Raw genomic sequence first — 64,045 nt, 5'->3', positions numbered from 1 at the left:
TATTCAGTTTATCTACGCCAGATGAGTAAAGAGATTAAACACAAGATCAAAGTCATAATATGCAGTTTTAGGTTTTTGTTAAAAGTGAGCATGAAATATTTAGAATATATTTAGAACAATAAAAGTCTTTGAGGCATTGCAAAGTGGTCACCCTAAGTGGAAACTAGTTGCCCTTTTAAACTTAGAACACAGAAAGGACCTCTGTGATACCAAATGCATTATACATTACTTTTGGAAGTTCAGTCTCCATACGACTTTCCTCAAAAGAAAGTGCATCGTCTGAATGACTTCCTGGGGCCCAGAAACAGACTTAAACAGCATATTCTTTCAATTAAACTTTCAGAAAACTCTTTCCTGGTGTATGTTTATATTCCCTGTATTTGGATGGTAACGTAATCAAGTGCCTCATCTTGTTTCCATGTGATTTTTTTGGAACAATGTAATTGGACCGAAATATCTGATTAGAGAAAAAATAACAGATGTGTTCATAGGAAACATTTGAAAAGGAGCGCCTCATCACCTTGCATCCTCAAGTATACAAAGACTATTCAATGTTACTGAGGTGGACAACTTTATCTGTGGAAAAAAAAGAAAGAAAAAAAACAACTGTGCTTTTCAGTCATTCTCTGACCTTACATCCTATTGTTATGGGCTCCCAAAGATCCTGAATAATACAGAGTTTCTCACACATTGATAATTTTCAAGACATCATCAATGATTGTTTGAAATATATGGTTTTAGCATTGGGTCAAAAGTGTATGCAACCATTTCTGCACAGATCTGTGTATATCAGTTCATGCCATGGTTTGAAGTGTAACTGGCAAAGTATTATTAACTGAACCCCCAATGGTACTAATGGCACTAACCGATCTTCAAAAAGTAAACTGAAAACTTTGGAAACTTTGCAAATGGTGACTCAGATCCAGCAGGCTGGTCTCACTAATGGCTGTTTGGTAATGATGTCAAACATCTGCTTCCCGCATGGAGAAACCCTCTTCCCTTCAAAAAGGTTTCCCGCTACACATTAAAAGGAGCATTTGTGGTACACAACTTGGACAATAGGTATGCACCCAGTCAGTTATATTGATTTTCAATTAATAAATGAATTTTGAGCTCATCACAAATGCTGAAGAACAGCAGTGTTTCATAATAGCAGAAAAATGAAACAAAACTCTATTAGCATTTCTTTCAGAATGAGGAAAAAATGCAGATGTTCCTGTTGCTATGCTGCAGTAAATTATTTTTGGTCTCACTTATTAGACACCAGCACTTTTGTTCTTGTATTCTCTTCACTCTTCACCAACTCTTCACATGCAGCACATATGAAGTCTATTTAAAGAACACATTCAACACGGATGTCATTCTCATTTGATTTATATAGATAAAAGAGTGCATAATGTGATGAATTAACTAGATTGTGAATTAGATTATTTCTGTGTGTTGTGAGTGGTATAGGTTTTAAACTGTTTTGTTATACATTACGGAGCTGTTCAGGGCTTTTTGTATTTTTTTAGGCTGATCATGCAAGGCCCATTATTCCCCACTTTACACATTCATCCATCAATTCACTTCTACACTGTAAACTGCATTAATGGAAAAAAAAAACATGATATTTATTGCCTTTCAAATCAGTGTGCAGATGCATAAACTGCTTAGACTAGTCTTAATCTACTTTTTTTCTTCAAGACTGGTCTTTTTTTTTTTTGTCACAAGTTACATACAAAGGTTGTGTAAAATGCTTTTGGGTTTTGTTTGAGTTTCATGTTTTTTTATTTAACATAAATGTGTACAAAACAATGACTTGACTTCTTGACTAATGACTAACAAGGAACACCTGTGCACAATCAAACAGTGAACCAGTGAGAACATGACACATAGACAAGGAACCAATCAGACACATGAACAGGGGAAGCACATGGCAGGAACATGAAACATGGCCAAGGCAAACTACTACATAAAAGACATGAAAACAAATTTGAACCAAAACCCAACCAAACGTGACAGGTAGATTGTACAATTTGAATTGGAAAAGTAGGACAGATTACACATTGGTTAACTGCTAGTTGTTCATAGTTCTTCAGGCATAGTGGCTAAGTTTATGCAACTGGCCCTCGGGTTTTCATAAGAAGATATAGGGTTCTGTCTAAACTGACAAACATGAGTTTTGCCAGGTGTTTCACTCTGGGAATTGTCTCAGATTTTAGTCACGGGATCAGAGCTTTTAACTAAGAGACTGTGGAATGTGGAAAATAAATAAAACCTGTCCGAACATCTGGATTGTGTTATCTAAGGTGTCTTTGTCAGTGATGTGCTCCTTTAAATTGAGTCATGATACATAGATGACATGAGGCCATATGGATCATTCCTGTTATGCATGTTTTCATGTCCCAGTCATATATGTTTCAAAATCACAATTATGAAATATGGAAATCAAGTCAGGTGTATTTAATTACAATATTGTCTGAGATCACCAATTTATTAATATTGATATTTATCTTTTTTTTGTTTTTCTTTCTCAATATCTCACTAGCTATTTATTTATATCCTGTTAATATTTTTCTGCTATTGTATAAATAAGGTATACTTATTAAAGGTGAACTGCATTGACCAGAGCATAGTTATTTAATATTCAAAAGTTCCAGAGCTGTTAATACAGGTGAATACACAACAGGAATGTCCCACAGTGTCCAAAATTAAATAAATAACCGTTTTTTTCTTCTTCTTATGAGCAAGACAAAACATTCTTTTAGATACCTAGCATTCATAAAAAAGATTATAGAAGATTTTTTATAGATCAATTAGAAATAATTGCCATTTAGTACCGCCTATGGAGTCTGGAATACATCACAGAACTGGCCTATTTAAATGACTATTCTATGCCTATTTTAAAGGGATAGTTCACCCAAAAATTAAAATGTTGTCAAAAATAAATAAACTAAAGAAAAATAAATTATATTAGGGTGAGTCAGAATGTTCATTTTTCAGTGAACTATCCCTTTAATGATTCGTTCAGACACGGTATACGTGCTGGAGGAAGAACTGGGCCACCAACACACTAAAGACCTAAGAAAACTATGCAAAATATCGGCATTAAGAATGGTCCATTGTCCATGTGGAATGCAGACGACCCGTCTGATACAAGTGTATCCTGATGTTTACACGCCGCCCTCTAGTGCTGGAGATTATGATTCAAACCCATGCCCTGTATAACAACTTTTGACATTGTGGTTGCGATACCGACAAACAAAAATACTGCATTCTGACCTTTATTGATATTTTAGAAGTTTATTATTATTATTATTATTATTATTATTATTATTATTATTATTATTATTATTATTACATTTAAACAGTATTTTTTTGCGAAGATTGTGTATGTTAGGTAAGCGGCGTATCCAAGCGACCGTAAAAAAAATTTGTGAATCGTAACGTTCTCGGCGTAAAGCTTAGTGCGTACGCTCGTTGCGTATCAACGTGGATGAACGTCAACATGGCCGAATCCATGAGAGCAGCTGCTGAGAGTTGATGTGGCACTGAAGAGCAGCAGTGGCAGTGAACTTGAATTGAATAAGTAATATTTATTTAGCAGATTAAGGTATGTAAGATGATATTTACACATTAAGATATTGCACGATCGCTTTTGCATTAGAAATGTCATGCTGGGCCTTTTATTCTTCCTTCTTGCATCAGCCAGCGTGTCTCTTAAGAAAGTTTACTGAAGAAATCAGACGTGTTGTTCTTTAATGTCTGTATTGATTGTGTTTATTAATTGTATTGATTACTGTAACGGTTTCCTGAACCTCGTTGTTTTTTAATATTGTTAAATATTATTGTAGATACCATGCACTTAGATCTTATACAGTATAATATGCACAAAACGTATTAAATATCGTATTAATATAATAATAAAAAAACATCAAACCCTGGTGACAACTTTCCTTCAGCACGATGATGCACTTGTCTTTAAATTTGAATTGAATGTAACGTTATTAGGTCAATTGGGTGTTGAGTTCATGTTTTAGATCAAGCTTTTGTTTACATTTAAATTCAGTTTAAGAAATTTAGATCACATAATATCTCACATAATTCATTTATGTGGGGGGACTTGCCTAGGATCTAGCCTAAGTGAACTGATCAGATTAATTGTTTTTTTGTTTTGTTTTTTGATATCTGAAATATAAATATCTGGGCTATGTTTTAGTTGTACAGATCTGGTCACCATGTATCTCCAGAAGATGTTCTCATGTTCTCGGCTTTTAGCGAGACCAAATGCTCTGCAAACCTTCAGAAGAGCGGCTTCACAAGGCAAAAGTAAGTACTTGTGTATTATTTATGTGCCTTGTATCCCATAGCCTACCTCTTTAAAGGAAGACAAATATGTAGGGTAATATAAAGAAAAGTTTGCAACACTGACTGACTGTACCATCCAGTATATACTTCCTTCTTTCTTATTTATTAAAATCAGTCAGTAATTAAAATATGGAGATGCAAGTAGTTTCATGACCCTTGCTCCTAATTTACAGCACGTCTGTCGGTCTCATTCACTGGGTCGGTGCTCTTCTTTGAGTTCTGTCCTGTCAGCGTTTGGTTGTGCTGTCTGGCTTTGCTGATGTGGCCCCTTTTAGTATGTTATTTTCTTTCATAAAGAATGCGGTGGGGCTTTGGTGGGCGCTGTACTTTACAAGCTCACAGCTTTGTGAATGGCTTGTCCCAGATTTCTGTTCTCTTCATTTGATTGCTTTGACTTTGATTCCAGATAACGTTTGTGACTGCACTGACATAATGTAGCACTTTTTTTTTTATTCTCTGTAATGTGAAATTTAAGAGTTCAAAATTATATTTAGCTGGAATTTAATGTAGGGCGAGACTTACATTTATTCATTTAAAATTGTTTGGGTCATGAAAGTTAGACTGTAATGTTAATGGTTATTGTTATTTTTCCCTGCTAATGAACTTGTTTAAATCAGCATAAGAGAAGCAGAGAAAGTTGATTATGATTATTATAGATTATGAGAACATAATGAGAGCAATGATGAATTTTGTATAATAAGTCCAGGGATATTTAATAAGTAAAATATAGTCAACATTGATTTCATGCTTTGTTTAATTTTCTGGAATCCCATAGAGACCTACATTTGTTTTCAAGTACATTTTTTATGCTTTGCTCTCTTTGATGTAAAGGGTGTGATTTCAGATTCACTGTTTTTACTCAAAACATTATTATTTTTTACATTTAGATCGCCTTTTGCCGCCATGTAAAACTCATTTAAAGTATTTAATAACTCTTAAATTGAACCTTTTTAATCTCATAATTAAAAAAATCCACTTTCATACTGTACATTACTCTACACTTGTAGCATTTAAAACAGTTGAATTTAGTTTTTAGAGATTTTATTGTTAATTTATTCACAGAATCCACATTTTATTATCGGCCATAACATGAATAATAATGATCAGCTTATTGCTATTTGGCCAGAACTTTTATATGTATGTTTTACTAAAGTAATATATTTATATTAATATTTTTATAAACATTATTAAAACCAATTAAATGTTTTTTAACTATGAAATATTTCTATATAATTAGAAATATATGTAGCCTATAATTAGATTAGACTTCAATGGAAGTTGATTGGATCATGAACATTTTTTCTTCCTTGCTCATGTGGCTATGGTTACTCCATCCAGCTAAAGAGAAACAGAGAAAGTTATTACATTTTAGATTATAGATTATGAAAACATGCATTGATACATTTTGAATTACAAGACAAGGGACATTAAATATTTACTTCTCAAATGATTTGATAAGTAAATCTAGTCAGTAATGACTTTTACGGTCTTTAAATCATTGGGGATTTTTTTGTTATTTTTTTCTGGAATACCAGGGGGACCAGCATAGTGTTCATTTGTTTACATTTATGCATTTAGAAGGAATAGAGGAACATAAGCAATTTGTTAACGGTATTCATAGTATAGAACTGGTAAGTCCCGCCCCTTCCGCTAACCCCACTGGACCTCTAGGTTGAAAAATCGTCAATGCAAGTGAATGGGAGAAAATAATTCTTTTTTGGTCCCGTTTGAATTTTGCCATGAATGTGAACATATGTTGTCTGTGAATTTTTTATAGAACTTTTAGTGTAAAGAATGCTACAATTTAGCGGGTAGAAGTTTGATTCGGTTAGACTTTGTGTGAGAGCACTTTGTGGACTACAACTCTTCGCTACTTTCGACGCGTTTGAAACGTCAACACACTCGCACACGGACACTAGCTCACGGATCCCGCTAAACATGGCTGTGTCTTTGGTGCACTTCACCTCCTTCTTTCAGGGAGAGGACAAAATCGTTGAGGTTGGCAAAGACCACGGGTAAGTCAACTTTATGGGGTGACGTCACATAGGCGACATGTAGTCTTTCTCGTTATGTCTTTTCCACAACTGCTAGCCGAAGAATCATATACTGTCTCATAACTCGTAACATGAAAAGTTATATAAAAAATTCACAGACAACATATGTTCAATTCATGGCACAATTCAAACGGGACCAGAAAATAATTATTTTCTCCCATTCACTTGCATTGACGATTTTTCAACCTAGAGGTCCACTTGGGGTTTTACGGATGGGCGGGACTTACCAGCTCTATACAATGCCATTTGTTACATTATGGACATGCACTTCATACTTCCTGTTTTCTCTGCTTGTCTCTCACCATTTCCCCATTATTCTGGTATTCATCGGTGATACTATCAGTGCACACTAACACAATCCATCTATGCACTCACGGCTTTCCTGCATGGCATGGCTCCTCATTGGGTTCTTTCCCGGCTCTCTCTCCCATGCAGATCCCTCTTCCTTCCCATTTCTCACACTCCATGCTGTGCGTCAGTGGAGTAATGTGCCTTTTTTTACAGTGCCACTGGCACGGGCGCACGGTAAGTCCTTTGCCCACCGCAGTGAGCTGCGCCAGGCCAAAAGAATCGTTGTCAAGTTGGGGAGTGCCGTCGTAACCCGCGGCGACGAGTGCGGCCTCGCTTTGGGCCGACTTGCTTCAATAGTAGAACAGGTAAAGGATTTGCAAATAAGTCTGTGATGTAACACATTTTACTAACAAGAAGGCGTTATGCAGTATTTTATTGCTGACACAATATGACTCTGAATTTTTATTGTTTAAGGTGGCCGTGCTTCAGAATCAGGGTCGAGAGATGATGATCGTGACCAGTGGCGCTGTAGCATTTGGAAAACAAAGGCTGAGGCACGAAATTCTTCTCTCACAGAGCGTCAGACAAGCCCTGCATTCAGGCCAGAATCAGCTCAAAGATATGGTGAGGACATACAAATGAATGCATATGAATCGAGTGGTTTAATGCAAGGCTCTTGAAGAGACAGTCAATTCATATGATGAACAGATTTAATTTTGGCTTTTATTCACATATAAACATTGATCATAGCACACAAATAGATCACATCAAATATGGTTTGTAAATAACCATACTTGCCTGACGTGTGAGAACAAATGAACAAACCTCACTGGTTCTCTTGTACGTCAAGCGAGCATGTTTTATCTGAGCGAACTGTCCTCTTAACTTTAAGAAGTTAAGAAGCTAAAGTTGAATGTGTTTCCTCTGTCAGGCACTGCCGGTTCTAGAGGCGAGAGCGTGTGCCGCTGCGGGACAAAGTGGGCTTATGGCTCTGTATGAAGCAATGTTCACTCAGTACAGCACCTGTACAGCCCAGGTACATACACACACTCACATATGCATGATGCCACTTCAAAATACACTCTTATTCATATTTTAATGGATTTTTTGTTGTTGTTGCTTTAGATCCTGGTAACAAATCTGGACTTTCACGACGACCAGAAAAGACGAAACTTAAACAGCACCCTTCACGAGCTGCTGCGTATGAACATCGTTCCCATTATCAATACCAACGATGCTGTGGTGCCTCCCCCAGAACCCAACAGCGACCTACAGGGGGTAAATGTGGGTACAGAGCAAAATGAATAGGGAGATAGAGTCTTCCCAGCAGCCTTGCCACCCATCCTCTTCCTTTTGGAACTGCATGCTGGGAAGGGGCTTTACAGATGCATGCTGGGAGTCAGAGCAGAGCAATACAGAGGCTTGATCTTTGTCTTCTTCACTGTTGTAGCCTGAGGGTTTTTCCATTCCTGTAGAAACTGGAAAGAAACTAACATTATTTCATTCACACTACTGTCGCTTACTCTCTGAGCTCATCTACACTTGCTCTATCATGCACTGGCTGCGGCTTCTATTGTGGTTTCATGTGGAATTCTGCCTTTTCATAGACTAGACAGAGTCATTGTTCATCACACCCATTTTATTGTCATAGTTTAGTGATAAATGCTCAACAGAGCTTGAAATATAGAGATGATGTCTTGCTTTGTGGGTTTTAAAAAACAAGGGCTGTTTTCTCTAATTTGCTCTTTTGAGACTCATTTTTTCACACTCTGTATTTCTCTTTTTCATTCTGCAGGTTATCAGCATCAAGGATAACGATAGTCTTGCAGCGCGGCTTGCCGTGGAGATGAGGGCAGACCTCCTCATCGCTCTCTCTGATGTAGAGGGTGAGATTTCAGATTGAATGTTTAGATCAGTACCATACTTGTTAAGGTCCTGATATACTTCAATGGTAATTTCGAACAAAATTTCAGCTTTGTCACCGCAGGAATAAATTACATTTTAAATATATTCAAACAGAAAACAGTTATTTTAAATTGTCATAATATTTCACAATATTACTTTTTTTGGTATTTTTAATTAAATAAATGCAGCCTTGGCGAGTAGAAGAGACTTATTTTAAAAACATTAAAAATCTTCTGAAACTTTCCAGACTGAGTAAACAATGGCAGGCTATACATTTTTGGTTGAAATCTTTCTTAAACTCAACTATTTACTCCCTGTCCTCTTTTGCCACTTATTTAGGCCTTTACGACAGCCCACCGGGGTCAGATGATGCCAAGCTCCTGGACACATTTTACCCTGGGGACCAGCATTCCATAACCTATGGCACAAAGTCCAGGGTCGGCATTGGAGGAATGGAAGCTAAGGTATTATTACAGAAAGGGAATCTGATATAGAAACACAATGTAGCTTTTGATAGTATGAATGCCTAAAAATGACAGTCTGTGCGTTCTCTAAACTTTAGGTGAAAGCTGCCCTCTGGGCCCTCCAAGGTGGGACTTCTGTTGTCATTGCTAATGGTACACACCCCAAAGTCACAGGTCATGTGATCACTGACATTGTTGAGGGCAAAAAAGTGGGAACATTCTTCTCAGAGGTCAAGCCAGCTGGTAAGTCATCTTAGGTTCTACATATCTGACATGATATGTTTATCCTGATCTGTTAAAAGTCCTCAGATGCCACTTTTCTTCATCCACAGGCCCTACAGTTGAGCAGCAAACAGAAATGGCTCGCTCTGCTGGCAGGACACTTGCTTCCCTTGAACCAGAACAGGTTAGCTAAAAATTTAAACCACTATTTTAAATGACTGTCTGGAATCAAGTGTGCCCATTTTCCCAGAAACCATTGAATCATTGCATTAAAATGAAATATTCTGGGTTATTTTCATCTTAACATCTATAGACAGCACCTGCGTCAAATCATTCTGTTTGTCCACAGAGAAGTGACATCATCTGTGCATTTGCTGATCTCCTCACCGAGAGGAAAGACGAGATCTTATCTGCCAACAAAAAGGACATGGAGCATGCTGCCAGCACAGGTAAAAGGAAGTGATTGCTTCTCTCTAGACCACGTGCAATGTAATTTCCCACAATCGGAGTTGCATATCAGTCAGTTTTTATCCGTGATGTTACAGGTCGTCTGTCTCCAGCCTTGCTGAAGCGACTCAGTTTGTCATCATCAAAGCTGAACAGTCTGTCCATCGGTCTGCGCCAGATCGCAGTGTCCTCTCAGGACAGCGTTGGCAGGGTTCTGCGACGGACCCGTGTGGCAAACAACCTGGAGCTGGAGCAGATCACAGTCCCCATAGGAGTACTGCTGGTCATCTTTGAGTCGCGGCCAGACTGCCTCCCTCAGGTCAGGTGCACAAAATGCATGCCTATACATAATTAATGTTATGTTTTGGTTTTCCTGAGCATGTTTATGTTTGGGTGGTGCTTAAAAATCTGGGCTGTAAACTGAAAAGTTGTTGGTTCAAACCCGACAGTAGCCAAGGTTCCAGGTTGCTTCATTGAGATTGAGAAACCAGTATGTGTACTGTAAGTCACCTTTTATAAACCCGCTAAATTACTAAATTTTGTTTATCTCAACAGGTTTCTGCTTTAGCCATTGCAAGTGGAAATGCTCTTTTGCTGAAAGGTGGCAAAGAGGCAGCCAACACAAATCGCATCCTGCATGAGCTCGCCCAGGAGGCCCTGTCCTTACATGGAGTGAAAGACGCCATCCAGCTGGTAAATGAAACTCTTTTGCACAGTAGATTTTTACCTTACACAAACACACACACACACACAGACAGACACACACACATTCTTGTACATCTGTCTTTATGAGGACATTCATTGACACAATGCAATCTCTAGCCGCTTACCCTAACCTTACCCATCACAACTAAGTGCCTAACCTGAACCCTTACCCTAAACCTACCCTTAACCTAATTATAACCTTATACCTAAAACCAAGTCTTGACCCTCAAACAGGCCTTTAAAGGGGTCTCAGAAAGTGAGGACCGGACAAAATGTCCTCACTTTACTCTCTTTGTCCTCACTCCAATGGTCTAAAACTCAAACTGGTCCTCACAAAGATAGTTGTACAAGTAGTACGATTTTGTTTATTATTTTTTTGACAGAAGTCGCTCACCAAGGCTGCATTTATTCACTATAAAATAAAAATATTCTGAAATAGTATTACAATTTAAAAATACTGTTTTCTATTGTAATATATATCATAAAATGTAATTAATTCCTGTGATGGCAAAGCTGAATTTCCAGCAGTATTATTTCAGGCTTTAGCTTTATTTTATTATTAATAATGTTGAAAACTGTTTTGCTGCTTTTCAAATTTTTTGAGGAAACAGTGACGCATTGTTTTCAGGATTCTTTGATGAATAAAGGTTTCAAAAGAACTGCTTTATTTGAAATCGATATCGTATGTAACAATATAAATGTTTTTACTGTAACTTTTGAACAATTTAATGCATACTTGCTGCACATTAGTATTACTTAAAAAATATATTGACCTTCTGATTGGTAATGTGTATGCATGTATATGTATACAGTTGTAATCAAAACTATTGAACTCCCATTGCAAATCAGGTTTATTGGCAAAATGTACGGAATTTCAGCTGTTTGCAATTAACAAATCAAGCAAAAGTAATTGAAATAGAACACAACAAATGTTTCAAGTGGTTTCCCCAAATTCAACTGAAAATGCAATGGGCGTTGAATAATCTTAATTACATCTGTGTATGTATATTAATCATTCAAGAATGATATATTGTGTGGCAGGTGAGCACGCGTGAAGAGGTGGAGGATCTGTGCCGTCTGGAAAAGATGATTGATCTGATCATTCCCCGTGGCTCCTCTCAGCTAGTCAGAGATATTCAGCGTTCAGCGAAGGGCATCCCTGTTCTTGGTCACAGTGAGGGGATCTGCCATGTTTATGTGGACCATGAGGCCAGTATTGACAAAGCCATCAAGATCAGTAAGACTGCCAATGAGGATTTACTAGTGTGGATTATGTTTATAAAGTACAACTATGTGGGATTTCTTTTATTGGTTATGTTATGTTATGTTTCATCTTTCTAGTCCGAGACTCCAAATGTGACTACCCTGCAGCCTGTAACGCCATGGAAACCCTGTTGGTGCATCGAGATCTTCTCAGAACACCAGTGTTTGACCAGATCATCGACATGCTGAGAACAGAACATGTAAGACTGTCAATGGCTATGTTTCCATTCAAAGTTGCTCATTTAACTTGCGAAGCACTGTTACCATTCCATGTGTTCAAGAGAACAAAATCATCACTTCCTGGGAAATTGCCACAAAATATCTTTAATAAAAAAGGTTGCAGGCGAAATGCAGTAAACACCGTCATGCTATCTTGCGTTCAGATGCCTGATGTTTGTGAATGCAATCGTGAAACAGTTCAGGGAGGTCATTATATTAATGACAGACTTTGGCTCGGGCATTTCAGAATAACTAAAACAACATTTGAGATGCCGTGCAATGAAACCGATCCACTGGTTAGTCCAGTTATCCAATCACATTCTCTGTTGAGGCAAAGTCACATGAGTTGTTTTGTTGTTGTTGCTCATCGATGGATTTATTCTGTAAATAATTTTTTTGATAGAAAGTTCCAACAGCTTTTATTTGAAATATTATTTTATAACATTATAAATGTTTAGTCACATCAATTTAATGTCCTTGCTGACTATAAGTATAATTTTTTATTTTTTTTTTACATGGTAGTGTACATCTCACTATTACTGTTTTTTTTTGTGTGTGTGTGTGTGTGTGGAAACAGGCTTTTTTTATTTTTCTGCATATTACAAAATGTGAGTCTACGTTTATTACTACATTTTCTTAAAATGATTGATGATTTGACCCCTGAAGGTGAAGATCCACGCTGGCCCCAAGTTTGCATCCTACCTGACCTTCAGTCCATCAGAGGTGAAATCTCTGCGTACCGAATACGGGGATCTGGAGTGCTGTATCGAGGTGGTGGACAGTATGCAGGAGGCTGTTGATCACATTCATAAATACGGCAGTTCCCACACTGATGTTATTGTCACGGAAAATGGTAAGGCTGAACATATACCTGTCCTTTAGTGGTGGATAATCATGTATCATAAATCTAGACACTTTAGTGAGTTAATATTAAAGTTACACGCTGTGCTAATGTTAAAGTTAAGTTGTGAACAAAAAAGCAGTGCTGTAGTGCCATCTAGTGGAAAGATTGTTGCTGCTTCCATACATGCATTGACATCTAATTAAAAAAAAATATATTAATCAGTTATTTATCTTTATATTTCATATGCTCTGTGTAGAGGAAACAGCAGAGCAGTTCCTTCAGCAATTGGATAGTGCCTGTGTCTTCTGGAATGCCAGCTCAAGGTTTGCTGATGGATATCGTTTTGGTCTTGGTAGGTCTCCTCCCCCCCAAACACTTAATTTAAATATTTCCCTTTTAATTGCCTAATAATGACCCTGTGGTGCTTTGTAGGTGCGGAGGTTGGCATCAGCACGGCCCGTATTCATGCCCGTGGGCCTGTGGGGTTGGAAGGGCTTCTCACTACCAAATGGGTCTTACGGGGTGAAGGCCACACAGCTGCAGACTTCTCTGAGCAGGGCACCATGACGTATCTGCACGAGAATCTTCCAGTGGCGCAGATTCTTCCTGGACGCAGAACCACCAGCTAGAGTCTTTAAGTAAAACTCACCCACTTAAAACCCAATTAAAGACTCCATCAGGCAGTGTATTTCGATTAAGTGCGAATACATGGAAAACCATACATGCATAGAGAGCTGTTCTGTAAACCCATCAATTTAAGACCCTTTATAGCTAATATTCCTTTGTTTTTCCCATAATTTGGACTATCTCAAGGGGCAAAGAGACTTCACTTCAACTTTTAGTCAAGTGTATCCTGTTTTCAGTACACACCAGTTGAACTTAAAGCTATGAAAAACACATGAAAGGTCATGCCACACAGACGGATAAGGGATTTTGCTTAAAACCTCGATCCATCTTCTTGTTTATGTTGTAATTTTTGTTATGATTTGTGCGTTGTATTATGTTTCTTTGAGTAGCGAAAAGTTTCATGGCAAATATAATGCCAATTCCACCCCAGTACTGAGTTCGAACTAACTTCCCGAACTGCCAATGTTATATTTATGTAATATTTAATATTTGATATCCAGTAGCAATTTCAAAATGACATTTCCTGGTACAAATGAGAGCATTAAAAATCTTTGTGCTGAATTACAGCATATTGGGTACACATAACTTCGAACATAATAGGGAAAGAATCTTTATCATGTGGAATACTGCTGGTCATATACAACATTACATAATTAAACTGTATTTTTACTGAAAAAGAACCATTTTCATGTGGCATAGTGCTGGTCATATACAACATAAGACGACTGTATTAATAATGAAACAAAAAACTACTATTTTCACGCTGCTTTGTCGTGTCAGTTACTTTTATTGAAAAGAAAACAAAGGAAAAACATAAATTTCCTCTTCTTTACTTCTCTCTTTTTCCTTTTTTTAATATTCATTGCCTTTAAATCATAAATAATGTGCAGAACTGTAGATATTTCCCTGTTACTACTGTAAAATTCACCTGGGATAGACAGACTTTGTCCTGAACTGCTACAGAAGGCCTTGTCATGTTTACTTAAAAGTACTATTACGCTCCACAAAATAGTGATGCTTATGGTGAGAAGAGTGTTCTGAAGTGTTCACAATTTTTGTATGTAGAATAAATTTCTTTTTTTGTACTTTCCAAGTGCTTCTGGATACATTCGCCACTTCTGATAAAGACCTGAAAGTTTAATTTGTACCTGAAAGATGTTTGGAAAAAGATTTAGGGAGGAAGCCGACAAGTATCGGGGCCATTTTGAACTTGATTAATAATCTTTCTTAAGTGCAGTTCAGTGTGGGAAACATCAAGAGGCTGTTCTGTAGGGAGAGAGAGACTTGCCAAGCACTAAGTGGGACATGGAAGAGTGAAAACAATACTACAGAGGATTAATTATGTTGCTATTAGGAAAGAAGAGACTGCGAGAAGACTGAGGCTTGCCATGAAAGTGCCAGTGCCTTTTGACTTACGAATTCTTTTTATTCTCCAAAATATGCGGTTTACGCTCAATAAGCCTTCATCAGGAACTAGAAAGATCCAGAGATGAAGAGAAACAGAGTCTAATTCATGTGTTATTGTGTTCCAACTTTACTGTGTAAGATCTATGATCAATGACTGTTTTGGATGAAAGAGGTTAAAAAAATGCTCAAATGAGGAGAGTGTTACTGCCAAAACAGGAGACGAAAATACAGGTGCAGCCGTAAGAAAGCATAATTATAACTAACATGCGAAACAAAGGTTGTTATGCTGAATTTTAAATGATAAGATCACTTTTTGTAAAGTAACATGAGCGTTGACCCTTAAAATTGTATTTCAGATTAATTTTGTCAGTGCAGTTTTATTATGTTGAAATTATGACTGCTAAATAATTCTTGATTTGGTGTTACGTCAACCTGCCCTCAAAATGACACATGTCAAGGTCTAAGTTGAGAGTTTAGGGTGTATGGAAATGAAACAAGCCATCGGACCTTCACAGTCAGTACAGCTTTAATTGAACATTACTTGAGGCGAAAACGCATATTTCTTGTGTTTCCTTGATCTTTAGAGACTCAAACGTGCTCCCTGCAGAGCCTAATTTTTTCAAATGTATAATTAATCGTCAAAGTTATTTATTCATTTGTATCTTTGCCAATTATGGGCTTCTAATTAAAAATTTCAATAATTGATATTTATCTCTGAAAGGGCTCGGTATCCATACCTTATGAAAAATGCATGAGCTGAGATATGGACTTGGTTTTGTTTTGTGTTCTGAGAGAGCTGCATGCTTGGGGCTAGGACCAGGCCACTTTGACTTTTCCTTTTTGAGTCTGCGTTGCCCTATGATGTGCTGCTAATATGGGGCCTCTTTCATGGGCCCAAAGCGTCTGCTAGACATCATGTGATCTTATAAAAGTCTTCTCTCCCATCCTCAGATACCCTTTTTTTGTTCCTTAATAACTCAGTTCAAAGAACAAGCTTGTGTTTCCTTAATAATTTTCTTTTGTCTCTTGGGCACAAAATGAAGTCATGCACCATCAAGGCAATGGATACGGAAGGCCAATAGGGTCAAAATGTGTGAAACTAACATGTTAACGGGGTTTGAAATGAACACCTGCCAACTAAAAATCAACTGTGGCGGGTGACGCTGTCAAATCACTAGCCAATTTGGCTTGTTTCTTATGTTAAATCACTTTGCTGGGAACTGCTCATTGCGCATAATCTGTGCATAATCTGCGCATATCTGGCTTACTTGAACGTGCACGTCATTATGCAACAAATAACGGAATGTTTGTTCATTTGCATTGAAGCAATAGCGAAGATTAAAAAGCATTTGGTTAGAAAAGACATTATTTTCCAAAATTGTAATTTTTTTGATGTTCTATGTACTGTATTGATCTGTCTACCTAAAACAGATTTGGGGTGAAAAGGATGTGGATGAAAGAGGAAGGAGGAGACGGCTGGATGACAAGATTTTGTTTGAATAAGAAATGAATGTATGAAATCCAAATTATATGTGTATATATAGGCTAAGCTGTGACGTTAATTTGGTTTCTTTTTTCTTTTGCCTAGTAGAAGTTCTGAATGGCCGGTAACTTAAAAATTTAGTAGCCAAATTGGTCGGCGAGTGAAAAAGTTAATTTGAAACCCTGTCTATGCGTTAATACATTATTGCGTGTAATATGTTGGTTTCACATGATTTGGCTCAATTGGCTTTCCATAAATGGACGACATATACTCATACGTCAACGTTTTGACGTTTTCATTCACTGCATTGCATTCAGACTGTACAAATATCATTTGTTTGATTTTAATACATTTTTCCTTTATTTCCAGTTGTAGTTGGGAAGGGAAGGGTGCCGATAAAATACACAGTTTGCTCGGTCAACAGTGTTAAAGGAGACAGATAGCACTACTTAAGCCAGGCTGAATGGCACTTGTGCCGGATTACAGCAAGCATCACAAATACATTCAGCATGACCACCTCGAGGTGATTGAAGGTTAGTCATAGTCGCTGCATGGACAGGCAGTGCTGTTGACACATTGGGAGAGGTGGTTGCGTGATTTAAATCTTCATTTGAGGTCAGTCACACGTCGCAGGGAGCCCATGGTAGGACTTGGACTGCCCCACTCGACGTGCCTCCTGTATTCCCCAGGACGCAGGAAGAACTGGCGGCCAGTGTAGTTGGGGTGCTCATGGAGCATCCAGTAGCCCTCCATGACATTGGCAGAAGAGATGTCTCCGTTGTTGAATCGCTGACGCAGATCAGGGCAATCTTCATTCAGCTCCATTGCCTGACCACCGAAATCGGAGCGCTCAAAGATCTTCATCCTGTAGTTTCCAGTGTACTAAGGAAGAAACAAACAGTATTTTATATATAAAGGCTATGTTTAAAGGTGAAATCATTTTTCTACTACTCTGTTTATGCATTTGTAACTTAATTAATTCCCTCCAAAAATGTAAAGCATTGCTCTGATTGATCAGCCCGACATTGCAACGTTGCATCAGCCAATAGCCTGAGTATGGGGCAAGATCTATCCTGTTTGGCAGACCAATGGCAGATGAGGTGAGTGTTGTTATATACCTGTAAACCTGTTTGTTATATATATTGTACTATTAAGAACATAATATAAACAGAGTAAACATCTGAAATCTTTAAAGACAAAAATATCAAATAAGAAAAGTACAAAAAACTCAAAGAACAACCATTATTTTTGGTGAGCTAGTTCCTCACACCATAGCCTAACCTCTAACATTTTGTAATTATGTATTGCTTTTTTAAATAATACTGTTGTCTACTAATGCTGATTATTCAGTAAAGACTCACGGGAGGAACCATGCGGCAGGAGCGAATGCAGTCGTTGAATCCAGCCCAGTGCTTGAAATCAGGGTATTCGCCCTTAGACAGCATGTACTGATATCCAGAAAAGTTGGGCTTCTCGTAGGCCACCCAGCTTCCACTATCTACTCGGATGGAGTTGCAGCGAGAAAAGTGAGTCTGCATGTCAGCACAGTCTCCACTGCACTCATAGTGACGGCCCTGGAAGCTTTTGTCTTCAAAGAAAGTAATCTGTTGGATGTTGTAATGAAAGACAAACACAGGATTACAGGTACAAGTTTGCAGTTTCACTTTTTCTTGAGTATATTATCAGATTTTTATATACATTTGATATAAAAAAAAAACTGAAATGTTCTTTTCAATATAAGTATTTTGAAAGTATGTTTTATGGTTTGTCTGTTTCCATTTTTGTCTTCTGTATTGCACAAAAGTCTACAATGTACAGATTTAATCTCAAACATATTAATTGGACACAACAGAACTATCTTATGCTAATAGCAGTCTGATTTTCAATTAGTTTCCTTCTCACTTCATTGTAGGAATCAAGTTATTTTGTAACAGAACATGATGGGTACAGTAAAGATCCCTTATTTTTTCATTACCAATGTTAACAAAGCTGAATTTGCATTGCAGTCTATTATTTTGTCCATAAAATACCCTTAGTGCAAACATGTATTACTACACACTCCATCAATAAGGGTTAGAAGAACTGTTGCTCTTAAGCATTTGCCTATTTAAATCCAAACTTTTGGCCGGGCAGTGTATTTTGAAGTTAAAAGCATGCTTTTAGTTTAGATCCGTATAATTTACAGACACTGTTTGGTCACTTACCTTGGCCATTGTGACTGTTCTCCGAGTGGACCAAACCATTTCTGAGGTCAGGACCTCTTTATAGACCCAGCATGGATCAGGGCTTTGTGTGTGACTCACAAAACTCTGTCTGGTCAGCACAATGTGTTCTATAGAGTAAATGCGACTGTAGATTTGCCAGCATGCGCCCCCTTTGTGTCTTTGCAAGCTTTGTGCTTTCTCTCTCTCTCTCTCTCTCTCTCTCTCCAAAGACAGCACCACTGCACTTTTCAGTGCTTGACAAAAAAAGTTGCAAACTCTGCTTTTAGTTGCTTCAGGGCTTTATATGTAAATGCAATGAACTAGCAGGGCATATAAATGAGGATAAAATGGTAATATGAAACTGGGATATGAATTGATTTAAACAAGATTTAACTGAAATTGTCCTCTCAGATGGGCACAAAGTTCTTGATTTTTTTTTTATCAGCTTGTTTTATGGTTTGGAAAGAGATTAAAATTAATTCTTCAACCACGTCAGATTTCTAAAGTTGAGCTTGGCTTGCAATCGCGATCTTTATTTTCATGTGTATTGGGCAGCGGATCAGTGGATCCTCATTCGAAAGAGAAATGGCAAGCAGAACAAACTTTCTGTTTCCTTCGCTACAGAGTAATTCAAAGCGTATTGAAGAAAAGACAGCATGCGAGAACTGTTTTAATTGGTTTTAATGTCTTTAATGGTTAAAAAAAACAGACCGCTTTTACATTTAGCTGCTCCTCATTCTCCTAAAGGAGCCAATCATGGGATTCATGCAACCCCAGTCCATGCAGGCCCTGTACTCTCCGGGCCTCAGGAAATACTGACGTCCTCTGTAGTTGGGGTGCTCGTAAAAGATCCAGAAGCCCTCCATACAGTTACTGGAGTAGATGCCGTGGTGGCCAAAACGGTCGAAGACATTGGGGCAGTCATCTGTGAACTCCATCATGTGTCCGTGCATTTCAGGCCTGTTGTAGATCCTCATGCGGTAGGCTCCTCTGTACTGTTGTGTGGGGAGAAAAACCAGCAGTTAGGCTCAATAATCAGGGCAATGCAGACACATTTGAAAGACCAGTTGTCAGAACGTTAGGGAGGCGAAACTCTGAATTCTTCATGTCGCTGGTGAGACTGAGCCTTTGAACATGACTTGCTGTACTGCTGTTTCAAAGATTTTCAAGCAGACGTTTAGTCATTTTTGTCGAACAAACTCTAGTGACAGTGTCATGATTCTTCCACTGCCAAAAACAGAGATGAATGGAATTACGATGAGCTGCGCAGTCATTGGAGTGTGTCTTGCTCCATTTCAAATAACTAACGCTCCTGGTGGACCTGTGAACCTGTTTCTTTTCCCCTGCATATATGAATTACTTCAAAGGGCTCGTTGATTGACGTTGCTTTTTTAAAAGGTGTCTAACTGTGTGAAATAAAACCCATCAGTTTGATTGACTTACTGGGGGGAACATCTGACAAGATCTAATACAATTGTTGAAGCCCATCCAGTGGTGATAGTCAGGATACTCCCCAGGGCCCAGGACGTACTGATACCCCATATAGTTGGGCTTCTCGTAGCCCACCCAATGACCCCCCATGACCCGGAGGGAGTTGCAGCAGTTGAAGTGCCTGTAGGTGTCATAGCAGTCAGAGGAGCACTCATAGGAGCGCCCCTGGAAGTTGCGGCCTTCGTAAAAGATGATCTGATGACAGAAAGGCAATTATTTCAAAAGGCACAGCAGGTAGAAAGGATGTTAGCAAGGATCAGAGAAACATAAATAAAAAAGTTAAGTCTTTGAATGAATATCCTGATTCATTTTGTCCAGTTTTAGATATTACATGCATTGTATGAGCCTATACATATTATCTTGCGAGTGAAGATAACATACAGCCGTGTTATGGTTTATAGTCAAGTTTGGGATTCCATCAATATGTAATATATAAATTCATTTTGTAATGTCCCTTTGTATAATTTAAGTTGCACTTGTGGAGTCTTATTCTGCTATCTTCTATCTAGTATGACAAGCACATTTGAGGCTGTATGATTATCAGGTCTGCACAAATGCCCCTGTTGTAGCATATGCTATCTTAATGTGAATGGCAATTTTAAACAGCCAGTGTCACTCCAACTTTAAGGTACCACTATCAGCGCCTACCTTTCCCATGATTGCAGAGCAGGATGTCCGCGCCGTTCTGCCGTACTGCCATAGAGGTCCCGGTGGACCTTTTATACTCTTCTACAGATGCATACATGTTGCTGCCAGAGGCACGTCACAGAGACTACCTTTGAAAACGTCACAGACCTTTCCTATTATTCATTTCTCTAAAAACAACTAAAGCCACACTCCCATTATTCCCAAATGCTAGAGTTTACAAATTCCGCTCACCTCATGAGCCTTAACAGCAAACCAAGCCTTGTTCACCCATGACCCGGTGATGTGCTCTTTTCACAACGGGCCACAAAAGGATCGGGAGGTACTATAACAGGCCTTTCTGTATATGGAACAATGTGTAGTAAAAATGGCATGTAAACAATTTTTAACTGAGTGCACAAGTTTCATTTGATGTAAATCAAAGTTCCCTTTACGTATCAAAAGGAGGGGTCCACGGCGGCCGCAAGGGGATGCTAGGAGGTTTGAGAAGAGAAGGATGTTCACCTTAGATGTTAATGAAATATGTTTATAACAACATGAAAGGCAATTATTTAATATGGCAAAGTATTTAATTTAGCAAAGCTAAAATTGTACGTTTTTGGTGGTTCTTGACATCAATACGTTTGAAAACTTTTGAAGAGTCAAATTTCCCCTACTTCACATTTTCCTTCCTTCTCTACATACACCTATATTAAAGAGACTGTCGAGACTGCAGATAAAGCAAACGTTCAGCACAGGTTTTTGAAATCCTTATATGGTAGAAGTTGTTCTCTGTAGCTTTGTTTTTTGATTTCATCATCAAATATGCAATTAGAGGGAAACACAACTGTCACATTCTGTTAAGATTGAGGCAAACCAGCTTGACAGACATTTTGTCAACCATTTGGTCTGGAGATTTTTATTGAATTATTTATTTTCAAATGCTGGCATCACAGAGAGTGATTTCATCACAGCACTCATTTTGGTACATCTGGTGTCTATTTTTTCCTGCCGTGTGCGTTTTCAGCCGTACTCATCTAAGTGATTCTGACACTATTGATTGTTCTGGAATGTGTTGACATAACCTCCGACAATATGTTGCCTTCTTTTGCTTCCATAGCCTGAAGCACTCTGATGCAAGGCCTTCATAAGGCTGTGTTGAGGTGGGTCATACATTTCATGTGTATGTGTTTGTATGATTGTGTGATGGTTGTTTCAACTCTAGGACATTAGACTCTGGCATGTAAGCAAACCCCTCAGCTGACAGGCAAAAGGCCAAAAAGAGTTGGCCTTGTGTTTCTATTCTTTTCAAAGCCCCCCTCATCTCTCCTTTCATCAAGATGAGGAGCAACGCTCTGGAGTAAAAACCAACACACAAAACAGAGAAAGACAGCTTTTGTAAAACAATAGCGACACTGTTCTTTGATAGCCACTCTAGCATTGTTTTAAAACACAGCTCAGAGAGTGAGAGAAGTTGTAGCGCTTTGTTTCTTTATCTGTCAATGGCTTGAGCTGACAGTCTCAAACATAGTTAATGTGTCAGATCTCTTTAAAAATTCTAAACACTGATTAAAGTTTGAGATCACATTGAAAATCTATTTTAAACCTGCTGATATACAAAAAGTTTTTAAAAACTTAAAACAAAGACACATTATGACAAAGTGGAAGATTAAAATAAAGTAATTATTAAATGAATAAGATTCTGCACTATTTCTAGATCACTTGTCTAATAAGAAAAATTGCAACATTGATCATTTTACCTAATTTATTTATTTATTTTACACAAACTTGAATAGAGGTAAAGTCATTAAGGCAAAATGTAGACAAAATACTAAGCTATTACCAAATACTAAGTACTTCTGAAATTAATTTCAACTTTTGAATGTAACTTTTTCACTTTATACTATACTGTAATTTGTATAAAAAAATCTAAATATACAGTACCAGTAAAAAATTTGGAAACATTACAATGTTTAATGTTTTTGATTAGCACAACTGTTTATTAGAATGTTAGAATCAATCAATATTAGAATGATTTCTGAAGGATCATTTGACATTGAAGACTGGAGTAATGGCTGATGAAAATTCAGCTTTGCGCCACAGAATGAATTATATTTTAAAGTATATTCATTTAAATTGTAATAATATTTCAATAATAATAATTTTCTGTATTTTTGATCAAATAAATGCAGGCTTGATGAGCATAAGAGACTTCTTTCAAAAATATAAAAAATAGTAATGTTTCCAAACTTTTGACCGGTACTGTATATTTCGGAGGGAAAACCATCATGCAAAAATCTGACTTTTGGACCCTCTTGTGTTAATGATTCATCAGTGTTATGTCTTTTGTGAGGAATGATCTTTTAATTGAACTTTTTTCCCTGTCTCCTCCTCCTTTTTACCTTTTTTCTTGGCTTAGCTAGCGATTACTGTACCACATGTACTCTGCACTATACAGGAATGGTTCTCTCACATCACAGGCTTGCAAATAGTAATCTTGAAAGCACTACAAGACATTTCCTCCCCACACGGGGCAGAATACTTCAAATAAGCCCAAGCTTTCTCTCTTGGTTCCCCCTGGAGAACAAAAAGCCAACACTTAAGATCTTTTGCTGCCTCTCCGGTTGAGAGAGATGGGATGGGAGAGAGAGCGAAATGGAGAGAATTTCTTTGGACACAGCCAGAGATCAACAGTACAAGTGTTCTCACATAAGATTCTCTTTAGGTGATAAAATGTGCAAAAGACACTAATTTCATTTGGTCCAGCTTGAGAAAATGGTTATATTTAAATATATATATATATATATATTTATATTTATATTTATATATATATATATAGGAATGGTTATATTTAAATAGAACCATTTTCTCAAGCTGGACCAAATTAAATGAGTGTATTTTGCACGTGAAAAGTTTGGTTAACATGAATTTGAAAAAAAATTGAATTTCTTTTTACGAGTTTGTAAAACTTGATGATCATGTTCTCAAGCATGTTCTCAGTTGGCTTAACTTAAAAAAGTGAGGAAACCTGAAACCTGAAAAAAAAAAAGTTATGTGAACTTGATTCCACATAACTTAATTTAATTACGCATGGTTTATTCACTTAATTTTAAGGCAACGGGTTTTCCCTCACTTTTTTAAAGTTAAGTCATCTAATCACTTTTTACAGTGGGACCATCAGTACAAAGTTCATATGATCAGTGTGGGAAAAATTACTTATTTGATTTGTGACCTAGAAATAGTACAGAATCTTAAATATTTTCTAATAACCATAAGGTTTATATATATATATATATATATATACATAATTTAAAATTATAAGACCATTTGTTATTTCCAAGTTTTAATGTTGTCTCAGACTTTTGACCCTAACCAGGTAACCATGAACAGGACTAGTCTTGTGGTTCATCTGAAAACGTAAAGCAAAAAAATGGATGGTCTAATTTAGTGACATTACAGGAAAGGGCAAGTGCAAATGTCTGACAAAATGGCCAACAAATACACTGTTAGCTTCTTGGTTGTAGCATTAAATTGTAATTATATAATTTAGAATTAAGCAGAACAGTACCAAAGTAAACATAATTCATTTTTATTATTTCATGGGTTGAAGACAATATGCAGTAGACTTTGCATCCCCAGATATAAGTATTTAAAGAAGCCATCAGTGCGGGTTCTTATAAAGAAAATGTGTAATTTTAAGTACTTTATGGTTCTAGGACAAAAGCTCTGCCCTAGTGAATGGCAGCTGCCGCTTCTCTTCATTAGCCTTGTGGGCTTCTACGAACAGGCCTTAATCTGCTGTCGGAGACGGTGTGATGTGGCTGGGCGAGCCAAAGCCTCCCGTGTGAGGGGGAGGAAGACGAGGGCCCTTTGCTGAGAGATCATCCTCCTGTTGTTGTGTGGAGCTGCAGACAGGCCCTGTCTGTCCCTGCCAGTGCACAGGCCTCGCTATCGGCTCCGCCAGACGCTGCCTACGCTCGCCGGCCACTCTGAGAGTGTGCCAGGGACGGCTTTGTGGAGATGTGTCTGATGTGCTCCATCTTTTCTTTTGGAGGATAATTAAAAGAGGAAATAGTGGTTGAATATACACTGAATAATGGAGGGATTGGGGGCGCCTCAGAAGCCATTCAAATGTGCTTATTATTTAGTTTATACTTTGTTTACAAGCAGTTCTCTCTCTCTCTCTCTCTCTCTCTCTCTCTCTCTCTCTCTCTCTCTCTCTCTCTCTCTCTCTCTCTCTCTCCCCCTTGGGTGTTTCATAAAACTTTTCTCTTTTAATAATGATTTTAGCCCCAGTTTACACCCAACATATGATATTTTTTTAAATACACCACTGTTCAAAAATTTGGGAGTAGTGAGATTTTTTAATTGTTTTTGAAAGAAATCTCGTATGCTCACCCAGGCTGCATTTATTTGATTGAAAATACAATAAACAGTGATTTTATTAGGGTGCAACGGTGCACACCAAAAGGAAAATTTCACTACTCCAGAGAGTGTGCGGCTGCTGTATTTGTACAATTTTCACTACTCCCATACTAGAAATAATATATGTTTTTATTGAACACTGATGGATCAACATAGCCTAGAAATCTAGACGCACCCTAGAAGCAGCAAAATGTATTTTGCAGCCAGGGTGGTCTAGCAACTCTCCATTGGCTTTCGAGCTGCAAAAACCTAGATTGGGTCAGGCCAATCACGTCGTGTATAGAGTAGGCGGGGGCGGGCTTAACATAATGACGACAGAGTTGTGACGGTTCCCTGCTACTTGAAAACAAAGAAGAGTTGCTGCTGCTGGCGAACATCTTTCGAATCGGCTTTGGCCGCGACTCTGGAGGACTTGGAGTTAAGTTTTTCTTTGAGAAAAGAGCATAGAACGGCACTTAAGTCATTCTTTAAAAAAGGAAGATGTGTTCGTAGTTTTGCCAGCCAGATATGGCAAAAGATTGAATCTATCAACTAGCTCCGCTGTTGGGAAAATGCTCTGGTTGGTTGAAGCGCTGTCCTATTGCGTGCAGAGGGAATTTGAAAGACAGCCGTTTATCCCGCCCCTCGGATTGAGCCATGTCTATAGAGCTGGTAAGTCCCGCCCATCCGTAAAACCCCAAGTGGACCTCTAGGTTGAAAAATCGTCAATGCAAGTGAATGGGAGAAAATAATTATTTTCTGGTCCCGTTTGAATTGTGCCATGAATGTGAACATATGTTGTCTGTGAATTTTTTATAGAATTTTTCATGTTACGAGTTTGACAGTACATGGTATGATTCTTCGGCTAGCAGTTGTGGAAAAGACATAACGAGAAAGACTACATGTCGCCTATGTGACGTCACCCCATAAAGTTGACTTAACCGTGGTTTTCGCCAACCTCAACGATTTTGTCCTCTCCCTGAAATAAGGCGGTGAAGTGCACCAAAGACACAGCCATGTTTAGCGGGATCCATGAGCTAGTGTCCGTGTGCGAGTGGTGGTGACGTTTCAAACGCGTCGAAAGCAGCGAAGAGTTGTAGTCCACAAAGTGCTCTCACACAAAGTCTAACCGTATCAAACTTCTACCCGCTAAATTGTAGCATTCTTTACACGAAAAGTTATATAAAAAATTCACAGACAACATATGTTCACATTTATGGCAAAATTCAAACGGGACCAGAAAATAATTATTTTCTCCCATTCACTTGCATTGACGATTTTTCAACCTAGAGGTCCAGTGGGGATTAGCGGAAGGGGCGGGACTTACCAGCTCTATGGTGAGTTGCCAGACCCAACATCTTGATGTAGGTCTGGCTTGCCAGGCTAGGATCAACACATTTTGAGGGAAAATAAATCATTAAAGTGGTTTGTTAAATTATAAATATTTTAATCAATTTAATGCATCCTTGCTGAATAAAAGTATTAATTAAAGAAAATTATAAAATAAAAATCCCCAAACTTTTGAACCATGGGATAACAGAACTTTTCCAAACACCTGTTTGTCAATATTCAGTTCAATTCTGTATCAATGAGGTAATTTCTTGCAATTTCTAAAGGATAATTTTGATGTAATTTAACACGGAATGATTTTGTTATGTTGTGCTATAGAGAATTCCTGAAATAATTTTTTCAATAGGCCTACTTATAATTATGTATTTATAGGCCCATGTTATTAAAAAACTATCTTGATATGAAATGTGCTTTTTTTTTTTTTTTTTACTATTTATTTTTACACAAGTGATGTTGCATTATTAAATATTAGGGCCTTTAACCTCATTGCACACATGCAAACATGAGTATACATCATGGGTTTCTGGGTATGTCTTCCTCACACGGTCCAGGTAAAGACAACCTCTCACGTGACGTTTCCCCCCACCGTCCCAGGGCTCAGAGTTTAAAGAGTAAGTTTCTTTTGTGTGATCTGCCCTCATCTTAAAGCAGTCTCTGTGTTTACTGACACATGACAAAAAAAACCTCAGATCTTTTCATCTCTTTTAGAAGGTGGAATATCCTTACAATGCATCCGTGTGTTTAAGGCAGAGTATGGCAACAACACAAGCAACTTCAATAGAGCGCCTTGAACACACAGGGAAAAGGAGCTGCCGATCTACCCCAACCTTTCAACAGCCTTAAATATATAATCACATATGATGCCATTTTTTTTGCTTCTTCAAATTTGGCATCAAAGCAAATGTGTTCTGACAACAGTTAGTGACAAGGGCTCCAAAAGAAAAGAGGAAAGTCGGCCGTACCACTCCGTATCAATTATTGATAGTGCGGCTCTCGACCGGAGTGAAAGAGAGAGAGAGAGAGAGAGCATTGTCATAATGAAATATGTGATTTAAAAAAAAAGACAGATAAAGGTCGTTCCCATTGTTCTGAAGACTTATGAGTTTGATTGACAGCCTGCAAATTCTCTTCGTTCACTCGTAAAGGAGATCAAAAGACAGTTCTTCTCTTTGCCCAAGGCCACTTGCAATTTATTTAGAAGCCCTGCGCTTGTGTCCCAGCAGGTATCACTGCCGAACCAAGCCACTCAGGATAATCACAATTTTAAGGCGTCTCTCTCTTTCTTGCTCGCTTTCTTTGTCAAATTAATGTATAGCCAAGAAGCTGGTTCAGTTCCTTAGTTGTAACAAAGACAATATTTTTAAATCATGTCTGATTTAAATGATAAAAAAGCAAAATGATGCTTTACAGTGGGGTCGATTCTAAGGGCCCATGCGCTTTTGTGGCCCCCAGAGATCGATTTTAGTAACAGTATAGAAATGTAGCTAAATAGAAATTATAAATGTATAATCTACCAAATAGTTACAAATGAAACAAAATGTGATAAATATGTGTTTGGTACGTAATGGGTGCGGTATTCCCAACCTCATATTCTTTCATAGGGCCCAAAATTGCTAGCGTGCCCCTGACAGTAGCTACCTTATTGATAAAGGACAGGTGCCATTGTTGATTATCATTAGGCTACTGACTTTCAGATTGTAGCCGAACACGGGTACATAAAAATATGCTATCGATGGTAGTGGAAGAAGCCACTCTGCTTTGTAACCAGCAATAAATAACACTGTTTATTTCAAAGGGACGCAGCAGTTCTTATGAGCAGCGGAAGGCTTGAAGAAAAATAGGGCATTCATATGGGAGCAGGTGAAGGCATGAAGAAATAAAAGAAAATTGAGAGCAGTGTGAAATTCCTTTTGAGTGGTTTGAAATGAAGCAGCGTTTGAAATAAAATGTTTTGTTCACCTTCGTGCTGGTGCACCATATCTCTCAAAGAGTGTTTGAAAAACCTTACGCGTCACATTAATAATACACAGGAGGACGCTTAATGGAGTGTGTGGCTCATCCCCATATCGATAATGATGAAACTGTACTGATGAAACTGTTTACCCCCTGTTTACGTGCTAGGGGGCCATTTTTTGTTAAATGTGTAATTTAGATACCTATGTGTTTTTTTCTTTTCTTTATTACTTTTGTTAAATTTCAGGTCCAACTATACTATTTAAATTTGAATACAGTTAATATAATGTGTTATTTGCAAGATATATACCAATAAACATTTTGAGATCACGCACTCCAGACAAATTTATTTTCAGGTAAAGTGGGCCATCCCTGATTTATCAAAAATGATCCTGTATCTTAATTAAAAACACATGATTTTGATATGTGACCCTGGATCACAAAACCAGTCTTATGTTGCACGGTTATATTTGTGGGTATAAATATATAAAACATTTATTTTTGTGAGTGAATGCAGCACTATCGCCAATAGAAATGGACAACTTTAAAGGCGATTTTCTCAATATTTCGATTTTTCTGCACCCTCAGATTCCAGATTTTCAAATAGTTGTATCTCGGCCAAATTTGAACTAATAGTGTCAATAGTGTCAACTATTTGAAAATCTGGAATCTGAGGGTGCAGAAAAATCGAAATATTGAGAAAATCGCCTTTAAAGTTGTCCATTTCTATTGGCGATAGTGCTGCATTCACTCACAAAAATAAATGTTTTATATATTTAAGGTGGGAAATTTACAAAATATCTTCATGGAACATGATCTTTATTTAATATCCTAATGATTTTTGGCATAAAAGAAAAATCTATAATTTTGACCCATACAATGTTTTGTTGGCTATTGCCACAAATATACCCGTGCAACATAAGACTGGTTTTGTGATCCAGGGTCACATATTATCAAACAAACATATTCCACAACATATTTAACATGAGCCCAAACCCAAAAGCATATAGCCTAGGCTATGATGAGTAAAATTCCATCAGTTCACACAATGCATGTGTAAAATTCAAAACAATTGATAGAACATATTGTGTTGACATTATATTTGATGATATCGGAATATTCAGAAATCAGAATATGGAATGAAAATTAACTCTACAACATATTCAAAATGGGACTACTACACATGCAACAACAAATAGGGCTAACAGAACTAACTTCTTTCTTCCATCTCTGACTTGAATTTCCTAACTGCTCACTCATTTCTGTTTTCTAAAAAGTAGATTATGCATGTCAACTATAAAATAACCAGTGAATGTCAGTTTATTTAATTAATTTTAGTATAATTACTGAAGGTTAAAGGTCGCCCACTTTACCTGAATCCACTGGCCCACTTTATCTTACACATTCAGCCATACAGGGCCAGCAATATTTAAACACCTTACAAGAAAACTATATTAATGTGTAAACATTTTAATCGTTGCATTGTATCCTGTTAACAGTAGTAACAAACAAAACATTAACTGTCGCAATAATATTTGTTTACATTTAGTGAGCAACCTTATATTTCGTATAGTTAGCCTAAACATGTCAGAGTATGTGGATAGTCTGGATTGAAAACATTCATTTCACGATTTTAATCGGTATTGATATGGTTTCTTAAATCTAAAATCTTTTAGTCAGTGCTGTTTTCTGTTTATGTGTGAACAAAACATTTGTAGTGTGCCTGCCATCCAATAATTGCAACAAAAAAAAAACTTTGTTCTTTGATACTTTTATATGAAGCAAAGTCTCAATGTAAAAAAATCTGTTGATTTTATTATTAAATTTGGCGCTCTTTATACGGCGTGACAGATTCAAGTCCAAGAGGCAGCGCAGATCACGTGAACAGAACATCATCTGATCTCTAAACTACTAGTTACTGCACGAAATAAAAATGGGCGAACAGCAAAAGGTAGGCATATGTTGAAAGATGCATTAACTTACCGAAATGATGTCTCATGTAATCACTTTCAGTGTTTGAAGACGTCAATAAAACAGCTTGTTGGCTTTACATTGTAACTTACATTGCACACAACGCGAATTTTGAAGCAATTATGTTAATTTTTGAAAACGTATGGTTTTAATAATTAACTAGACAAGACAGCTTGGTGTGTGTGCAGTGTACGTTGTTGAACAAAACGTCGTGTACGTTGTTGAACAAAACGTCGAATTATGGTAAAGTTATGTTTTCCACAGGCTTAATTTTAGGCTACTCAAAAAAAAAAAAAAAAAAAAAAAAAAAACATAAGAAAAGCTCAGGGAACAGGGAACCAACGGCGAATTAGACTTCCGGGTTCTGACGCCATACTGAATAAATTAATAATGAATAAATGTCATGAAAACAAGTTATTACAGTTTATTCTCGTTTAAATGTTTATATTTCACCTGAAGACTGGAGTAGAAACAATTCTATTATTAAAAAGCTGACATACTAAAAACTGCCTTATGTGCAATTTAAATGTTTGTAGCCTACAACTCAGTTTTAGCTATTTGAGTGTTGATGATCAAGTAAGTTTAAATAATTAATGAATAATTTATTACTTATTTTCGGCTTTCTGTTTCATCCTAAATCAATCACATCTGCTGCACCATCCATCAGGAACACCGTTCAAACTGTTTCCCTTTCACAACACTAGAGTGCAGTAGAGCTTTAAATGTGCTTCTCTCTCTCTCTCTCTCTCTCTCTCTCTCTCTCTCTCTCTCTCTCTCTCTCTCTCTCTCTCTCTCTCTCTCTCTCTCTCTCTCTCTCTCTCTCTCTATTTGTAAAATAATTCCTGGAAGAAGTGTGCAGACAGATATGTATTTACTGGCTGTGTCATCTCTCTGTGCTCTAAATCCTATCAGCTGCAGCAGGTGCTGTGCTGGGCTCAGACTCAGACGCAAGTCATTTTAAACAGCTGCTGTGAGGGAGCTGACCTGGAGCACAGGCCACAGCGGGCATTCATACACAAATACACACGCTCTCTTATACAAACAAAGATATGTGCACACACAGCACACATGCACACATGTAAAAGCTTTTTGTTTCGGTGCTGCGACATTCTGGCATGTCGCATGTTCAGATTAGTGCTCGGACTGGCTTTGAAATGTACGTTAAACTTTTTAATAGACACGTGGGAAATAATATATAAATATAATATTTACTGCAAATATTGCCCCAGCAGTCATGTTAATGCTGTCAGATTTCATCATTATTTTCAAGAAATGGTGATACAGACTGCGTAAAATACATCACAATTATAAACGAATTAATTAAATGCAGAGGATTAGATCAAAAATCATTTCTATCACAATTCTCACCTAAATATTTTACACAAAACCAGTAAAACATAGTTTTTAGTATGCATTTAAACGATATCTTTATATGGCAGAAATGCAAGTATGCCATTCAGCTACATTGTTGTCACATGATATAACTCCATTTGTCACATGACCTCATAATGTTGCATGTGTAAATCAGCGAGTGGTGTCCAGGTGGATCACGCCTTAGGCCAAGTCCAATTTTCATAACTTTAAAGGAGATTTAAAGAGATGGTGTGATTACTGCTTATTCATGTGTCATATGCATTGCATTTTATGATGTATGCAAATTGGTGATCTGGTTATTTCAAGCGTACAGAAATTTGGCATATTGTGCTGAAAGAGTAATGCGTAAGGAGACTAATTCTTTTGGTTGTGCTCTTCTATTTAATGGCTTTGGGAAATCATGCGTGTGTCCTTAGATTTATTGAAAATGTTTGCATTAGAGCATTATCCCTGTTATTTTGATAAATCTGCTATGATTGTTTTAAGAGAAAAAGTTCAACAGAAAGAGTTGACACCGGTCGGGGTCATGACTGCGCGTGTAAGAAGAAGCCGAGTCTCAGTTGGTGAACTGATTAGAACTTTGAGATTGTTTGAAAGACCCGAAGAATCAAGAGCGACTTGCAGCAGCATCCCTGGAAATGCCTGCAGGTCCTCAGAGAAGATCACCAAATTAAAAAAGGCAGGGAAATAACACAAATTCCCACCATCAATGCCGTGCTTCTTATTCTTTTTGCTTTCAACTTTTGTTTTTCCCTTCTTTCAGCTCTCTCTCTCTCTACTCCCATCACACTGTTGTTTTCTTAGTATGTTTTTCTCTCATTCTGCCTTTTCTGTCGCTGAGCACTGCAGCCACTTTCAAAGGCTCGGCTGTCACGCGTCGGCTTTGAGAGCTAGTTTAATTTTTAACGTACATGTTGTCAGGGTGCCGTCAGCTGTGATTGACAGGTTCGTCCCAGAGCAGCCCTGCTTGGCAGGCTGGCGTCTTTTGTCAGAGAGAGCGGAGAGAAGCAACAAAGAAAGGAGAAGGGGAGGAAAAAACACACATAAATAAAACACAAACCCCCACTTACACTTTTCAATGGAGATTCAATTAAACGAAACGTAACATTGAGCTTTTTCATATATGGAAAATGGACTTTAGTTTTTAAGCTGGAGATCCAGTTCAGAACGTTACTCTTTTGGAAGCAGGAGAAGAAAATGCGATAAACGTAGGTGAATGTATGAGTGCTTTGTGATTGCAGTGCAATCGTAAAGACCAGAATGAACTTAAGGCAATAGATTGTCTATGCCAGAGAGTAAAGGGACCAGTGTATTATGATACTGAAGGGACTAAACAGTATATCGCACACTTCTATTCTATGTATCTAGATAGAATAACAACCATAGGATTACTACTTAAGGCTGTTTGACCATCAACCGAGCTGACAGTCTATCGCAATATATAATTTGCTTACATAAGTAGTTGGGTAGGCTATATGGCCCTAGATGAGTGTATTTGCAGATAAATTTCTCTGTTTTGTCGCTCCCAGTCCGGCGAGATGAAGACATGAGGCTCCTCTAGTGTAAACATTGAGTTGGACACTCTTTGGAGTGTCAGGATTCTGACAGGACTGCCGAAAGCCAGTTGATCTCTGCGCATGTATCCAACTGTTTGAGAATGAAAAGAGTGCAGGACAAGTTCACAACTGCACTCAAAACACGGACAGTAGAGTCGTCCTTGCACATGTTATTTGAGTCATTTAACTTTTTTTTTTATTTTTATTTTTTTATCAAAACCAATAGCCAAAGAATTTAGTTTTCAATGGCTTTTTTGAATACGTTCTTTTTAAGAAGCGTGGATCCGGTATTTGTTGCTGGCTGAAATAAGTATTTTTTTTTGCCGAACTGTAATTATTTATAAGTCATGTGACTTGGCGCTGTTTGCTCCTTTCGTCTATTAAGGATACTGTAGGTCACTTCAGGGCTTTAGAAAAATGATGGCTCCAATAAATAAAACCCCAAGGTCATTTCTGTTATGTGTTATTCTTTTATTTGTTCAAAAGTTTGAGGTCTGTAAGATGCATACACAAAAGTATTTTTGAAAGAAGTCTGTTATGCTCACCAAGGCTGCATTCACTTGATCAAAAGCACAGTAAAAACATCAATATTGTGAATTATTACAATTTAAAATAAGTTTGCTTTTTTAACGTCATTTATTCCTGTAGTCAAAGCTTAATTTTCAGCATCATTACTTCTGTCTTCAGTGTCACTGTCATCCTTTAGAAATCTATTTAATATGCTGATTTGCTCAAGAAACATTTATTATTATTATCAATGTTGAACACAGTTGTGGTTTGCTTGTTGTGGAAACCATGATAAAAAATATTTTTAAGGCTTATTTGATTAATATAAAGTTCAAAAGAACAGAATTTATTTGAAATTGACATTTTTGTAACAATGTAAAAGTCTTTACTGACACTTTGATCAATGTTATGCATTCTTAATGATTAAAAGTATTTCTTTTTATAATAAAAATAAAATAAAAAACTATAAAAGGGTATTGCAGACTTTCATAAATATGTTTTTCCTCATGAAATTATTTCAAATTCACTCCTGTTTCCAACTTTAGTGGAATATTTTGGTTTCACATCGATGCCATAAAAGAACCAGAACCCTAATTCAGTGATCAGTTATTAAAATAACGATGTTTTTCAGTTTTCATAATCTGAAGAACCTTTATCCACTATAAAAAACCTTTGGTGGAATGGAAAGGTTCCATGAATGTTAAAGGTTCTTCATGGAACCATCAATGCCAATAAAGAACCTTTATTTTTAAGAGTGAATATTGGACATACAGTACATCATGGAGACAAATGAAAATGTACTGCATAATAGGAATGACTCCAATATCTGTTGTTATATTTGCTAGAAATACATTTACAATACAAATACAAATACATGCAAGAGGTCCTAGTGGCAGTTTTGGGGGCGGCACATGATGCCTCGGATAGGTGTACGTCCCCCCCCCCCCAACCCCACCCCTCTGCCAACATTTTTTAAATAAAAAAACATCTTGCATTTGATAACAGCTTGACATTTGACAGTCTGTTCAGACCAATCAAATGAAGCAGACTTTTTTTTTCTTTCTCCGAGCCGTCTAGCAGAGCAGCATTGGGGAAAAATAGTCCTGTCACGCCTCAGAACCCTATCAAAGACTGCCTTAGCCACAACGATCAACTTCTGATATAGCACTGCCGCCGCCCCCTTTCTTATTTATTTCTTTTATTTATTTATTTGTAAACCAGCCTGTTGAGACATCACAGCTAACATCAGAGCTAAACCATGATGGGATGAAGTGTCCCACTTTCCTCGGAGAAGCGGCGGGTTGTTTTTGTCTCACGGATGGAGGGAAGCAATGGTGACTCTCTGTCAGTCACGAAAGTCAGAGCCAGAATCTCAATGAAAACAGGACGAAACCTTGTCCTGGTCATCATATCATACTCTCGTTATAAAAGTAAAGCACGGTTCGCATTATGCATGTGAGTTCCTCCAGTGAGGGCACTCTTAAAAGAAGCAACAAAGCTTCCAGTATCTACTGGTTACATAATTTATAGCAGCCAAATTCAAACAAAATTTAACACATTGCCATTCATATAAGGCCACGTGTATTAGAGCAGTTAACTCCAAAGTGATAAATTAATAACACTGCACCAGGGTATTATGGGAATGAGCATGTTTAATGATTCTGTTTGACAACAAAAGGAAAGTGTCTGAATCCCAGGAAGTCTCCAGCCTTCTTTTTCTTTTGCTTCACTATAAGCCTGTATGTACAGTTGTTAGATGATTTGATAAATAGCATTATAAAATGGATAGTTCTTGTACCAGATGCTGATTGGTCAAGACAATGCTAAACTAGGCCAATAGCATAACATCCACTTTGACACAAAACACCTGTTTATCTAGCTATCACTAATGTTTATGTCTCAGGGACTGTTTCAAAAATGTGGGTACGGTAAGCTATTTTAAAACATTTTTGAAAGAATTATCTTATGTCAAACAAGGTTGCATATATATATTCGCAAATACAGTAAAACAGTAATATTGTGAAATATTATTACCATTTTAAACCAAAATATTTTAAAATGCAATTTATTCCTGCGATGACGAAGCTGAATTTTCATCATCATTACTCCAGTCTTCAGTGTCACATGATCCTTCAGAAATCATTCTAATATGCTGATTTGGCGCTCAAGAAACATTTCTAATTACTATAAATGTTGTGCTGCTTAATATTTTTGAGGAATAATAGGCTTTTTGGTAAATAGTTAAAAAAGAACAGCATTTATTTTTGGATGTATAAATCTTTTGTAAATGTATAAATGTCTTCACTGCCACTTTTCATCAATTTTATGCATCCTTGCTGAATAATAGTATTAAGTTATTACTGACCCCAAAGGTTGAATGGACAACTCTTCTGACTATTCTTTTCACTCCTCTATTAGAAATCTTGCAAGGAGCACTGGTCGAGGCAAATTTATGGTGAAATTATTGTCTTTCCACTTCCGTATTATGGCCCCAAAAGTGCTCACTGGACCATTCAGAAGCTTAGAATGGCGCCTATAACCAATGCCATCATTTTGTTTTGCAACAATTAGGTTGCGAAGGTCTTGAGACAGCTCTTCGCTTTTACGTATCGTGAGATGTGTCTTGTGTGACACCTTGGCCATGAGACCTTTTTGTAGGCCATCATTTGGGACTGAACCAGCTGTTATTAATTTCCACTGACAGGGGGCTGGATTGCTTTTTAATTACTGTAAGTTTTCAGCAGTTGTCTTGGCGTTCCATGCCTTTTTGCGTTCAATACTTTTTCCCTGTGTCATTTCACATGATTACACATAACTTAATTTCTGAACTTATTTTTGTTTGTTTCTTTGTATGTATGGCTTACTTGGGTTGTTACCAACATCTGGTGAAAATTTCATGTCAATAGCACCTTTGGAAATATATTTACTGAGAAAAATGATGACGTGTTCAATACTTATTTCCCCCGCTGTATAATTTTCACACACACACGTCTGCCTTTTTTGTTATTGGGGGTCCCTGATAACTTTTTTAAGCTTTAAATTCCTAATTATCTTATACTTTTTCCATATTGTTTATTACAGATGTCAGTATCACAATGTCTTTGATTAATCTTGTCTTTAAATCACTTTTTGTATCATTGTCCAAAGAAAATATTAAATGTGGCTATATTCACTAATCAGCAATTCAGCAGTAGTGTAAGCTTACACCGTACAGCTGAGTCAGTGCACAACAGAGAGCACAACTAAAATCTGATGCAGTCAGTCAATATTGAAGCGATTTCTCTGTAATTCACATCAATTGCACCTTCTTTCTTCATATGAAAGGGCCTCTGTTGAAAACAAAAAAATATGTCAGAAAAAAAATCCCCCAAAACATCCGGACTTCCACTTATTACAAATCTTGAGTCAGGAGGCAGGTGTCGAGTGTTTTGAGAAATTATTTGTGTGTGTGTGTGTGTGAGAGACAGATTTTTATTCCTCACTTGTAAAGCCTCTCACTTAGAACTCACTCGCAACACACAACAGATAAACAAACCTTCACATTTCAAAAGGAAAGTCTCAGACGTGGATGTGTGATTCTTTTTTTCATCATCACTGTTCTCACTTATCATGAAAGGCAGCTTTCAATGTCAGTTTGATAATAGACAGCCCGTCTATTCACCGTGCGTGCTTAAATACTGCCGAGTTGCTGCCGTGTGCGATGGACGTCTCTTCAAGGAATGACACAGAGCAATTCTTCCTTGTCTTTATTCTTTTTTTTTTCTTCCTCTGGATGCTTTGACCTCTTCTTTGCACCAGGTGTGGGTTTGCTTGATCCCCCTTTTCCTCTATTTGCAGTGCCCCCACTCTCCGCACCCCCTGGTATGAATGATTCACTGCGAGAACAAGCGGTTTCCCTCCCCAAGAGTGTGGAGCACGGTGAAAAAGCCATGCAGCAGAGCCAAAGCTCCACTCTGATCTCGCCATGTTGTGTAACTCTTCAGAAAGCCAATGTTCCTAACTCATACTCGCTTTTTTTTTTTTTTTCTGACTGTAACACTCGGTATTGACTGTTTATGCTTTTTAATGTTTGCGGAGAGGGCCTGGGGCTTGCAATGGGGGGAACCGTTCTTCTTGACACACTTAACGCCCCCGTAGTGAACTCTCGCTCCCAGCACTCCTGGAAGTACAGAGACCCCATCACCAGCCGGGAGTTGGTATGAAAGCCAGCACCCGCCGTGCCGCTCGAGAGAGATCACCCAACGCACGATTAAGACGCACAAAAGGCATTCTTTCACACAAAATATTTACACAACAGCCCCCCTCCCTATCAAAGCTGCAGAGGCTCTCTTCTGCTGTGCTTTCTTTGGGGAAGTTTGAGGGCACTGGAGATAGACTGAGAGAGAGAGTGAGCATGCACAACCTCGCAAAGGGCACACTTCGGTCATATTAAGCAAGGAACAACTCTGTCTCTCATTCTTTTTGTCTGCCCGATTCTTTTACGCGCTCTCGCGGTCCCATGTGAGCGACAGCATGGAAATATTCTTGGATCGAATCTGCCAATAAATGCACGCGGGTCAGCATGTAAACGTCAGGGTTGCCATGGTGTTATCTCAGAAATCCATTCCAGCTGGAGTGTTTACAGATATTGTATTTTAATAGACTAGTTGACATTTATTAGATTCAACTGACATAAGTGAATGTGATTTTAAAGATGTTTTTTAATGGATAGATTGCAATAGCTTCAAACTTTTTAAAGTCTTGTTTTTAATATTGCTTGGCAGACTTATTAACTTCTACTACATGTATTAAAAGTGTTCTTAACATAATTCGTATAATTTTCAATTAATTTGGTATTACAGTGGCTTTCACTGTCAACAATATTGTATGTGTGTGTGTGTGTGTTTGATTTTGAACTTTATATTTTGGCACTAAGTGAAAATAGCAGTATTTTCTGTCTAAATAGATGCACCTCAGTGTATTATAGTCCGTTATAAAAAAATATTCACTTCTAACAACAAATTCAGTGTATATTTATTAAAATCATAAATGAATGCTGCCTAATTGGGACCTTACATGTTCCTACGCCGTGGTTGATGTGCCGTCTTGTCCCATCGACTTGAGGAAACCATATCTATTTTCAGTGATAGATATTAAATATTTGCTAGGCTCTTTATTTCAAATAAAAGCCTCTCCGAGCTGATATGCGATGGGAAAAGGGAGAAGAATGGCATCGGGAAAAAGGTGTATTTGTCCTTGGGTTGACCACATCAGAAGTTAAAAATTCACTCCATGCCACTATTCCTATCACCAGATGGGTAATTTTGTCTGACTCAACCACACAATGGTGGAGTTAATGTTCTGTAAATAGGCCTAGCCTTTGCCAAAAAGATGGGCTTTATCTTGCTACTTTTTGGGGTTTTGTTTTTTTTCTTTCAGCTTATATTATCAGCTCAGGAGGGTGGTGGACATGTATGAACCCACTGACCACATTAGTTAATTTTTGCATTTCCCAGAAGTGGGTTTAAAACCTTGCATCGTAACTTCACGTATTTTTCCATTAGCAATCCTACTGAACATGGCTAATTCTCTATCTACATTACTGGCGTGTGGTCAGATTGGTCCCAGATGGTGGGAACGGTTATTAAAGCAGGGTACCAGTGGCATCCAAACCCACCCCCTGCTTTTTTTTCCGAAAGACAAAGATGTCATAATGTGCTAATGAGAGAAGATGGCTAAGACCTCCTACCTTCCTCTTCCCCCCACCTCTTTGTGACCGCGGCCGCGGGTCGTCTCCAGGCGGGTGAGGCCTGCTCGTCAAAGGCTCCGGCCCTCGCACCATATTGATTGCGGACTCGATGAAAGGTCAGCAGACCCCCGCTTCCACTCATCACCATAGTTGCAATGTTTCTGTGCCTGCCTCCCCACAGACGTGAGCCCACCATCGCTGTCCCTCTTCCTCGCCGGCACACCCCTCCTCCCCCGACTAACCACCACCTGGGGGAAAAGGAGAGCTTGCAAACGAGCTAATCATCGCTTACTCTGAACACCTCCTGACTGGCTGACAAATGTCAGGGTGACTTGTACAGGATTTAAAAAAATAAATAAATAAGAAATGAATTAATTGCACTGGTTAATTAGGTCCCTGAGGCCTGAGCGCTAATTGCAAGCCACAGAGCTGGCGAGCCTCGAAAGCCCAAACAAAAGAGGGAGCGTTCAAACAAACAGGCGAGCTCAAGAGCAGACATACCACAGATACACACACCGACACACACCGCTCGCATGGGCTTTTTTCCCACTTTCGCAAGCCTCCCCTCTCCTCGTGTAACTCTGTGACCTGCCAAATGTTCTCGGTGTCTTGATGTGCGACGCAACGAGAGGCATTCAGTCACAGAAATCTGCCGCATTCCACAAAGCATCTGTCTCGGTACCACCCGCATTCATTAAGTTTGTATCAATTAGCCGTTATGACTTAGCAAACCTCTATTTGTGCTTGGCACTTTGAAAATCTTCCTAAAGTGACTGTGTCCCTCAGTGTACCCTTGTGTCATCCAACTTTAGCTTCACAAAGTGTCTCTCGCACTTAATTAGAAAGAAAAAATGAAAGAAAGAAAAACAAAAAAACTGTATTCATCATCCTCTCTGCGACAGTTTCTTTGCCTTTTTTATGTTTCCCACTCAAGTGCAAACTTGAGAGATGGTGTGTTTTGTCAAGGTTGTTTGAAAGACAGGTAGGAGTGAGTGAGGAGTGGGGTAAATGGGGCTCTAGAACCGTCGCATTTCACTGTTCTACCAGTCGCTGCTTCTGTTTCCACAATTATCCGCTACTCTGATACTCTTTCTAAAGGCATCGTTCACTTTTTAGAACTCATCTTTGAGTTGTGTGCTCTGTGTCTTTCAGAATCCACTTCTCCAAAGCTCAGACTGTGTGGGCGTCATTATATCCTTGAAACACAAACTGTACATCTTTCTGTGATTGCATGTTCAAGTTTAATCCAGGTTTGAGAAGTTTGCATGTGTCGGTATTCTGTACTAGTATTAGATGAAATGTGAAATACAGAGCCCGTTTTTAAGGGAACGATGAATACATGTGGAAGACATCACGGCAAACATCCTTGGTGGTCTGGCTGCTTGTAACTCTTCTGGTCCAAAATCGATTATTTAGGACTGTCATTTACAGTCTTTGAGTTGCTTTTTGGGTGTCGTAATTCATTTTATTTTATGTTTATGTCTATGTTATGTTGATACTTTACATTTCATGGTTGTGGCATTGGGGTGATAATTTCTTACTTTGCGGCCTTATTTTTGAAAGTGTTCCGCTTCATGACAAATATCCATCTCCATTGAATAGCCTTTTCATCATTTTCTGGAGTTCATTTCATTGTTGAAATGTTCTGATGTACTAACTTTTAAATGTTTAATTTGGTCAGATCTGTGGTGTTGTGGATTGAACACATGTATAAGATCTGTATAATGGGGACCTTAGGTTCAAGTCTTGTTTTAGTTTTTTTGTATAGACAAAATTTGAAAATGTGTCGATATTTTTGATTGCTATATGAATACTACGTTACACCACTAAAAATTGTGAAAATGAAAATTAGTAGGTCATAAAACATCAAATATCTGACAAAACATTAAACCAAAAATAAAAACCTCACCCTCATGTAATTTCAATTTTTCTTCTGCATAACATATTTTGAAAAAACATATTTTTTTAGATTGTATGGACAAAAATAAATGAATGAACAAATTAAAAAATTTCTGTTTTTATTTAAGTATAATACAGGGATCAAACGATATGAGGGTGAGTAAATGACTACAACATTTTTTTTTTTTTTTTTTTTACTATCCCTTCAAAAACCTTGCCTATTCAAACCGGAATATCATATTAATTTATTCCTAGTGCACCGTATTTTTGTGGTGAAACCACAGCCCTCCATAACAGCTCTTTAGTGCCTCATTAACATTCAGAAACACCCTTGACCTCAGGAAACGGGGTCTTATCGCATTCTGATTAGTTGCTAAACAGCAGTGCTTTCTCTAAATGCCCCCTGCAACATCATCATGCTCTCGTTCTTGACTTTGCCTCTGACCCACAATCCTTTACTCTGTGGGGATTGCCTACACATTAGCTCAAGCAAAGGAAAAGAGTGCTTATACACTATATGAGCCAAGGGTCAGCATGCACAGCAGTTAAAGTCAAGATATGCGTCTTCAGACAGACTGACATATGACTTGAATGAAAAAAAAGCGATTTGGGAAATAGAAGGTAAGCATAAAAGGAAGAGCATTAGACTCTGGTATGTGATATTTAAATGCACGTATCAGCCAGGAAATATGCCTGCTTTTATAATTTGATACTGATGGTCTGCAGTGCAATGTTCTCCCTAGACGTTTCATGCCGAGCAGTCAGAATCTGTTGAGCAGAACCATTAGCTTTAATTTGTGTGTGCTGCCTACAGTATCTGGAGACAAGCTCCAAAGGCCAGTTAGCAATATGGTTTGGCTTTGAATTTGCAATGTGTCCAGGTCTTCACAGACTAAATACTCCTTAGAGACCCGTCTGTCCCAATCCCCCATGACTAGGCCCTATCGATCCTGCTGTTATTGACATGACACCTGCAGAGGAGGCTTTAGCTATTGATAACCGATGGTATTTCTGCCGCAGATCAAAAGCCAACTGCCAGCTTTCATGTTTGTAAACAGTATTGATTTGCATAATAACCTCAAAAATTAGTACCTAGGATTAGGCAAGGACAAATGCATTTCAGCATTCATTACGATGTGTTTACTGTGAGAACCTAATTAAGGGAAAAAACGCTTGACAACATTCGGCCAATGACATCCTTTGGAATGCCATTGTTAATGAAACGCATCTTATTAGATAAACTAACAATACTCTCAATAAATAAATAAAGCACGACTCTCCACTTCTCGGCAGACAAAGCACTGATGTGCCACTTTTTTTCCCTTAAAGATGCAAATTATTGCTGTGTGTTGCATTCATTTATTCATGAGCTGGTCCCTGTGCCTGCATGTTCACCTGTTCGCAGCGGTCCCTGGCCTGCATCAGGCTCGGCGCTGAAAGAGATGTCAGGGGAGAGGATGAGGAAGGAATGATGAGGCAGACGCAGAGGTATCTCTCCCTCTCGCTGCTGTTCATCCACTTCCACTAAGCTTCTATAAAACCACTGAATTATGCATGTGTCTCTGTCACTTATTCATTTCTTAACCACAGCCGCTGTCATTAGGTGACGTGCGTTATTTTGGCTCTGAGCTCTTCCCAGTGGACGTCGTGTTCAAACTGGGAAGCCGAGTTCATAAGAAAGGAAATTGCAAGCGATTGTGTTTTATGCATGATGGCATTTGTGAGGTAACTGTGCTGTAACAAAAATCGAATTAACATTTATTTGCAATTCATTTGTGAAATATGGTTCTAAACCATTTCGTATTAAACCCTCTGATTTATATATATACACACTGCCTGGCCAAAAAAAAGTCGCTGTTTGGAATTAAATAGGCAAATGATGGAGTGTGTAGCTTTCATTTCTTAAACAAGTATGTAGGAAGACACATCATGACCATATTCCAGGATGACAATGTCAAGATTCATCAGGCTCAAATTGTGAAAGAATTGTTGGGACCATGAAGAATCATTTTATGTTACTTAATAACATCACAACATTTATTTAAATCAAGAGGTGCATCAATTTCAAAGGTCAAAGGTCAAAGGTCTTGTATTGACAATGCAAGAGTCAAGCACTCTATAAAGTCTCCTCCAGCAGATTCCAAAGATTTTCAATGAATTTAAGGTCTGGACACCCAAATCAGGTGTGAAAATGATTCTTCATGCTCTCTCCCAACCATTCTTTCACAATTTGAGATTGATGAATCAGAACATTGTCATCCTGGAATATGGACATTATGTGTCTTCTTAAGAAATGAAAGGCTACACACTTAATTAGGGTTAGAAGAACTGTTGCCAAACATATAACATGCTAGAAAGATAATAATTACTACAATAATGATTCAATCATAGACTCTTAAGCATTTGCCTTTTTAAATCCAAACTGCGATTTCTTTTCTTTTTCTTTTCTTTTCTTTTTTTTTTTTTGGCTGGGCAGTGTATATATAATTTTTTTTTTTTTAAATAAGAAATTTAATTCTGAAAGGATGCATTACATTAATCAAAATCAAAAGTGACAGTAAAGATTTTGGATTTTCGAGATATGATTAATGTGTGAGCACCTGTGCACCAGCTCTGCCTGACAGCCTTCCAAATGTCTGTCACTTACCGTCTACTGAAGGCCCTTTAATACTGTGGCTTTCATACTTTCACTGCTTTAATACAGTTTGGTTTCAATAACTTGAGCTTTTCACATCGAGTCTGGTCTCTTCCCTCCTGGTAAAACAGTATGCTCTGCACAGGACATGAAACAACAGAGTTATGTTGTGACTAGCTATAGTCAACAGAAAAGGTTGACTGTGGATGGATAGAACTTGGAAGAGAGAACGCTATGAGTAAGAGTGCTGTTCCCCTTTTAAACTACGTGCCGCTCACAGCGGTAGCAGAGAGATCGCTCTCCCAGACTTCTCTTGAAAAAACAATTCCACATGTGCCTGAGCGAAAAACCCGCCTCGCACACTTGCTGTTATTTACGAAGTGCTGACACCGGGGCCTGAAAGAATTAGTATTCTGTTAGGTAAATGTTTTCCTCTGGGTTGCTTCTCAGCAACAGTTTGCAGATGTTTGGGCAATACAGAGAGAAAGCACGTTCCCATTGCAGAGCCAATGAAAAAAGCATGTCAAAAAAAGTTATTCTCGGCCGAGCTCTGACAGTGATCTATGACTTCTCACTGCCTACTCACTGCCTTACCATCCCCAACTTCAGGGCTGTGTTTTGGCTGCCAGAGATTTTACACTGGCTCTGTTAAACCCAAAGCTGTTTTTTTTCCCCTTAACACATTTATTTTTTCATTTGTAAGAGTTGGATGCACCTGGCTAGAGTCCAACAGCAGATGTGTTGGCAGCGCCATGGCTAAGTAGCAGATTTCACACCATACGGCCCTGTAGAGACAAAACCCCAAAACCAGGATGACAAAGGTCTTGATGTTTAGATTTGTTTATCCAGCTAAAGATGTGAAGGTATGCCCTAGCACTGGCTTAGCTAATATAATCTTTTAGCATGCATCTCTAGAGACTGCGCTCATGTGAGCGCTGCGTTTTATGAATTGACAATATTTTAATATTTTATAGTCATGTTTACAGTGAACTTAAGAAAGCAGACATTGAAAAGCTGCCAGGCCCGTTTGAATAGAATTAAACATATGTTCTGAAACACCTGCGCAAGCAACACACACACACACACACACACACACACACACACACACACACACACATATACACAGAGGAGACGTAAAATGACCTAGACGTGTTTATGAGTGCAAAGGTCGGTCCCTGTTGGCTGCTGGTGGAAGCAGACGGTATTCCAATCATTAATACTAGTGTAGAGTTTCAGAACTGTGGAGGAGAAAACATCCTTATCAGCACGCAGGACAAAGCTCTTCCAGGACGAATGGCCCGCCGCCGGGCAGATGGAGAGATCTTATCTGAGCCGTGGATTGCTGCAGTCAGGGTGGGAAAAGGCTTGGTTTAAAGGCCAGTTAAAGTGGACACGGTCTGAGCTGGAGAGGGCTGGCTGAAGAATAGCTCTTCCCATTCATAAGACTGTGAAACAACTAGCTAACAAAGACCAGTTTCAGGCACTACCTGGAATTTTATTTTTATTTTTTTCATAATGGAATAAATTGCATATTGTCAAGTATTTTTGATGAAATTTAAAGTGATTACAATTATTGGTAATACTTTACAATGCATGTACACTAATATGCTTTGATGCTTAACTAATGCACATATAATCTTGAGTTAAAGGGTTAGTTCATCCAGAAAAGAAAATTATCCCAAGATTTACTCACTAGTATTTACTTTATAGTTTATAAAGTTATAAATATGGGTATTTTTCTTTAAAAAAATGCATCGCTTCGCTTCAGAAGGCCTTTATTAACCCCTGGAGCCATATAGATTACTTTTATGATGGATTGAGACACTTTTTGGGCTTCAAAATCTGATTCAAAATACTATTCACTCCCATTATAAAGCTTGGAAGAGCTTTTTATATAACTGATTGTGTTTTGCTGAAAGAAGAAAGTCATACACATAGGATTGGCTTGTTGAGGGTGAGTAAATTATGGGATAATTTTCATTTGTGATCTAACCCTTTAATGTGCATTGACATTTGTGCAGCTCAACTGACCCATCCTTCAAACACATTCTCTGACATTACATTCACTGTGCAATTGTCCTACAGACCTCAAATGGTAGTGCGTATATCAAAACCCATAACCTTAATGACATATTACTTAATAAGTTAAAGCCATGTGCCTCAAAAAGTAAAATCATAATATAATATATCTGCAAATCATTAGCTTATGATTCATTCAAACAGAAGGCTGGAAGTTTAAATAGGCCTATATGTGGTTTTGACCCACTGTGGTAATTGACACATTGATTTACACTATTTGTTAATGCTAGATGTTTACAGGGAATTAGTCCATGTTGACACATTTAATAAATATCAATTCATATATAACTGAATTATATTGATCAGATTAGTTGCTGATGGTAATCATTAATGAATGGCTTAGTTCATCATGAGTCATAAATTAAAGGATTAGTTCACTTCAGAATTAAAATTTCCTGATAATTTACTTATTCCCATGTCATCCAAGATGTTTATGACTTACTTTCTTCGGTCGAAAAGAAATTAAGGTTTTTGAGAAAAACACTCCAGGATTTTTCTCTATAGTGGACTTCAACGGGAACCAACGGGTTGAAGGTCCAAATTGCAGTTTCAATACGGGCTCTATGATCCCAGCCGAAGAATAAGGGTCTTATCTAGCGAAACATTGGTCATTAAAAAAGCAACAACAAAAAAAAACATTACATAATCACACTGAAAGGTCACGCGTAACGTAGGCGAAGGTACTACCAACCCAGTGTAAAGTCTAAGTCTAAAGAACGTGCAAAGATTAAGTAAACCCCATTTACAAAAAAAAAAAAGGTAGGCTAAAAACAAAGATGTCAGATGATTTTGAAGTTGGAGGAGAAAATGAGATGGGGTTTTTCCATCTATACCCTACCTTTTTGAACCGGAACACTTATGACCTTTCCAAAGTGATTGTGTAATGCGTGCTAGTGCAAGATGAGAATTTGTGGTTAAAAAGTAGGCTATGTAAAGCCTAGCCTACAATTTTTTTTTTTTTTTTTTTTTTTTTTAGAAAATGGCAGATCGTTTCGCTAGATAAAACCCTTATTCCTCGGCTGGGATCGTGTAGAGCTATTTGAAGCTTTATTGAAACGTATAGCCTAATTATTTAGAAGAAGAAAAAAACTAACATCGTAAAATTCCACACATTTAATAAATAAAACGCTGTATTAATGTATTAGTTCAGGTTGAGATCAAACACATTCAGTGCGAAAAATTCGTTGGTGTTTTAAATTTATATAGTGTCATGTTCTCCGCTCGCTTCATCCATGATCTCGGGGTCCACTTTTTTAGTATTTCGACGGCTTCCCACATTCACTTCTTCAGGTGCCTCGTTTCAGCTGCGGGTTCCCTCACAGGTGTGTGAGCGCCAGAGGCATGAAAAGCGAGACGTGTTTTTCCTCCGCTTTTTACAAAAAGAAAGGGCCTCGTTCGTGGTATTGCGTCGAGGGATGGCGTCTCTGTGCACCTACCCAATGAGAACAGGACCAGACTAATATGAAGTCGAGTCTGCCGCTCACATGCGCTTATCAGAGGGATTCATTATTTTAGTGAGGCCAGCGCTGGACGGTGATAGACAGCGTGAAGCTGAAGCAGAGATGGACAGAGAGAGAGAGAGAGAGAGAGAGAGAGAGAGAGAGAGAGAGAGAGAGAGAGAGAGAGAGTTACACCTGTCAGGGGCAATCAACATAACCCACAATAGAGAACTGTAAACAAGGATGCAGGACTACACACCCTCACACACACAGGCACAATTATGCACACATAAACACCTACTTGTGCACACAAAGAGCAAACACAAACCACAAATGCAAAGCACTGGCAGTTGACAGATGTTGGCAGGGAATTGGGTGGGAAAAGAAACACTTTCATTTCTTTCTGCGCTTCATTCGGCTTTCATGGTGCGGATGCTACGAGGGAAAAGATGGGAAGAGAGAGCGCTGGCCTGCCTATCGCACGGCACACTGGGCTCCAGTCGCAATTTCGGCTGGCTGCTCTGCCTTCTGTTGCTTTATCCTCAAATATAAATGGAGGCATTGGTGCCAAGCTAGATTAGAAGCGAAGTGGAAACACAGAAAGACAGTTTGTCACTAATCAGATGTTTGTGTTGGCTCGAGGAGCTATATAAAAGTGAGAATTTGCTTTGATAGTGCTGGACGCTCAGCTGTAGAAAAACCAGGGAGATTGTCATGAATGCCATAGTTCTCATGTCTATAGGCAGGTTTATGAGTTGTATTACTCATCATGCACTGTATTATGCTTACAAACTGAAGAGAGGCTCCCATCATGTAGGACAGAGGAGTGGGATGGCAGAGTTCCCAGAGCTTCAAACGGCTAGTGTTTCTCTGCAGGTGCGCGTTCTGTCATTCGACCACCTGGTGGCGCTAAAGTACAGGACAAACACGCACTTCTCCGTATCTTTCAAACTGCTTTAAAGCCACCGATAACACGCCATTCTGAAACATCACAAAGAAAATATGCGAGGCTAAAACTTTTCAATTCCTTTTAAAGGGAAATTCCAAGAGATTTGAAAATGACACTGACTTATAGGCTATTTAGGCAGTTTTATAATACAAAGAATAAGAGCAGATATATCGTTTTATAATTTTTATATTAATTAGATTAAATATAAAGTAGTATTATTAAATAAGTATTCATTTTTAATAAATATCTGCAGATTCTGCAATATGTATTAACCTTACATCATGTAGCTAATCTTAATTGACTGCAGGTGAAAATGAGAATAATATTTTTTTCCACTAAATCCCACTACTACTAACTAATAATAATAATAATTTGTTATAAATGTTATAATACTTTGTTTTTATTATTATTATTATTACATAATTAGTATAAGTGAATAAATGAACAAGTTAATCATAGTCTACAATTAAATAATTGCATTATTTTATTCCGTATATTTCTTCCACTTTATTTGTTTCCTTAGGCTTTTAAAATATATTTATAAAAAAGAATCCCTTATTTATTAATTTTTCTTTACTTTTTTTGATTTCCTGCTCAATTTGCTGTCTGTCACCAGTCATTAAGTCACTAGCCCGTCTTGTGCTCTAGTGATATTATAATGATGTAAAATCTGTAACATTATTTACACTTATGTTGTTAATTTTCAATATAAAATAGACTAAAAAAGTGTAGTTATGAGTAGAATTGTTTTGTGATGTGCACATACATATTTGGGTATTAAAATTAAAATGTCTTCATCATATCCAAAGTTAAAACAATGTAATACTGTCCACAAATATTTCCTTTGGCAAATCCTAAAAAAAAATCTGCGGTTTGCTAATGCCTAAAAAACAATTGAAATTGAAAATTGTTCATAATGTGCGTTCGAGTGGCCAAATGATTTTTTTTATAAACTGTCAGTTTACTTAATCATTTGTGATGAAGATTATAAAAAGACCGTACTTGATGGAATGAATTAAATTAAAATACATCCCTCACATATAATTAAAAGAACAGCTTTTCACAATAATATATTTATTTGTATTACAAAACATTTTAATTAACAGAATCCTCCTGCTTAAACTTAACTTATACCATCATTTCTTCTGTCTTGTCATTATATATTGAGCATCTCCTGAGCTGTTGGCTGCCCACTGTCACCATGGAGACTGTAAGGCTCTTTAGCTCATATAAGGGAGATTAGATGTAGTCATAGCAGATGATGGAACCACAGATGCATTTTATGAAGAAAGCAACTTTGTTTCTGCGTCTATACAGTACATCATACAGTGCGGTACTGTGTGTGTATGTTGGGGTGTGTGTTCATATGTATTCACATGCATGTGATGTGACAGGGGTGAACTCAACTCCATTCAAACCCAGTACGGTGAGCTCAGCAGGAGATGCGGCTCACACACTCCCCCCACACACACACACACACTCCGTGCGCCATCAGCCCCCGTCTCCGCAGAGCTGCCATGCTAATCATTTAAACAGCACAATCAAAGCAAATAAGATGTTTCACGTGGGGAGAAAAAGACGGGGAAAGTGATTATCAGTGTTTGTGAACGTGACAGAACTGAAGGGGACTTTGATTTTGAAATCTTCTCCAGTTAGCAGTGACTCCAGGTTCAGTCAGTAGTCCTGCAAAAAAAACTACTGCTGCCATTGCATGAATAAAAGTTTAGAGAGAGAGAGAGAGAGGCCTTATAAACTCTGCATACTTTCCTAAGGGGACGTGAAGTCTTTGGTACTTTAATATTTAATTTTTCAGGTCACAAATGCATGTGTGTCTTTTTTGGACCACGTTCACATACAAATGCAGTTGAAATAAAAATATAACTCCTTCCAAACAAAAAACAATCACATCTAACAACCGTGATGGAAGGTATAAATAGCAAATGGTTATCTTCTCCAGTAGGTTTTTAATCATTATGTTGGGTTTGTAGACTGGGTTTGTAGTGCCCGATTCTGTTGAGGTTAGCAGCTAATAGAAGCATTTGATGTAGCTTCACATATGTTGAAAGGAAGGATCTGTGCGAATGCTGGTATCACCCATGTGTGAGAGAAACTACTTAAAACAATAAATAGCAGACTGCATCTCAAACTATAGCGCTAAACTGATCTCTTTAATGTCAAACACCCCAGTTTTTATTTAATGTTGCTGCTATCCACCGAATGCTTTGTTGGGGGAAAAAAGGCAGTTGCACTCAACAATAAACTGTTTTTTTTTTTTTTTTAGCCTGGATGGCACAAACGTGAGCTATGTTGGTCCCAAGCGTATGTCAAAATCAGTGTGTGTGCGTGTGGCACCGCTGTGAATAAATGATGCGTGTAATCAGTGTATATACTTACAATGTGGCAGTGGCACCTCTACATTCACTTTTTGCATTTTTTTTCCACTTCAGGAGAAAACAGATCCTCTCCACCAACCACAAAAACAGAGCTTAACTGCCTCACTGTACATGTAATTTACTAGAAAGGCTGTGTTCAGAGTCTTTAGTGGTGCAGATCCACAGATATGTTTCGGAGAAAGCATCACTGCTGCGGAGTTTCTCCATAGCATGGAGAGAGAGAAAAAATCTTGACACACTCCCAGTTTAGTGCCTTGTTGTACCTTCGGTCAAGCCATTGGCTCCCTCAGTCGGTTTTCAAGGAATTGTGAGTAAAAAAAACAAATATCACAAAATGGGTAAATTGTTGGGTTCGTTGATGTGTATTTCTAGTAAACTATTTCCGTCTCTTGAGAAAATAGCTCAGGTTTATAGAGGCATGTATTCAGCAAAATATTGTGGGCAAGGGTTGAGGGTTATTATAATTAATGAAAAATAGCACTTATATATTAAATAATTTATATCAAATGCAAATGTAAATCTGTATGTGTTTGTACATAGACTTTAGAGAAACAACCCTGCAGCGATGAATTCTCTTCTGCGATGCTTAGAGGAGGTTAAAGCATGGCTAGCCCAAAATGTCCTATTCCTAAATGAAGACAAGACTGAGGTCATTGTTTTCGGCCCAAATGAAAACTCTCAGTGTATAAGTCCAGAGTTGGAGAGTCTATCGGCTTTTAAATCCCTAGGGGTGAGGAACTTAGGTGTTCTTGTTGACCAGCCTTTAAAATTTAACAAACAGATCTCATCTGTAATCAGTTCCATTTTCTACCAACTTCGTCTATTCGTCAAAGGTTTTCTCACCCCGAAAACTCTGGAAATGGCTGTTCATGCATTTATTACGTGTCGGCAAGATCACTGCAATTCCTTATACTGCTGTATATCAAGTTTTCAAATTGCTCGTCTTCAGTTAGTCCAAAAATGCTGCGACCAGACTTCTACATAAGTAGACCACATCTCTCCGATTCTCAAATCTCTACACTGGCTGCCAGTTCGACAGAGAATAGATTTCAAAATTCTACTCTTTGTTTTTAAATCTCTTCATAACGTAGCTCCTGCCTATCTCTCTGAACTTGTCCATCCCTACACTCCTTCCAGAAGTCTAAGATCCAACAAGGCTCTGCTGGTAGTCCCTTGCGTTAGACTCAAAGGGGGGAGCGTGCATTTGCGGTGGCAGGGCCACGACTCTGGAACACCCTGCCCCTTGAGATTAGAACGGCCCCTACTCTGTCTGTCTTCAAGTCTCTGTTAAAAAATGTTTTATATTTGAGTTTGATACTGTTTTGCCACTCCTGTTTTTACATTCTATATTTGAGTCTGACACTGTTTTGCTACTGTTTTACTATTTTATATTTGAGTCTGACACTGCTTTGCTACTCCTGTTTTACTATTTTATATTTGAGTCTGATAGCCTACTGTTTTGCTTAGCTTTGGCTTAGCTTTACTGCTCTTATTTGTGTTTTTATGTGTTGTTAAGCAGGTCTTACTATATTTTAATCTGGTTGTTCTGTAAAGCACTTTGGTCAGCCTAGTGGCTGTTGTAAATGCGCTATAAAGTGAACTTGAACTTGAACGTATCCATGCAGCCTTAGAAATGTGATTCAGATCAGAGAAATCACAAGCTCCACCAGCCAAAATATTCTTGAAAGAGCGGTTAGTCGGAGTCCTGTTTGTTTATTTAAACCTAACTGGTAATTATGGCTCTGAATTGTACAGACCTTAAGCCTAAATTCTGCAGCATCTCTCAACCAGTCATTTAACATCCATGATTATGCTGTCGCCGATCGCTGCCGGGCTGGAAAAGGGTTCCATTCATCCATGTGGCGATTGTGTGTCTCTCCAGTCTCTGCTGCATCTTTGACCAATCATGGAAAACTAACATCACTTATAAACATATAGCATATTTAAATGAGTGGATTTTGTTACAATAATTACAATTGGGTTGAAAATGTGTGAAAATTGCAATACTTTGTCTCAGGGTTGTAAATTTCACCCTGGTTCAAGTATTAAGCACATAAGCTTTGACTTTCTTTGCTTTGGCTTTATTGAGATGCTGAAATCTGAATATATTCATTTGAGAGCAGCCCTCTGACTCTCTCTAAAGTTTCATGATCGTGGAATGTTCCTCCAACTCACTGACCCCCATTAAACTACCTGAAAATGCACATTTAAAGGCCTACGGCACAGTTGCTTTGACCTCCATCCTTGCAAACTAGAAGGCTGAGATGTCAGCGTGTTTCCAGCTCTCAGTATAAAGTTTCATTAGGGTACATCAAAATGATTTGCGATATTTATTTATGATTGACTGAATGGGCTTCTGCTTTTTGACAATTGTATTTGGCAGATGCTTTTTTTCTGATTGCCATTAAGTTATTCATGCTATCAGTTCATGCATTCCTTGGGAAAATGTCATATATTTATGTTTTTGGAGGATTTTATCACTGAAGGAATTTGTTTTTTTTTTCTACAAAATTTTGGTTACACTTTAATTTAAAGTGTACTAGGGTTTGGGTTATTATGTTTTGGTTAAGAGTTATTTTCCTGAAATTGCAAGCATAATTTAAAGTTATTACTATAGTAATATGTAACGTAAAGACACTGTAAAATAAACTTGACCTAAATTGTAATTTCTTATGCGTCTTTTATGACTATTTTTCAATAATGTGTATGTAATGTGCTATATAAGTAAAGTTGCCTTGCCTAGGAATTAAGAAAACGTTAATATGTCAAACACTGACAAGGAAAATGACTAAATTCCTTGTTCCAAAATTTGCAGTGTGATTTTAGCAAGCTGTGACATTTCAATGTTTACACTTCTGACCAAAGCCTTTGCTGTGATACAGATCGGAGTGTCATTACTGTTTTTTTTTTTTTTTTTAGGTATACTAATTTATTGTATTTTGTTCTTTGAGGTTTCAAGAGCATTTGTATTAGGGAGCATTACTTTCCTCTAAAGCATCACTTTATGTTCCTTGACACCCCTGAAAACTAAATGTATACTGTTCTCTTTTTTACTGGAAGCTTCCTGATTTCCACGGATGTGCAGTTGTTATACTAATAAGTACGGAATACTAATAGCCAAACTCGAGCGGTACAAAGTTTTCTGTTTCCGAGCCCTGCTGATGACCTCATCAGGAAAGCGCCCATCCTCAGTGTCTCTTTCCTTCAAACGCCAACCAAGTCGCTGAGGTAGAGAAAAGCTCCGGCACAGATCTCGAAAATGAACGTGTCTCTTATGTGCGAACCCAGCACAGACCCATACTTTCTTCCCTGTGCCTTTCATCCGTTCTCATACTTCTCACATTTCTCTTTCACTCTGCCTCACTGGCTGGTTGAAAGTTGTCCTGCCTTTTATTTTCAGCAGTATTAATTTGGTGGAGTTTGCCAGCTCGGCAGTGGCGTGCTCTTCTCACTTGACGTTTTGCTGAAGTTTGTATGCCACTTGAGCTTGCCGTCTCCCTCGCTAATGATAGCGGCGCGGGCTCTCAGGGGAGTGCGGGCCGCCTCGCACGGCTCCCGCGCTGGATATTTTGGGAGGCAGGAGGGAGCCTGTGAGGCACATCATTGCCTGCTCATCCTCCTTCCCTTTTCTCTTTCTCTCTCCCTCTCCCTCTCTTTTTGTTGTTGTTGTATGTCTGTGCGCGCATACATTCTTGAGCGTGTCGTGTGTATTTTTTTTTTCTTCCTCAGACATATTTTTGATTTCTGAGGGAATGATGAGAGGAAAAAAAAAAATCCATTTTTATTAACTTATTCATTGTATACGAAATCAAGAGCTTTTTCTCCTTCTCTTCTTGCTAAAGCCAAATGAATGTTTAAAGAGGTAATTTACAGGGCCCTGTCAGGAATCCACATTGTGTTTCACACAAACACTGGGAAAAAAGGAAATTCCAATCTAGACAGTAACATAACTGAACCGAGGAATCTCAGCGGGAGGTCCGGATAAATTATACAACAATCTGTGTTCTCCCTTGTTTAATTTAGAACTGTAGAACTGTTTTTAAGGCTATTGCTGGTTCTACAGGAGAGGAGAAAAATGGACTGAAAAAAGTAGGAAACCTGAGGATTAGCAAACATAAATCGACTAGGGAGAATAGAGTCTGTTTGAATGCACTTTGCTGTAAACTTCTGTCTAGATTTTGTTTCGTCTTTTTGTCCAGTAGATGTTTCTCTATCAATGAATAGATTTTATCAGACTCAATACACACACACAAAAGGTTTTTATCTTCCAAGGCTCTGCATTCCTTTATTATGAGAGTATATCATCTTTTTAATATTGTTTTTGTAAGCATTTAGCGGTTAATAAAGTGGTTTTACAACTGGATTTACTTTAATCCTCCCTAATTCTTCAGAATGAAAACAATGCTGTTTCTTTATTGTCTTGACCTCATATTCATGTTTATTTTGGTCAGACAAAAGCAAATTTATCCCCAGTGTCACATGATCCTTCAGAAATCATTCTAATATGCTGATTTTCTGCTTATGAATCATTTCTTGTTGAAAACAGTTGTGCAGCTTAATATTTTTGTGGAAACCACAAAAATGATTCTTTTTTCAGGATTCTTTGATGAATGGATAGTTCAACATTTATTTGAAATTGTTTTTTTTTTTTCAGCATTTTCAACATCACTTTATTGTGTCCTTGCTGAATAAAAGTAATCATTTCTTTCAGAGAGAAAACAATACTGTTCCTTGACCTCATATTCATTATTTTTGGTTAACTGTGATCAGACAAAAGCAAATTTAAAGAGATACTTCATTCAGAAATTTATCCATTTCCTCATTCAACCCCGTTTCCACTTTTTTCAGCTTAAACATTCTGCTAAATATCTTCTCACAAGAAAAAAATGTAATTTGGTTTTGGAACAATTGACAGAATTGAAGTTTTTTTTTGGATGAACTGTCCCAAACAGTCAGACAGGTGTAGGTCGAACAAAAAATCTTTAACGCCGGTGACAAACATTTCAGGTCAACTGTTTTTTCATTCCTTTCTCTCATTCCATTATTCTTCACTCTGCCTGTTGAGGTATTTCTCTTTCCTTTCCTAGCATGCTCTTTGACACTCTGTCTCTCAATCGCTCCGTCTTTTCTCTCTCTGTGTGTCTCTCTTTGGTGTCATTGTGTCAGGTAGTGACAGAAAGACTCACCCACCCTGAATCTCCTCATGTCAGCTCTTATTCCCTCACAGCTCATCGCCCACACGCTGTCACACCAGCGCAATTCGTGGAAGCTGATCATACCTCACCCAATCAACAGGCCACAGCTTCTGATCTAACCTGTTGCCCCGAGCCTGTTTTCTCCTGACAAGCACAGATTGGCCTTTGACCTCTGGAAGAAGAGAGCTCAATTCCTCTTTTTTTTGTGCTGTGGCGGTGAAGAAAGACAGAAGTTCAAGGAGGAGTGATGTGGGTTGCAGAGTGATATGCGTTCCTTCAGCTGCTGATGGTTCAGTGGGCCTTCTTTATTGCTCTTCAAGAAAAGAAAAGGCTATTACATCAGGAAAATAATAATCACATGTATAATGATAATAAAAACCCTGTTTGGTGACACCTCCGGATAGGATTAAAAAATGTTTTTACATTAAAAATAGTAATATTGTGAAATATTATTGCAAATAAAAATAACTGTTTAATATATATTTTTAACTGTCATTTACCCATGCATAACTGTTGAAAGCAGTTGTGCTGCTTAATATTTTTGTGGAAACCATGAAACATTTTTTTTTTTCAGGATTCTTTGATCAATAGAAAGTTTGAAAGAAACTAATAGTTGTGAAATAGTAAAAACTTTTATATTGTATCAAAAGATTTCTCAACTTAATGTTTTTAATCAAACATAAAGGGTTAGCTCACCAAAAAATTTAAATCATAATTTACTCACCCCCAAGCCATCCTATGTGTATATGACTTTCCTCTTTTAGAAAAACACAATCAGAGTTACTGTATATTAAAAAATATCCGGGCTCTTCCAAGCTTTATAATGGGAGTGAATAGTAACTGAGATTTTGAAGCACCAAAAAGCGCAACTGACCTCTGACCCGACGCACAACGTATTGAAGAACATGGAAGTGCAGAGGAAAGAGCAAAACATGAAACGAAAAAATTTTAAAGAGAAATGTTGAATGATTTCGATATAAGAGAGGAGGAGCTGTTTGTTGCCCAGCCCTGTTTGTTTGAACCAAGAGAGGCGTCTCAACTAAGCTTACGCTACTCCTACACCCTTCGTCAATGGTCGGGTCAGAGGTCACTCTTCCGCCAGAACTAGACTCGCGATGGTCGTTACCGGAAGCCACTGATTCTAGTTTATAAAGTTATAAATATGGATATTTGACTTACAAAAATGCATCGCTTCACTTTAGAAGGCTTTTATTAACCCCCTGGAGCCGTGTGGAGCGCTTTTATGATGGATGGATGCACTTTTTTGGGCTTCAAAATCTAGGGTACCATTCACTGCCATTATAAAGCTTGAAAGAGCAAGGATATTTTTTTTTATATAACTCTTGATTGTGTTTGGCTGAAAGGAAGTAATATACACCTAGGATGGCTTGAGGGTGAGTTTATTATGGGATGATTTTTATTTTTGGGTGAACTAACCCTTTAATGTGTGCATTATTTCTTTACAAAGACTTACTCTTTAAACAGATTCGCAATTATTTTGCTTTATGCCGCTATTAGACATTAATGAAAGGGAATATAGAACTTTGTGTGATGTTCTGTGAAGGCTGAATTTATAAGAATGTTTACTTAACACAAAACAGATCTGAGTTAACACATAACCCTTACGAAAAAGAAGTATACTTCAAGTTAATTTTATGAAGCATACTTAAGTAATGTTCAAGTATATTTGTAAGTATACTTTATGTAGTAAGTATACTAATATCAATGTTAGTATGTTAGTATACTAATATCAATGTTAGTATAGCCTAAATACATGTTTGATGTATTTACTCATCCCTTTAAAAATAGCAAAAATCACTATATCTATGTTATATATATATTTTTAGTTGTGTACTTACATTATCCTGACTGTTTCCAACAACTTTCAAACCAGGAGAAATTTGTAATTTAATTCGAAGACACGTACCGTTTGTTTATTTCCGTTTTGTCGCCGTCAATGGCGTCATATCCACGTTCTCCCTGGTTTCCGCTCTTATTGCCATAGCAACCAGAGCTCTCTGATAGTAACCGAAGCGACAGACGTGGACAACTGTGTAGTTCGTAGCTAATGTCTATCTGCACGCTGTTGTTGTTTTCGAGATGCCTAGAGCTCCACGTCCGAGACTTTGACTGCTCCTACATGTACTTTATTAAACAGGTGAGCACATTTACATAAAACTAATCAATGTTATATAGTTCAACAATGATAAAATGTTAGAATATGATCTGTATGTTATTCTAATGTTGATCTAGCTTACTGCTAGTCTCATACAGACAAACTAACACGTAGAATAACATAAATTTCAACACATTCAAATGCAGTTTAGTGTGATAGTGTAATGTTAGACAAACAAGTTTAATTTGTCTAATAAATTGACCTGTGAGTAGTAATTCTCAGGGCTCGCAAAATTTCAAAATCGCTGGTAGCCCTTCGGGCAGGCACTCTTCAGATTTTGGTAGCCCGAAATGAATTTGACTAGCCCAGATAAAAAGTCAATTTTATTAATCTAGAATATTGGTTAGGAGTCAAAACAATGAATCAAAAACTTTTTCAAAACACAAAATATCAACAAATATGCATCTGGTTCTAACTGAACTGAAAGGTGTGTGGCCAGTATGGAACATGAATCAGTCTGTGTCTGTGGCTCAGCCCCCAATGAGGGTATGATAAAATAAAAAAGTAACACTTTAGTTTAGGGTCTAATGCTCACTATTAAGTTTCATTAACATGCAGATGGCAGGGTTTTATCATCACGGAGGTCCCGAATGTGAGGTAGGCTAGTGAGGGGGGTTCAGGGGCACCCCCGAGAAAATGTTGATTTCTCTGATCTACATATGTGCATTTTAAGATGTTTTGAGGGCCAAAAAAATTGGATAACAATAGCTTTAAATCCATGTAAGAGGGCAGCTGATTATTTTTCTCTCCTCATCAGCATCACACTCTTATTCTCTTTGTTTTTCTCTTGCTCTGTCTCTTCCCCTCCTAAAGCTGAGCTTTGACTGATATAGGTATATATTAGGTATATTCTGATATATTTTCATTTTTGTCTGTCAGTGAAGTAAACTTAGGGTCAACTGATAGGTTGATTTATGAATCATTTTCTCAGACGCATTAATTTACTGAAAGCTACTAGGAAAGCTAGGTAGCCTAACTAAGTTTATTAAATTCATTCACAGTATGTACACATTCATTATTGATCTTATTCCTAATAAAGGGCTTTATAATCAAATAGGTCCTACATTTAAGGTTATTAGGGGGTTCAAATTTTTTATTTCTCTGATATGTCCATTTCAAGACGTTTGAAGGCCAAAAAAGGATAAGAAATAGCTTTAAAACAATGTCAGTGGGCAGTAGATTGTGTCAATACCTGCTCTCACTTCTTATCCGTCACTCTTTCTTTTTCTCTCAGTCTCCTCATCTTGCCCTGTCTCTTCCCCTCCTAAAGCTGAAGTTTTTTAATTTACTGAAGGCTACAAATTGCATATTAATCCTCAACATGTACACATTCAGTATTAATCTTGTGCCTAACATGAAAACGGATTTGTTAATGCTAATGTCCCCTCACAATGACAGTAAACTAATTATTAGTCACGTTACATAGGCCTATTTTCAGTTCAAAATGGCGAGATTCGACAAAAGTATATTCATTTGTCTGATTAATTTTGTCATTCGTTTTACATTTATGACCTAAAAAAGCTGTCAAATATGAAATGTTTAGTTTAGCTACTTACATCTTATCTCACACTTGGCCGTAAACTGAAGCGTCGAGTCGCTCTGCTCAAATTCGCGCTCTGCAGCTTCTTGTGAACATAAAGCCCGCCTACTTTGATTTGATTGGTCATCTCAAATATTCTGACATTGACAGACCAATGAGACTCAAATTAACACACACACACACACACACCCCTTTCTGACGTGCGCTCTCTGGCTCTGCTCTGCGCCGCTGCGGATTGAAGATGAAGAACGCGCTGAATCTGATTAAATAACAAAACTGAAGCGAACACTATTTCAGATAGCCCGTCGGGCAGGCTGGTTATGCATTTTGGTAGCCCGACTGGAAAACACAATAGCCCCGGGACGTTGGGCAGGCGATTTTGCGAGCCCTGATTCTGCATGTAGTTCGGTAGAATGAAATGTCCATATTCCTTTTATATCCGCGGGACTCGCGTCGCGTGTGGAGCTGATAGCTGTCTCTTAGCAATCCCGACCTGCTTCATATCACAGTCATGATAAAAACATTGATGTATTTACTCATCCATAAACATTATTAGATCGGTCGGCTTGATGTTGACGACAAGATCCATAATTCTTTGCAAATCTTGCGTCATCAAACTACGCCTTTGTTATTGTAAGAGGTTACGACCCCTAGTGGCGAAAAAAATTACATATTGTACATTTAAGTGAACATAACATTATACTTATAGTTTACTATTTATATATTATTTTTGCACTTGCAGTATACTACTATGTTCAAATGTAGATATTTTTTATACTTGAAAAATACGTACTTTAATTTTAAAAACATTTTATTAGCTTCATGCATCCTTTTTTAATCAACACTTGAATGTCGGTAAGTTTGAAAAAGAAAGGCAACATTTTAAACAAAAAAGTTGAGAAAATCTCATTTTTGTCAAAGACTACACCTTGATCAGATTCAGAACGATGATCAAAACACAGACGGAGTAGATCGAGTCCAACAACCCCCAAAGCTTCACAGTCGTTTTCTCTTCATGGGTTACGGTTCATTTTTATTTGGTAATATTAAGCATTTTTTATTTACACGCTTTTTAATGTTTGATGATTACGTTATTTTACATTTGAGTGAGCAATCTTCTACCACTTGTTTCAGCTTCTTCTTTTTGATTCGGATTCTGATTCTGTACTAGAAGATGTGTCATAGCGCCCCCTACCGTATAACAGTGAAAACATGGATAGCTGGAAAATTCAGTCAATGGTGGGAAAAGTAATTGGAGTAAATATACACTACCAGTGGACTAGCCTACACAAAAATTCAGATACGCAGAATTAGAAACATATCTGTTTTATATCAATATTCTAATCAATATTTTCAAACAATGTAAGATTCATAAGACTGTATATGGAAAAACTATGAAAAAAAGTATATTTAATAGGCTACTCGACCAAAAGAGTTAACACAACTACAAGCCAAGTATATACTTTGAATACTTAAATATACTTTTAAGTATATTTAAGTATATTTATATCTTGATCAAAAGATTGAGTACAAGTACAGGCCAAATATACTTGGACTTTTCTCTCAGTATAAGTCAAGTACACTTGAGTGTAATTTTAAATATATTTCTGAGATGTACATAAAGTATATTTTTGAGAAGTATATAAAATGTAGACTGAAAGTACACTTTCTTATTTTTAGTTTAAAAGAAGTAAACAAATAGAACACTTGAATAATCTTCTTTTTAGTAAGGGAGATAAGAGACGCGTCTCGCCTTGCCTAAACTAAATTCTGCCTGATCAGCACTGAGATGAAGCTCACGTGAAAGTGTTTTCACACACAATCGTGTTTGTGTGAGAGGTATGGTGCCCTGGGGCAAATGCTGAGCACACAGACACAGGTGAATGGCACACAAGGGAAAGTCTCTGCCATGAGGAAGAATTTATAGAACCTCGCTGAAACCTGATAAACTTACATTCCCATAACATATCCGCTCCAGTGTGTGTGTGTGTGTATCGAATGCTTCACAATTTACCCCAAAGTCCTACAGTGACCTTTCCTCCAACCTGTCTCTTTCTTTAATCTGGTACCACTCCAAATTTAACTGCTTTGTTGACTTTTCGATCCATAATACCACATGTACTATGTCTGTGTTTTGTGAAATGCCTCACACTCTTGCTTGTGGAGTGCAGTCAGTGCACTGAGCATGGCCTCTGAATTTCATTCTATATCCATGCACTGTATACATGGATGCAGAAAGATGGAAAAACACACATCTATTTGTCTGCTAAGCTTATGTTTACCATTAAGATAAATATCACTATGACAGTGTAATCCTCTTCCGTCAGCCCATCCCCATTCATGCATTAGAAGAATGATTGACAGGCCATTGCCGTGTGTAGATTCTCAGCAGGATGTCCAGGAGGAACATTAAGCTGTTGGTTCAAGCATGCAACCTCATTGCACAGCACAAAATCCTGCACAAGATCTGCTAGGTATACATGTGTTGTATAAAAAGGTTTAGAAGAATTATTTAAACTATTTATTGAAATTAATAAATTATGGCAAAGATAGCTGTTTTTTGTTTGTGGTTGCGTTGGAATGGATCAGACTTTACCATATCTTGCTTGCTACTTTGTGTAATATAGTGTATACTAGTGGTTCCCAACTGTGTGTCCCTGAGGGTTTTTTGGCCATAGGCCTATATTTATTAATTTTATTCATGCTTTGTTAAAGCTGGAAAAGAAAAATGTTAAAATTACATGTTAAAAAACACACGGATTTATTGACTACTGTATGTGTGATATGTAAATGTAATAGGCTATAGGCTACACTATGACCCATAATATAATAGCCATTAACCATCTTTCGAAGAAGCACAACATATTTTTAATACCACGATGTATCATATTGTTGATTAAACGTAATAAAGAGAAGCTTTTAGATTAAAATACAGCTTTAAAATGACCGAGTCTACAAGGGGTATAATATTAATTAGGTTGTGTTGCGGATCGACGTAGCAACGTGAGCGCGACCTGATTAATATTCATAAGATAATCCTTCACCATAGTAGGATTCATAATTTCGCTTGCGGGCCAGACGAATATCTTGTTTGAAATGCGTCACATCTTCACTTCTGGGATATCAAAGTCAAGTTTCAACGAACAACAGAGGTAATGTTGAATTTAAGGCAAAGATAAAAAGACTTTTTATTTTTTAAATTCGACGTGTATCAATCAAATGTAGGCTAGGCTAGTTTTCTCGTCGTCACACCAGCAGTCTATTAGGATTAGGCCATCCCTGCGTCCTAGCTGGCACACACTCACGCTAACATTACATTAGTTAAATTAATAAACAATAATTAGTTATATAATAATTCAACTATAAATAATTTATTTGTATTATTTATGTGGACGTCACATTAACTAATTAAAATTCATGAGCATGGACCTGGACCAATTTGTCACAAAATTATACCACAAACAGGAACTATTTATCTACTGCAGATATTGATCAAGTCTTGTTATGGCTACAGAATTGAAACAAAGACAATCAATAGCACTGAAACCAGAAGCTTGACAATGATTGTATGTAGGCCTAGTGCTTGTTGAAATAAAGATTGAAAGTAAAGGTTAACTGCTGATAAGCTGACAGATTGTTTGTACTGAGAGTCATCATTAATAAACTTTTGTGCAGACGCCATGTTCAAACAATGAAGCATTTAAGAAGATTAAACAACAATGTATTTTGCAGTGTTTGTGAAAACAGGTTTGTGGAATATATATCTCTAATCTTTATTTGCAGTGTGGGCTGAAGCACATCAAGCAACATGTATTGACATCAGAAAATATTACTCCTTTATTGTTTACATAAAAAATAGACCATTTTTAATATGTCTATCAAACCTATAGATACCTGGGAGTATCCTCTGTTTCACTCCCAAAACAGCTCCCTTGCCCTGTGCAAGCACCCACGTCCGCAAACATGCACAGATTCACACACATCAGGTTTGATGGATGAGGAAATAGATGGCAAATTGCTGTGTCCAGTCTGATGGATGACATCATTTGGCCAATGTGCTGATCATGTATGCCTAAAAGTTGAGTCTCCTTTTTCCTCCTCGCTTTGTTTACCATTGATTTTCCCAGCTTGTTATGCTCCCTTTCCCTTTGAATCTAATTCATGGAAAGGACCACATGGTGAGACCCCGTCTCTACCCATCAGCCTCTGCTCCGCACCATCCATCTCTATCTGAAGAGCGCTGGGCATGATAAATAAACATTCCCCCTGACACACACCTGTCATTTCTTCTAAATAT

At 37.7% G+C, this 64,045-nt stretch overlaps 2 protein-coding genes across 5 annotated transcripts; one reads left to right on the top strand and one right to left on the bottom strand.

Moving 5' to 3' along the window:
• The first annotated feature begins 3,404 nt into the window (after window positions 1-3,404).
• Window positions 3,405-14,593, top strand: aldh18a1 (aldehyde dehydrogenase 18 family, member A1). Of its 4 annotated transcripts, none has more exons than XM_081393075.1 (18): window positions 3,405-3,595; window positions 4,202-4,311; window positions 6,909-7,060; window positions 7,170-7,319; window positions 7,627-7,731; window positions 7,821-7,979; window positions 8,491-8,581; window positions 8,940-9,064; window positions 9,163-9,307; window positions 9,397-9,470; window positions 9,636-9,735; window positions 9,832-10,052; window positions 10,289-10,426; window positions 11,480-11,675; window positions 11,780-11,901; window positions 12,587-12,773; window positions 13,021-13,116; window positions 13,197-14,593. In XM_081393075.1, the coding sequence occupies exons 2-18, from the start codon at window positions 4,221-4,223 to the stop codon at window positions 13,391-13,393; spliced, it is 2,349 nt and encodes a 782-aa protein (XP_081249201.1). In that variant the 5' UTR covers window positions 3,405-3,595; window positions 4,202-4,220; the 3' UTR covers window positions 13,394-14,593. The 4 variants fall into 4 exon arrangements, with proteins under 4 accessions (XP_081249201.1, XP_081249200.1, XP_081249199.1 ...); XM_081393074.1 differs by having other exon boundaries at window positions 3,449-3,595; window positions 6,840-7,060; window positions 7,821-7,973; window positions 13,197-14,482; XM_081393073.1 differs by having other exon boundaries at window positions 3,452-3,595; window positions 6,840-7,060; window positions 13,197-14,482.
• A 2,294-nt stretch (window positions 14,594-16,887) lies between these two features.
• Window positions 16,888-20,168, bottom strand: crygmx (crystallin, gamma MX; the record flags this gene model as incomplete). Its single annotated transcript, XM_081392727.1, has 5 exons — window positions 19,929-20,168; window positions 19,216-19,480; window positions 18,486-18,613; window positions 17,643-17,885; window positions 16,888-17,163 (listed from the first exon to the last, which is right to left on the bottom strand). The coding sequence occupies exons 1-5, from the start codon at window positions 20,064-20,066 to the stop codon at window positions 16,888-16,890; spliced, it is 1,050 nt and encodes a 349-aa protein (XP_081248853.1). The 5' UTR covers window positions 20,067-20,168.
• Between the last annotated feature and the right edge of the window lie 43,877 nt (window positions 20,169-64,045).

This window comes from Scardinius erythrophthalmus (assembly GCF_964197995.2).
Source record: "Scardinius erythrophthalmus genome assembly, chromosome: 18".
Classification (NCBI taxonomy): Eukaryota; Metazoa; Chordata; class Actinopteri; order Cypriniformes; family Leuciscidae; genus Scardinius; species Scardinius erythrophthalmus.
Note: the sequence above shows the minus strand (reverse complement) of the source record. Positions and strands in the feature narration are given on the sequence as shown.

What these genes read in the sequence shown, in the direction of transcription:
- aldh18a1 (XM_081393073.1), top strand. Translation starts at nt 4,221, where the DNA reads ATGTATCTCCAGAAGATGTTCTCATGTTCTCGGCTTTTAGCGAGACCA. An exon ending in TTGGAGGAATGGAAGCTAAG is followed by an intron (nt 9,065 to 9,162) that starts GTATTATTACAG and finishes TCTAAACTTTAG; the next exon opens with GTGAAAGCTGCCCTCTGGGC. An exon ending in GGCCAGACTGCCTCCCTCAG is followed by an intron (nt 10,053 to 10,288) that starts GTCAGGTGCACA and finishes TTATCTCAACAG; the next exon opens with GTTTCTGCTTTAGCCATTGC.